We start from the raw sequence: 72,089 nt of genomic DNA, 5'->3' as shown, positions 1-72,089 counted from the left end.
GCTCATCTGTTGGGCTGTTTCTTTAAGCGTGATGATCTATGCTCATCTGTTGGGCCATTTTTCAGGCCTCATGAGCTTTACTCATCAATTGGGTTGATTCTTTGTGCCTCATGAGATGTGCTTATGTGTTGGCCTAGTCTTAGGGCCTTAAAAGTTGTGCTCATCTGTTAGGTCGTTTCTTCAAACCTCATGAGCTTTGCTCATCAGTTGGGCCAGTTCTTCATGCCTCATGAGATGTACTCATCTGTTGGGTCGTTTCTTCAGGTCTAATGAGCGGTGCTCATCTATTAGGCCTTTTCTTCAGGCTTGATGAGTTATGCTCATTTGTTAGGTTATTTCTTCAGGCCTGATGAGTTGTGCTCATCTTTTGGGCCGTTTCTTCAGGATTGATGAGTTGTACTCATTTTTTGGGCTGTTTCTTCAGGCTTGGTGAGCTGTGCTCATCTATTAGGCCGTTTTTTCATACCTAATGAGTTTTGCTCATATGTTAGGTCGTTTCTTTAGGCATCATGAGCTTTGCTCATTAGTAGTTGAGCTGATTCTTCATGTCTCATGAGTTGTGCTCATTTGTTAGGCTCGTTCTTTTTAGGTCAGTTCGGCTCCTTCTTGTGGTCATCACCTTTTCTAAGTTGATGTATTTCTAAGCACACGCCATCAGCTCTCCCATATTAGCTGGGGGTCTTCTTTCCCAGTGAATTCAAGAAATCTCCTAATTGGAGTGTAAAGACCTAAAATAATAATAATAATAATAATAATAATAATAATAATAATAATAATAATAATAATAAAGAAAAAGGGGAAATCAATTTTTACCAGGACCGAACCGTCAATAGTTTGGGGAGTTTAGGAAAATTGTTGACGATTTCGAGTTACCGAGGCTCAGTAATGGTAAAATAGTAAAAATTGATTTGGTTAAAAACCAAACCATTAATGGTTTCAGGAAAATCGTCGGTGGTTTTGGCTGGGACAACAGCCTATAAATAGGATTCTAATTTATTTTTCTTTGAAAAGAAAAATATACTCTCTCTCTCTCTCTCTCTCTCTCTCTCTCTCTCTCTCTCTCTAGGGTTACAGCTCTCCCGGTTTCTCTCTCCTCAATTTCTCACCCAATTTCAGCCCGAATCGACTAATCAACATCATTTTGGGATTCCAACGACGATTCTTAATAGTTTAACCGGAGCCGTTATGATGTTTGGGGATCTTAGGCACCACTCTAGTAAAAAGGTAAAGAGAATAGAATATGTCGAGTATTTTTAAACATTTAACCGATTAAATTGTAATAAGAGATTACAGAACATATATATATATATATATTTCTAGATATTCTGGTATATGGAAATGGGGAATACATTTGGGAAAATGGGTATATTGAGATCACCCAAATTCTGTGGCATGAGTATATACTAATTTTCTAAAATGTTGTAAATATTATGGAATTATGTTATGAGTACAAATGGTTGTGTGCCGATTATGGACGGATGTGTGTCGAGTATAGAAGGTTGTGTGTCAATTACAGATGGTTGTGTGCCGATTACATATGGTTGTGTGCCAAGATATGATATGATATGATTTTACATAGAATAAATTATGAACATGATAGATTTTATACAGTATGATGAAAATGATATTTTGTTACAGTTAAATTATATGAAAGTAGTATAACCCTGATGGACTAGTTCAGATTGAGAGCACGGTGTCGTAGCTATTGTGATAGTCAGTGCAACCACACTACTCAGAAAGGGTGTTGGTAACAGAGGTCGATTTGGCCTACAAAAAGATGTTGACCGCTCCTGGGTTCGAACCAGGCTACGGTAGGAAAATCGTACTACAGACGCGTTGAATTTGATTTACCCTGGTGGTAGGCTAGCCATGGCTAAGTTTTGCCTTTGGGTCGCACAACCTGATTATGTGGGGTTATTATATGATGATATATGATCGTCTATTTAGGAAAATTTCTTATGTATATATGATTGTTTCATTATTGAAAAGAACTATGTATTATGATATAGTATATTTAGAAAAAGGAAATATGTGTTTTCAAATATATACATAAGTGTGAGTACAGATTTACATGTTTTATCAGTTATAGTTAATTATTAAATGAATGTGTTTCTGGAATACTAAAACTCATGTTGCCACACATTAATAATAATCTATTCCGTCTTACGGAGATGTGTCTCACTCCTATAATTTCTAATATTTCGGGAAATCCTAAAAATCAAGCCTAAAGTGCTCCAAGGCTGGGCTGATTAGAGTTTATTTAGGATAAGTTTTTGTGAGACGCAGTTATGTAAATGGGTATACTTAGTGTTTTGAGGGATGTATTTATGGACTTGCGGGGAAATATGTACATATATCGAGTGAAAGTAAAACTTTGGTATTGTATTTGGAGTTTGTACAGTTATGTTCCGCTGTGTTGTATTATATAGGTTATGGATAGGTGTACCTGGTGCCCATATTGGGTACTGAGTTTTTATATTTTGGTATCAGAGCATATTTATGGTAGACTTTCATAAGGCGTCACATTTTGGTATCAGAGCATATTTATGGTAGAATTTCACAGGGCGTCACAATTTGGTATTAAAGCCTAGGTCGCTAGGTTCTGCAGACTTTAACGGATAACAATACCAAAATATAGGAATGGATCTTGATGAGAGTAGGAAATGGGTAGATTAGGAATCTAGTGAGTCATTGTTGGGAGTTCAAGTGGAATCTTGGGTTTTGGTTTCGCAGCTTGGAGGCAGGAATCCATTGACCGTCTTCTGTGGTTTTCCTAGGACGACGATTTCAGGAAAATTATGGCAAACCATTGACAATTTTTACTTCTATATAAAGAGACAGGAATTTGAGGTGTTAGTTGGTTGGATATGTAGTAATTTCTGTGGTGATTTGATCCTTGATCCTTGAGATGGCTAAGTATATATAAAGATTAGTGAAGGATTTCTGAGCCAAACCGTCAACAGTTTTATGTGGCAGGTACAAACCATCGATGGTTTCCTCAAAACAGGCTCTCGGGATCTCAAGTTTTTCATTGACGATTTCAGAGGTATCAAAAAAACCATCGACATTTTTGTGTCTGAGTTGTGTGTTAAGGCTTAAATTGAGAATATGGATATTAAACTGCCTTCTTAGTTAGATAATTGTACCAGTCACGTTAAGATATTGAAACTCTAAGATTATTTTTTGTCCTATTTTCAGGATGGACTCCACGAATAATAACACGAATGCTAGAGGTATTAGCCACGTGAGGCCTTCCAGTATGGGTGGCAGAGATTCAAATCAAGTGTTGCGTAGTGTAGCTCAACAGGTTATGGCAAAAATCGCACAAAATTCCAGGGAATGGGATTGCCTACCAGTTGAGCAAGGTTGCACCATAAAGCAATTCAATTGGATGAATTCCCCATATTTTTCAGGAAGTTCCGACCCAATTATTGCAGAGAATTGGGTACACGAGATTGAGAAGATTCTAGTAGTACTACGCTACACTAATGAGTAAAAAGTTCTCTATGCCACATTCAAGTTGACGGGTGAGGCTGAGCAATGGTGGCTAGCAATGAAACTATTGGAAGAGCTGAGGCCAGTACCCATAGCATTGACTTGGGGTCGTTTTAAGGAGATATTCTATGATCGATACTTCCCCGCCTCCACTAGGGATGCTAAAGCAGAGGAGTTTCTACACTTAACTCAAGGGCACTTGACTGTGCAACAATATGCAACCAAGTTCGTCAAATTGTGTCGTTTTGCCCTATATATGACTCCATACGAGTTCAGAAAGGTGCAGAGGTTCGAAAAGGGCTTGAGATAGGAGATATATGAGCTAGTGGCAATTTTTACAGGTGTGGGATTTCTTAGAGCTAGTGGATAAAGCCACCATGGCAGAGACCAGTCGGCAGAGAGGCATAGGGCTACAAAGCCCGAGAAAAAGGCCTACACCTCCCAATTTTCAGGCAAGTACCAGTTAGAGTCAATGGAGGAGCAACAGTGGGGGCCAGCGACATGGAATGGAAAACCGAGCTAAACAAGGTAATCCATTATGCCCTCCTTGTCCTAAGTGTAATAGGAGACATACGGGGGAATGTCAGGTTAGAGTAATTATTCGCTTCTAGTGTGGTTGGCCCGGCCACATAGCGAGAGAGTGTCGAGCACTGCCAATTAATGCACCCACTCCTAGACAATTTTAGGGAAAAAATCAGGCACCCTGAGGCAACCAGCAAAGGAACACCGCCCTGGCGTGGATTTATGCACTTACACCGGGGGATGTAGAGAATGCAAGTGACATGGTGATAGGTACCATTTTTATATTGCCATATAAAGCTATTGTGTTGTTTGATTTAGGGGCAACTCCTTCATTCATAGCACGGAATTTTGTCAACTTATGTGGAATGGATGCTCAACCACCGGATGCTAATCTATCAATGGCTACACCGATAGGAACCGTGGTGGTGTGTAGGAGAGTACTTAAAGATTGTCTAATCAATATTCAGGGGAGGTTGCTACCTGCTAATTTGGTGGTCCTCGACATGAATGGATTTGAGGTGATTCTAGGGATGGATTGGCTAGCTTCCAGTTATACCAGTATTGACTGCTACAAGAAAGAAGTAGTATTCAAACCCCCAGGGGAGCAGGAGTACAGATTTGTTGGGACGTGCGTGCGCTCCTCACCATAAATATTGTCGGCTATTCAAGTGTGGAGGTTGCTTCTGGAGGGATGTCAAGGGTATCTAGCCTATGTGAAGGAAGCACTAGAAGGGGGAATTAAAGTTGGAAGATATCTCGATAGTGAGGAATTTTTCGAATGTGTTTTTGGAGGATTTGCTGGGGTTGCCTATCGATTGTGAAGTCGAGTTTTCTATCAACCTATCTCTGGGAACAACGCCGATTTCTAAGGCTCCGTACATAATAGCTCCAGCGGAGTTGAAAGAATTAAAAGAACAGTTATAGGAATTACTAGTTAATGGATTTATCAGGCCTTGCGTGTCACCCTAGGGAGCACCAGTGCTTTTGGTGAAAAAGAAAGATAGGTTGATGAGAATGTGTATCAACTACAGAGAAATAAATAAAGTGACAATTAAGAAAAAATACGGGCTACCCTGTATTGATGACCTGTTTGACCAGCTTTAGGGAACACACGTTTTCTCTAAGATTGATCTTCGATCCGGGTACCATCAAGTGAAGGTAAAGGCAAAGGATGTTTCAAAGACTACGTTCTAAACTAAGTATGGCCATTATAAATTTTTTGCTATGTCATTTGGACTGACTAATGCTCCTGCTATATTTATGGACCTGGTGAATGGGGTCTTCCATCAGTATTTGGATCAATTTGTGGTGCTATTTATTGACGTCATTCTAGTATATTTAAAGAGTCCCAAGGAGCACGAGGATCATTTGATGATAGTTCTTTAGGTGTTGAGAGAAAGGAAGTTGTACACCAAATTCAAGAAGTGTGAGTTCTGATTGGAATGAGTCATATTCCTCAGGCACGTGATATCTAAGAGTGGCATTTCTGTGGACCTAAGCAAGATATATTTTATTGGTCAATAGGCCTAGTTTTAATAACATTGATTCGAATTATTATTCTTTATATAGTTTTCAGAATTACTCTACCTAAAATTCATTAAATCTGAACTATCTAACAATTTTTCAATAGTTATTGAAACTGATATACCCCAAAAATATTCTCATTTAAAAGGAGAAACGGTTTCGATTCCTCCATTAAACCACCTTCCATAACCGACGAGAAGATTAAATCACCCACATTGAAGAGAGGGGCGGTTATAAAAGCATATTCTAAAACCCCCCAAATCAATGTCCATAAAGTCTAAGTAACTCCCACAAGTGCAATAATGCGCTCATAAATATTGGATCACTGAAGGGTCAACCTCCACCACTATAAAAGGGGGATGTGGGAAGAGGTAAGGCATCTCATTCATATCCATTCTTTTACCGTTACAATTAGCTTCTCAATAAAGTCTCTTACTTAGGCATCAAAGTGACCCCCGGAAGTACACCTCGGGTCCTCCAAGCCATCCTTACCTTCTCTTTTTAAGGTGGTCGTGATTGAGGAACGTCTCTAAAGAACGTTCAATTTTATTCAGCAATAGTTTGTGCCGTCTATGGGAACTTTTTGAGAGGCTTTCTTTTCCAATCCTTGAATCATAACCACATGAAATAACTCAAAATCAGAGCTTTCCATGGGTGACCAATCACCCTAATCCATACACTCTGCATCAGGTGACAATTCGGTCATGACAAGAGGTGAGTTCCTTATTTTCTAGAAAAGGATCGAGGACATGTTCAGTATGATCCTACAGCAAAAAAAGGATCATAACGAATTTGTTCCTCACCCTAACCAAGTAGATCTTGAGTCATGTGGGAAAGCTGCAATCCCACTGGAGATCAATGATGAGGCTAATCCCGCAAAGAATGTGGAGGGTGTGAATAGTGTGGGAATTAACGAACAACGATCGAATGAACTAGAGGAAAGGTTTAAGAGAATTGACCAGTTGGAGAAAATGATGAAGGAAGCGCGCAACAACCCATCCTTTGGGCAGTCCTTGTTGAAATCTTTAGATTCGCCTTTCACAAGAGAGGTAATGAATGTTCCCATGCCTAGAAAGTTTAAAATGCTGAGTGTGTAAGGGTATAAAGGTTTGTCCGATCCTATCGACTATCTGGACACCTTTAAAGTGTTGATGCAACTGCAAGATGCACTAGATGCAATCATGTGCCGAGCATAGCAACTTTAAAAGGGAAGGCCAGGGCATGGTATCAGACCTTGAAGCCTATCTCTATTGGTTCTTTTTCTAAAATGGAGTAGTAGTTCATTGGGCACTTTATCAGTAGTCGAAGGATAGCAAAAACTTTGGCTCATATGATGAGCCTTATTCAAGTACAATGGGAAACGTTAAAGAAATATGCACTGTTTTGTCAATGTAACCCTGGAGATCCAAAAATTGGATCACAAAGTAGCAGTAGCAGCCCTGACAACGACTCTCCCTGTGACACCCTATGAAATTCTACCATAAATATGTTCTGATACCAAAATGTGACACCCTGTGAAATTCTACCATAAATATGCTCTCATACCAAAATATAACAACTTGGTATCCGATGTGGCCACCAGGTACACTTGTCCATAACCTATATAATACAACATAGCGGAACATAAATGTACAAACTCCAAATACAATACCAGAGTTCTACTGTCACCTGATATACATACATATTTCCCCACAAATCTATAAATACATCCCTCGAAACACTAAGTGTAGCCATTTACATTATTGTGTCTCAAAAAAATGTACCCTAAACAAACTTTAATCAACCCTACCCTGGAGCACTCTAGGCTTGATTTCTGGAATTTCCTAAAATGTTAGAAATTATAAGAGTGGGACACATCTCAGTTAGACGGAATAGATTATCATAAGTGTATGAGAACATGAGTTTTAGGATTCTAGAAACACATCCATTTAATAATTAACTATAACTAATAAAACATGTAAATATGTACTCACACTTATGTATATATCTGAAAACACATATTTCCTTTTTCTAAACATACTATATCATTATACATAGTTCTCTACAATGATGAAATCATCATATATATACATAAGAAATTTTCCTGAATGGACGATCATATATCATCATGTAATAACTCCACATGATCGAGTTGTACGGCCCGAAGGCAAGACTTAGCCATGGCTGGCCTACCATCAGGCTAAGTCAAATTCAACACGTCTATAGTACAATTTGCCTACCGCAGCCTGGTCCGGACCCAAGAGTGGTCAATATCTCTTCACAGGCCAAATCAACTTCCATTACCAACACCCTTTCTAAGTAGTGTGGTTGCACTAACTATGACAATAGCTACGGTACCGTGCTCTTAATATGAACCAGTCCATCAGGGCTCTACTACCATATAATACATTTCATATAATTTAACTATAACATAATCTCATTTAAAATTTGTCATGTTCACAATTTATTCTGTGTAAAATCATATCATATCATATCTTGGCACACAACCATAAATAATCGACACACATCCATCTATAATTGACACACAACCATGTGTAATCGGCACACAGTCATCTGTATTCGACGCACAACCGTCTATAATCGGCACACAACCATCTGTACTCATATCATAATTACATAATATTTACTGCATTTTCTAAAATCAGTATATACCCATGCCACACAATTTGGGTGATCTCATTATACTCGTTTTCCTAAATATTTATATATATAATCATAATTCAAAATCCCCATTTCCATATACCAGAATATCCAGAAAAACATATATATATATATATATATATATATATTTCCTGTAATCTTATATTACAATTTAATCAGTTAAATATTTAAAAATACCTGACATAATCTATTTCCCTTACCTTTTCACTGGAGTGGTGCCTAGGATCCCTAAACAGCAAAACAGCTCCAGTTAAACTGTTAAGAACTGTTGCTAGGATCCCGTAATGATGTTTATCAATCGATTCAGGCTAAAATTGGGTGAGAAATTGAGGAGAGAGTGGGAGAACCGTAGCCCTAGAAAGAGAGAAAGAGAGAGTATAATTTTTTTTTCAAAGAAAAATGAATTAGAATCCTATTTATAGGCTACAGTCCCAGCCAAAACCGTCGACGATTTTCTAGAAACCATTGACGGTTTGGTTTTTAACCAAACCAATTTTTACTATTTTACCATTACTGAGCCTCGGTAACTCGAAACCGTCGACAATTTTCTTGAGCTCCCTAAACCGTTGACGGTTTGGTCCTACACCAAACCGATTTCTCCTTTTTCTTTATTATTATTTTTTTAGGTTTTTACATTCTCCCCTCCTTATAAAAATTCCATCCTCGAAATTTACCATGTAGCACTCATACCAACTTTAGAATTCCAATAGATGGTAACCCCACATTGCAAAGGATCCAGCAGCCATCCACATAGCGGCCCCATCCCAATTTTATCAATTACCCTCACTTATGGTCGAAGAATACCATGGTTACATATATAGGTTTTGGGAGATTACAAATAGTCAATTAAAAGTGCTCCCAAAACTGTTCAAAATTTAAATACCATAAAAAAATATATTTAAACTAAAAAACTTATCCTAAACAAGTCTTAATCAAACAACCAAAATGCTTACTTGCCTCGCGCTGGGCCTAGCTTAATAAGTGTGGGTATCTATGGCTCATTTTATCTTCTAGTTCCCATGAAACTTTCTTAACTGCGTGATTATGTCAGAGTACTTTTACCAAAGGGATCATTTTAGTTCGCAGTTCTTGTTCCTTCCAGTCCAAAATCTGAATTGGCACTTCTTCATATGGTAGGGTATCTTTAAGTTCTAGTGACTCATTACTGATCACGTGTGAAGGATCAGAGACATATTTTTTCAACATAGACACGTGAAACACATCATGGATCCTAAACAGAGTCGGAGGTAATGCTAACCTATAGGCAACTGGACCAATTCTTTCTAGTATCTCAAACAACTCAATATACCTAGGGCTTATCTTACCCTTTTTCACAAATATCATAACACCTTTCATTGGTGCAATGCTCAAGAATACATGATCTCCCACACCAAATTCTAGCTCTCATCGGCGAGTGTCAGCATAACTTTTTTGTCAACTCTGGGCTGTTTTGATCCTTTCTCAGATGAGTTTGATTTTCTCAAAAGTCTGCTGTATAATCTCTGGCCCCAAAATTTGTATTTCACCAACTTCATCCCAATACAAAATAGATCGACACCTTTGACCATATAACACTTCATACGGTGCCATCTCAATACTGACCTGGTAGCTGTTGTTATACGCAAATTCAACTAGTAACAAATATTGGATCCAACTACCTCCAAAGTCTAATACACAGGCCCACAACATATCTTCCAACATCTGTATTGTCCTCTTTGTCTGTTCATTGGTCTGAGGATAAAATGTTGTATTAAATGTCAACTGAGAACCCAAGGCTCCTTGCAAACTCTTTTAGAACTTATATGTGAACCATGGGTCCCAATCTGATACGATGGACACTGGCACGCCATGCAGTCTAACTATCTCTTGTATATATAATTCTGTCAATCTACTCATGGAGTAATTAACTCTGATTGGAAGAAAATGGGCAGTCTTCGCCAATCGGTCAATGACTACCCAAATGGCGTCTTGTCCATGAAGTATTGATGGTAATCCCATAACGAAGTCCATAGAAATATACTCCCACTTTTACTCGAGAATGTGAAATGGTTGCAACGGTCCCGTCGATCTCTGATGCTTAGCTTTCACCTACTGGTATGTCAAGCACTGATCTATGTATCGAGCAATTTCTTTATTTATATTACTCCACTAAAAAAACTCTAGTAGATCCTTATACATCTTAGTGCTTCTTGGATGCACTGTATAAAGGGAACAATGCGCTTCCTCCAAAATAGTTCTTTTAATTTTAGCATCATTAGGTACACATAATTTGGTACAGAACCTCAACACTCCCTCATCTGAGATATTAAAATCTGGCCTCAGTACACTCCACACTTTATCCACAATTTTCACCAATTCCACATCTTTTATCTTAGCAGCCTTAATCCTTTCTTGTAAAGTAGGTTGAATTACTAGATTAGCGATGAGTGCTTGGCGATTTCCCTCTACTAATTCCACACCAAATCTTTCTAAATCCATCATAATCTGATGTTGAGTTACGATTGCTGATACTGATGCACTTCCTGACTTACGACTCGACACATCAGCTACTGCATTAGCTTTCCTCGGGTGATAGCTGATAGTGCAGTTATAGTCCTTAATTAGCTCTAGCCACCTTATTTGCCCCATATTCAACTTCTTTTGTGTGAAGAAGTACTTAAGTCTTTTGTTGTTTGTGAAGATCTCGCACCTACCCCCATAAAAATAGTGTCTCCAAATTTTTAACACATAAACCACTGCTGCTAATTCCAAATCATGTGTTAGATAATTCTTCTCGTACTCCTTAAATTGCCGAGAAGCATAAGCTACAACTTTCCCTTGTTGTATCAGCACACATCTGAGCCCTTTTTGATAGGCATTACCGAAGATTACAAAACACCCCTCTCCCAAAGGGATTGTCAATACTGGCGCAGTAATAAGTCATTGTTTTACCTCCCAAAAGCTATGTTCACATTCATCTGTCCATTCATATCTTACATTCTTCCTGGTCAACTTTGTCAGAGTGCCTGATAACTTAGAAAAATCCTTTACAAATCAGCAGTAATATCTTACCAAACTCAAGAAACTCCTGACCTCATGGACATTTTTTAGTCTTACCCAATCCACTATTGCCTTTAAATCGAGTTACAAGTTCATCAATTTATTCAACTTACCCAAAAATCAAGTTCAACCAATGATGTCATTACAATATTGTTACTTTTTCTATTCATTTAAGTTAATTCTCTATAATAGAAGCGTAAAACAACAATAATGATGAATGCAACCTTGTATGACTAATATTGTAGGAGGAATGATTAAGTTCCTATTATTATTATTTTTTTAAAAATGAGCGACTTATTAAAAAAAAAAAAGTTTCAAACTCTAAAATTAATTATACTTGCAAAAGCTCAACCAAGAGCCCCATATACAATCAAGGATCAAGATATTTGAAATTGCACTTTTGGTGACTTTGTTATATATACATATATATGTTGATAGTCTCTTCTACACGCTTTATTGCATAAATGCTCCCTTTGTCTCACAAATGCACATGTATGTTAACATCAAAATTGTTAAAATATAGTTAATTAGATAGTATGTATTTAATAAACTCTAAAAAGAGTAAATCTTGAAAGATTAATTTCCTCACCACAACACACAATAATAAAAATAAAACACAAATCAACGTCTTTAAAAAAAAAATAGTCCCATCAATTATCAATAGATCGATCAGTTTACAACTCGACCAAACCAACTATTCAAACTAATTAAGTTCCAAATGACATCATCTTGATGTCACATTTTTGTATACAATTTTTATATTGTTATACTATGTGGCTCATATCGAGTGGAACACATGTATAGAGAATGCAGGCTGAAGAAAATAAAGATGCTGGTCTAAAGAAAACTGTCAACAATTTTCTATTGATATATTAACGGTTTCTTCTGTAAGCCAATTAGGAAGAAAACCATTGACGGTTTGACATAGGTACATTGACGGTTTCTTCAACTAAAGAAAAACCATCAATGATTTCATCAAACTATCAACGGTTTTGTTCGGCATCGGTTTTGAAATTAAAACTAGGACAAATAAAAGGTTGGGGGTGTGGGGGCAAATCCTCCATGGAAAGTATATGTGTATTTAAGGAATTTCTCTAATACCTTTGCACGTCTAGGGTTAGTATAAATAAAATGATTGTTGACTTTTTGAGTCTTATCTCATTTTTTATAATGACAAATATAAGGTATTTAATGTTTACCTAATTTGTGTGCAGGATAAATTGGAAATATGATATGTCACACAGTGACTTGAAGAATATAAAGGCCTAGAAGATTCAATTGTTGTATTTTATATTCATTCATTCAGGGTCTGTAATATAACTATCTATCGGTCTGTAATAATCTGCATATCATGCATGATAGGAACTGATAAGCTCAAGACCACTAAAATGATCTTAGGGATCACCCTTCAGTCGACCGACACTAGGTTTTTAGGCGTACTCTCAAAGACCTTAGAATGACTTTAGGTATTTGCATTTACATGTAAAATAGTCTCCAAGATCACATATAATATTAAGGGAATCAATTGAATTAACATAGGACTTAAAAGGCAAAATGAATAGGTTTCGAGCGACCAAACCCCTAGTGTTCAAAACACTTCGGGCAACCGAACCTTTGACCAGCAGAGTGTTGACTTGGTTTCAGGCGACCAAACCAATTTGACCGTAGCATCCTTGGGCAACCGAATCGCTATTCTGACTTTTCCCAACAACTCAGCAGCTCGAACTTAAATGTTCAAAATAGCCTCAAGCACCCAAACACATGAGTTCGGTCTGCCAAACTCAGGACCGGGCAACTGAACCATGGTCTTTTGAAAACGCCTTTGGTTCAGCAAACCAAGCCTATATTTGGGCACCCAAACTTCAAAAAGAAATTTTCTTAGTGTGTCTATTCGGGCGACCGAACCAAGGGTCAGGCACTTGAAACTCTCGGGTTGAAATAATTTTAATTACGATAACACGGGGTTATTTGGGTTAAATTGGTTTAAAACTTTTTTAATTATTCTCATCATATTCCAATGGCCAAAATTTTATGTGAGGCTATATATATAAGCTCATTTGCAAAAATTAAGGTGTGATTAGAGATTTGATTAATATATTTTTCCTCTGAAATTTTAGTGCCTCTCTTTCACATTCAAGCTCAAATACTCCACCTATTTTCATTCTCTTGCAAAATCATATTTGGTGTGAGTACTTTGAGAATTCCTACACTTCCTATACAAGCTTATACTCTCATATTGCTTGTTGATTTTTATTGAGAGTTAAGCCTAAAAGCTTTCCCCCTTAAGTTAATCAATATTCATTTTGTGGGGAAACTTTTTACTAACTTGTGAGTCTTTGCATTTTTCATTGCAAGACTCTTAGGCTTGTCTTGTGTTTTTGTAGAAAACTTTTTGACAAGCTTGCTTTGAAAATATCTCTTGTGCTTAATCTTGTGAAAATTATTTTGAGATATTTCGATTACATTCTTAAAAATCTTTGAAACCCTATTTGTGATTGATATATACTTAAATGTTGTTTCAAAGATAGATTGATAATACACTCTCACTCTTGATTGACTATAGACACTAGATTGAGTGTTATCACACATATTGCATAGAGCTTATAGTTCCTATATTATTGATGTGCATTGATTGATTGATTATATTGTGTGTATTGTAGTACACATTTGCTTTTATAAAAGCATATTTCTATGTACGCAAAGTTTTACAATTTGTTGTCTTCCAAGTGTGGGCTTGAGGAGGGAGACTAGCCCATTTGAATAGTTTCGTATTAGCTTAGACCCAGTTAGGAAAGTTAGGTGCACCATCCTAGTAAGGTGAGGTTATAAGTTGAGGTTAACCCCATGAATTGATCTGATTGTAACCAATGCTGCTCCACCCGTTAAGTGAGCATTAATGGAATCCTTGGGCTTGTGAGCTAGAGGTGAGGATGTAGGCTGTATTAGTCGAATCCCGATAACATATCGTGTGTGTACTTTATATTTTCCGCAGTTTATTTTCCGCACTTTCATTTTCAGCACATGTATGTACTCTGTTTAATTCATTATACGTTGTACATGTGTTAATTAGGTTTATGATTAAATAAAAAGACCCTGAGTTTGTGTAATACTGTTGCTGGTTAAACTGAACCTAGGAGAGATATTTTAAGTACCCAATTCATCCCCCCTCTTGGGAATACACTAAAGCTAACAATAATGTAAACCTATTTGTGATAATAGTGAATTTCAGCTGCTGGTTGCTCCTATAGAGGTAGGCATTCTGCTGAACCATGTTAAATTTGTTTGTGCATTTCTTGCTTTCCTTATCTTTGTGATTGTTTCTATATTATTCATCATAATTGTCGCACGATCATTCCACTTCATCACATCAATTGGTATCAAAGCCATATGTAGGTTACAATGGCTAGGATTTCTTTTGCAAAGTTTGACATGATCAAGTTCAAAAATTTTGAAAATTTTGAATTATGGCAGAGTAGGGTCAAGGATTTGTTAGTGCAATAAGGCATGGTGAAGGCGTTATATGAAAAAGCAACTGGAAGGCATGGACGACATGACTTGGAAGGAACTAGAAGCGAAGGTTGTGACAACTATCAAGCTTTGTCTGGCTAATGACGTGATGTATCATGTCATAGATGAGGAATCACCAGTGTCAGTTTGACTGAAATTGGAAAGTCGGTATCTATCCAAGTCGTTGACGAACAAGCTTTATCTTAAATAGGAATTGTAAGGTCTTAAGATGTCAGAGGGTTCAAATATGAACCAACACATCAACTTGTTCATCTAGATCATTGGTGATTTGAAGCAAATTGATGTGAAGTTCAAAGATGAAGAAAAGACATTGATGTTACTGAATTCCCTACCTGCTTCTTTTATACATGAAAATTTGGTTACAAATCTGATCTAGGGAAAATAAACTCTCGAATTGGAGGAGATCACAAGTGCTCTTTTAGGTTTTCATCAGGGGAAGAAAGCCAGTGGTGAGAATTTACAAGGTGAAAGGCTTATGGTGAGGGGTAACCAGGAACGTGGGAGAAGCAAGTTCCAGAGCGGACGAAGTAATAATAAATTTCGGTCCAATTCTAGGAAGAGGAAGGACTTATAGTGTTTTAAGTATGGGGAAAAATGGGCACACAAAATAGATGATTATGATAAAGTTAATGTTAAAATATTTTTTGAAATGATGAGTAAAAATTAATTAAATAATTAAATTTCATCCTTACATAATCATCGAGAATAGTTAGAGGAGCTTAGCTCCATCCCTATGAAAAGAGCTTAATGGATTCATATGCATCAATTCACATTTTTTGAATATTGAGGCTCTTCATAAAACCCTGAACATCATATCCAGTGCTTAAAGGTCTATGAATAGATATGGATTGTTCTAGGTTATAAGTATTAATTCATTCTTTAATATTACTTCTAAGATGTATCTGTGGCCTACAGGGATGACCATACTAATTATAATATAGTTGATAAATCATCAGTATGGTTGGGTTAAAGGATTTAAAATGAATAGCTTATACTACTAAGCATAATGAAATATTTTTCTATCTAGTATAAGCAGTTTATTGCATCTAAGCTATCATTCAAATCAAAAGAAGGAGCATCTAAATTGAAAAGTTTCTATCTCGTTATGCTCACCAACATATTTAGCTTAGATCTTATCTGAACTTGCTGTGGTGTGTGATAAAATGAATTAATTTTATTGAAAATTTTATGTTGAAAAATGTGTTATTTTACCACAATCACATGCGTTGCCATATGATCTTACATTTTATTGATTAAATTCTTTAGGATCTATATGGTTGTCCTATTCTAGTTATATTATGAAATTGTACTTAAATACTAAAACCAAAATAATGTTGCTTGCTTGAGCTTAAAAATTAAAATTTCTTTTTCAGCAAGCACACCTCCAGTGCCTTTTTGCAAATATCATAAAGGGGATATATATTTACTTATATATTTTTATTTATGGCAAGATCTGATTTCAAAACTAAAACTCTTTACCTCTTACCTTATTCTTATTGTATACTATATGGTTTTAATTTGCATTACTGGTTCGGTAACTTCACATAAAAATGCATGTGAACTAGTTAGATTGTATTTGTGCTCAAACCAACTATTTGCTCTCATGTCGTGTACTTTAAATTCAAATCTTTCACGAGTCTTATGATATATTTCAATTGCAATGGTTTGTGCATATTTATGGTCAAATTTTGTTTTCATGTTATTTAAATCTTTTAATGACCAGTTATAATTATTTGTGTACTTAATTGCTATATTTCATACTATCTTTGTCATTCATTTTGCATTGTATGATTATATTATCTTTTTGAATGCTGACAGTAATGCTTATTGATATACTAGACTGCTTGAGTTGAGTAAATTATTATAAATCATTTGTTAAACTCAATCAAGTCATTTCTATGCAGATTTTTTTTTTTTTTTGGGAAACGGTCTATTTTTAAATGGCATGTTGCCCAAATTTCTAAAGATTTTCCCAAAACCATATTTGTATTTAAATGACAATTATCCTTTGTTTGCCTATATGTTTCAATTGTTATTCTTGTATGGCCTTTTTTACTATTGCCAAAAGGGGGAGAAGAGGCAAAACTTGGTACCTTGGGAAAATGTTTGAACTTTTAAAACCGTTTACATTTCCCTTATGCATACTATCAAGGGAAGCCTTTCTTAGGTGTATCCACTTTTGCATATGGTATTTGTCATCATCAAAAAGGAGATTTTTGATCTTATTGGTCATATCCCATTTTGATTATGACAAATACTTTGGTATTTAATGTTTGCCAAGTTTGTATGCAGGATTAATTGGCAGTATCATATGGTGCACATGAACTTGAAGGGAAGTGAAGACCTAGAAGATTCATTTTATTGTAATTTATATTATATTCAATTCAGGTCTGTAATAGTAAAGTAGAATGGTCTGTAATGATCTACATATCATGCATATAAGAACTATAAAGCTCAAATGACCATAGACAAACTTCGGTCGACCTTCAGTAGACTGACGCCAGGTTTTTAGGCTTAATTGAAAAGCCTAGACCTTAGAGAGACCCTAGGTCCTTGCACTTACACTTAAGATAGTCCCCAATATCACATATATTATCAAGGGAAACAATTGAATTGGAATATGACATGAAGGGCCAAAATTGTGAGGTTTCGGGCGACCGAACCCTTAGTGTTCAAAACACTTCGGGCGACCAAAGCTTTGACTGGTAAGAAGGTTGACTTGGTTTTGGGCTACCGAACCATTTTGACCATAGCGTCCACGGGTGACCGAACCATTACTCTGACTTATCCCACCAACCTGGCAACCCAAACTTATACGTTCAAAAAGGCCTCCGATGATTGAACACATGCGTTTGGCAAATTGAACTCAGGATTGAGCACCCGAACGGCGGTCTTTTGAAATAGCCTTTGGTTCAGCAAACTGAGCCCATATTTGGGCAAAAAGAACTTTTTTGAGTGTGTCTGTTCGGGTGACCGAACTATGGATCGGGTACCCAAAACTCTCAAGTTGGTCCAATTTTTAACCGAGGTAAATAAGGTTAAACATGGTTAATTTTTCTAATCACTTTTAAAATAAATTTAATAATTACCCTTTTGTCCCTAACGGTCATAATTTTCTCCTTTCCTATATATATCTCCTCATTTGTTCAATTAATCAGTGATTAGTAAAAAAGATTAAGCCAAAACTCTCTCAAATTTTCAAATCCTATTTTGTTCATACTACTTCCATACACTCTAAAACTTTGATATTGTGCATCATTCCATATTACTTATAACTCTCATAGTGATTGTTTATTGATTTTGTTATTGAGAGTTAAGCATAAAGTTTGCCGCCAATTTAACTTAATAAATCTAGTGTGTGGAGAACTTTGAGGCTTGTGGGTCTTTGCATTGATATTGCAAGATTCCTTAGCCAATATTTTTGGTGTGCAAAATATTTTAATAAGTTTGCATTCAAACATCTCTTGTGCTAAGTACATAAAGAAAATATTTTTGAGTTTGTTTGAATCATCTTGCTAGCATCTTTGAAATCCTAAATTGATATTAAGATTATTTCATACATTGTTTCAAAGAAAAGGATATTGATACACTTTTGTGCTTGACTGAGTATATTCTTTAGATTTAAGTGTTTAGCACATGTATAGCATAGAGCTTATATTTCCTATCTGCTTGAGGTGCATTGATTATATTGTGCATAGTGGTACATATCTACTTGTGTAAAAAGCATATTTTCGTGTACGTAAAGTTTTTTATCTATTGTATTCTAGGCATGGGCCTGAAGAGGGAGACTAGCCCTGTTGAATAGTCCCGAATTGGCTTAGACCCGGTTAGCTATAAATAGACCCCAGACGCACTATCAACCCACCCACCAGGTATGGTTTTGACAATTTGGTCTCTTATGCACTCATTACTAGTAGTGGAAATCGTACTACTTTTCAAGAGGGGATGCACAACCAAAAGAAGAGTATATGGATGAGTTCTATGGTGGACGAGATGAAGTCTCTATATAAGAATCAGACGTGGGAGTTGGTGGAGCTTCCAGAGGGGAAAAGAACAATAGGATGCAAATGGGTGTACAAGAAGAAAGAAGCAGTATCAGAAAAAAGAAGGAAAAAAATTCAAGGCTCGTTCAGTAGCAAAGGGTTACTCACAGAGGAAAGGGGTTGACTATGATGAGATCTTCTCCCCTATGGTGAGACACACTTCCATTAGGGCAATGTTGAGTTTGGTAGCATATTTTGATATGCATTTGGAGCAGATGGATGAAAGACAAATTTTCTTCATGGTGACTTGGAGGAGCTAATTTACATGGGACAGCTAGAAGGGTTCAATCAACCCAGACTAGAACACTTGGTTTGTAAATTGAGGAAATCACTTTATGGGCTAAAGCAGTGTCTGAGGTAGTGGTATAATGTAACGACCTGCTTATCTTATCATATATTAAAACATACTTGATAATAATGTCAACCCGAACCCGTGGGTAATGGGGACACCTGTCATTCACAGCGAAAACCTAAATAGTAGTAAATATAAATCACATTCTCAAAACCATAGAATATATAATACCAAAGTTAACTATAAACCATCACGTTCTATATTTATATACAATCCCCAGAATATCCAAAAACACCAAAAAGTATTTCCTAGGATCCCACAACAAAAACCGTTGATCCTAGCACAACACTTACCCTCCTAGCAAGGTAACTCAATAAACTCAACGGCGGCCACGCTCCGCCGGTTTTTCTGAATTTCCTGAAAATCATTTAATTTTTGGGAGTAAGAAACTTCTCAGTAAGGGAAAATAAACTAAATACAATTATGTGGCAACATGAATATTTAATGCAATTATACATATACAGCACATTTCATATATCTGTAAACATTCATCATAACATACTGGATCATCATATACTTTCGTATTTTCTAATAAATCATATCGTTCACAAAATGTCTGTTATATCTGATAATACTGAAAACATACACAGGATGAATAGTTAACTGATGTCATGTATTATCTCCTATGACGGGTTGTGCAGCCCGAAAGCAAGACCCGACAATGGCTGGCCGACCACTGTCGAGTCAAAAATGTTTGTAAGTACAATGGGTCCGCCACACCCTGGTCTGGACTACCAAGTGGACGTCTACAACTCTACACTGAAAGCCACATCAACTATCCATCTCCCACCCCCTCGTAGGGTGGTTAGCACCAATTTGAACATAGATATCTTATCTATATAGTTACGGTATCGTACTCCTGAACTGAACTAAACTAACATCCGAGTTCTGATAACATATAGTACATGATATTATAACATTTAACATAAATCGATTGATAGCATTTCTATACTTTCATAAATATGGTCTCGCGCCAAACATTTTGTAAATACGGCCTCACGCCGAACATTTCATAAATACGGTCTCACGCCGAACATTTCATAAATACGGCTTCGCGTCGAACATTTCATAAATACGGTCTTGTGCCAAACATTTTATAAACACGGTCTTGCGCCGAAAGCATATAACATACACGGCCTTGTGCTGAAAATCTCATACATATCATTCTGAGTAAATAAGTCATTTATCATGTACTTCAAAATTATCATATACTGCATTATTTCATAATTTCTGAAAACATGTTTATTCATAAAATTGTCATATCATAAATACTTTTCATGAAAATAATATTCATGCCACACAAAGCTGAGTAAATTCGTACATTTCATTCTAAATTCGCATTTTCTATATAACAGTAATATTTTCTCATAATATACCAATATAATACATGTTTTTCCTGAAAATTAATTTGTTGTTAAATAATAATAAATTGCATGAAAAATAACTACTTTAATTTATTCCCTTACTTGATACTGAGAAAACCCCCTAAAAATGTTCGTCCTGCACCCGCAGGGTTCCCCGTTCAACACCCTAAAAACGATAACTCGCCGAATTAAACTTTGGTATTTTCCGGTGAATAACATTTCCTATAACTACGGAAAACCTAAATTCTGAATAAAATGTCTTACTTCAACTCAGGGATGAATTTCAACTCACTTCCATCAACGATCCGCTCCAGCAGATTTGGACAGAACTTCTCTAGGAGCATCGTGATGGCCTCTGATCGTTAATTCGGCGAATGACAGAGCCGAAATCGAAGAGAGAGGAGAGAGAAATCGTAGGGAGAGAGACAGTGTGTGATTTTCTAATTTTTCTGCGATTAAATCTGAGTTTTACACTATTTATACTAGTGGCTTCGTCGACGAGCCACGTCACCTCGTCGACGAGGTCAATAGTGAATTTGTCGACGAGGTCTTCCCTTCGTCGATGAGATTCAGAGTTGCCCCAAAACCTCTCAGTATTTTCTCGTCGATGAAACATAGCCTCGTCGACAAGACCTTATGCTATCCTCGTCGATGAATCTCCTAAATTCGTCAACGAGTCCTTGATTAAATTTCTCGATTATTACTCCCAAAGGATAATGTCGTCGATGAACGTTTTTGTTTCCAATTTGAGTCATTACATTCTCCCCTCCTTATAAAATTTAGTCCTCGAAATTTACTATTCATACAACTCATCATCCTTTAAAGGAAAAATGGTCTACTTATTTAATTACTTACCCTCATTTATGGCAAAGGAATACCGTGATTACAAACAACTTTTGAAAGATTACATATATCAAAAGAAAATTCCCCCAAAACTAAAATATCACTTACTAACTAAAGTATTACATATACCTGCAAAAGAAATATTACATATTTACTTACATTTCCTAATTACATCTAAACTTCTTGGAACAATTGCAGGTACTTCTGTCTGATTTGTTCCTCGAGCTCCCAAGAAGTCTCTTCTACTGCATGAATCATCCATAGAACATTTACTAAATGAATCTTCTTGTTACGTAACTCCTACACTTTCCTATCCAAAATTTGTACTGGCACTTCCTCATACACTAGTGAATCACTGAACTCTAATTCACCATAACTGATAATATGAGGAGGGTCTGGGATGCATTTTGTCAACATAGATACATTGAATACATCGTGCATCTTGGATAGTGTAGGCGGTAAAGATAACCTGTAGGCAACCGGTCCCACTTTCTCTAAAATTTCAAATGGACTGATAAACCTAGGGTTAAGTTTACCCTTTCTACCAAACCTCATAACCCCTTTCAGTAGAGCAATCTTCAAAAATACATTATCACCCACATCGAACTCCAAATTCCTGCAGCAATTATTAGCATAACTCTTCTGTCGGCTCTAAGCTGCACTGATTTTATCCCCGATGAGCCGAACCTTATCGTACACCTGTTGTACAAGCTCTGGTCTCACAACTCGCTGCTCACCTATCTCGTCCCAATATAACGGAGAATGACATTTTCTATCGTATAGAGCTTCAAATGGTGTCATGTCAATATTGGATTGATAACTGTTATTATACGCAAACTCTACCAGCGGCATAAACTGAGTCAAGCTATCCCCAAAATCTAAAACACATGCTTAAAGCATATCTTCTACTATTTGTATCGCCCTCTCAATCTGCCCATCCGACTGAGGATTGAATGTCGTGCTGAATGATAGCTGAGACCCTAAAGCTTCCTGCAAGCTTCTCCAGAACCGTGACGTGAGACGCGTGTCTCGATCTGACACTATAGATACTAACACCCCATGAGAATGAACTATCTCCTAGATATAAATCTTCGCCAAACAGCTGAGGGAATAATTTTCGTACTATCGGGAATAGCTGATCTTGATAAGGAGAAAATGGGCAGTTTTAGTCAATCGATCTACTATTACCCAAATTGTATTCTGGCCATGCGATGTCAACGGCAGCCTGGAGACAAAATCCATAGATATATGATCTCACTTCCACTCTGAGATAAATAGTGGCTGCAACTGATCCGCCAGCCTCTAGTGCTCAATTTTTACCTATTGGGACGTCAAACACTAGGCTACATACTCGGCAATCTCTCTCTTCATACCACTCCACCAATAGAACTCTCGCAGATCCCTGTACATTTTCGTACTATCGGGATAAACTGTATACAAAGATCTGTGAGCCTCCTCCAAAATAATCTTCCTGATGTCAATATCAACAGGAACACATAATCTAGAACGGAACCATAAAGTTTCGTCATCTGAAATGCAGAATTCCTCACCCTGACCAGTCTGCATTCTATCTATCACCTCTGCTAATTATGGGTCTTCCTCCTGAGCAGCTCTAATTCTTTCCTGCAGAGTAGGCTGTACCACTAGGCTGACAATACATAATGAAGGATCACTCTCTACCAACTCTATGCCAAGTCTCTCCAGATCCATCATGATCGGATACTGGATCTCCATAGCTACTAACATTGGTCTCGTAGATTTTCTGCTCAACGCATCAATTACCACATTTGCATTTCCTAGGTAATAACTGATGGTACAATCGAAATCTTTAATCAACTCTAACCACCTTCTCTGTCTCATATTCAATTTCTTCTAAGTGAAAAAATACTTTAAACTCTTGTGGTCGAAGAAAATCTCACATGCTCGTCGTATAGATAATGCTTTCAAATTTTCAATGCGTGTACCACTGCAACCAACTCAAGATCATGTGTAAGGTAGTTCTTTTCATATTCTTTCAACAGTCTGGATACATACGCCACCACCCTGCCATGCTGCATCAATACACAATCAAGTCCTTTCAAGGACGCATCACTGTAAATAGTATAACCCTCAACCCCTGACGGAATGATCAATATAGGTGTTGTGACTAGCCTCTACTTCAGTTCCTGAAAACTCTGCTCACAGCTGTCGTCCCACTCAAATATGGCATTCTTCCTAGTCAGACGTGTCAGAGGTCCTGATAAAGCTGAAAATCCCTCAACGAAACGACGATAATAACCAGCTAACTCCAAAAAACTCCTGATCTCTTGGATGTTCCTCGATCTAACTCAATTCACTACCGCCTCAATCTTACTAGGATCCACAGAAATTTCATCTCCTGAGATAACATGCCCCAAAAACACAACTTTCTCGAACCAGAAGTCACATTTACTGAACTTGGCATACAGCTTCTTCTCCTTGAGCATCTACAAAACCTGCTTCAAATGTATCACGTGCTCCTCATAACTCCTCAAATAGACCAGTACATCATTAATAAAAACAACAACAAATTGATCTAAATATGGATGAAAAATCTTATTCATCAATAAAACAAAATATATGAAATGTAATTTTAGTAATGATAGTAGGAATATTGGAGACAAAATTAAAATTAATGATGAAAAAATAAATAGCACTTGTAGATTTCGATACCTTGGATCTATTGTGCAAGCTGAAGGAGAAATTGAAGATGATGTAATGCATAGAGTTAAAGCAGATTGGATAAAATGGAGAAGTACTTCAAGTGTGCTATGTGATCGTAGAATACCCTTAAAATTGAAAGAGAAGTTTCATAAGATAGCTATAAGACCAGCTACGTTATATGGATCGGAATGTTGGGCAACAAAGAAACATAATATCCAAAAAGTAAAAGTTGCCAAGATGAAAATACTTAGATAGATGAGTGGTATAACATTGAAAGATAAATTAATGAATGAACATATTCATGGTAAGTTAGGTGTAACTCCTATAAAAGATAAGATAAGGAAGGGACGACTTAGATGGTATGGACACTTGCAACGTAGGCCTTATAGTGCACCTATGAGGAAGAGTGACTTAGTTACTGTGGGGGGCAGTAAAAGGGGTAGGGGTAGACGTAAAATAACTTGAGAGGAGATAGTGAGTAAAAATTTAATATCCTTGAATTTATCAAAAGAAATGGTTCATGATCGCATAAATTAGCAGAAAAAGATTCATATAGCCGACCTCACTTAGTGGGATTAAGGCTTGGTTATGTTGTTGTTGTTGTTGTTGTTGTTGTAGCCATGAATAAAAAGTCTAAGAAGCATTGTGAAATGCCATTAAAATGATATATAAATATTTCAAAATAAATTTTTTGTTTATTTTAAAATCTCTTCTATGCAACTGAAGACCCTAGAGCAAAAAAATACCATGCTACATTGAAAACTCTATTACAATTAAGTAATAATAGTAGGAGATGTGGCTGAATAAATGCCAACTAAAATGATAGATAAACATTTAAAATATTTCAAAATAAAAATTTTGTTCTACTACTCTCTTCTATACAATTGAAAACCCTACAGCAGCAAAATACCTCTACTACATTGCAAAACTCTAGTACAAGAAGTAATAACAGTAGGATATCTGGCTGAAGAATACAACCCTTATACGTGGCAAATTATGGTACAGCATTAATAGATGGTCAGTTTCCTGGTTCTGGGAATGATATGTGCCATTAGGAAAAGCATAGCAGCATCCTAACACCCATGTTGAAGAACTACATGTAGAAGGGAAGGGAACACATTACTTGTACTCCAACCCTATATTCTTTAGCAACAGAAACTCAATGTTCATGAGCAAATGTTAAAATTTTTTAAAATTCTAATTTGGCTAAAGCTGAATCTAAATCTGAGTTCAAAATGTGAATCTTAGTTATGGCTTGGTTAGGATAAATGTTAGCTAAAACACAGAATGTTCTAATTCATCATGGAGCAAGAGCATGATCCTTGTACAGTATACATTATCCGAAGCTGCCATTGTGGGGCTTTGGATCTATGATTTAGGAGGATTTTCTTGTCATTGAATGAGTTGACAAATGAGAGGGGAACATGATCCTTGTACAATATACATTATTCCGGGCTGCCATTGCGGGGCTTTGGATCTATGATTTAGGAGGATTTTCTTATCATTGAAGGAGTTAACGAATGAGAGAGGCCCCCTCCCCTTTTTTTTCCTGTACCTTATAACAATTTTTATTGGAGAAAAAGGCTTAAATCCCGTATTAACTTGATTTTTATGCTACTGAACTTGATTGTGCTATGCTTTACACATGATTAGCACTTTGATTCAATTCACATTAGCTTGTTAAGTTGTTCGTTTTTTTGGAAGTAAACATCTTATTAATAAGCCAATGGGACAATGTACAAATCAATTAGTTGTTTCAATCTTCAGTTAATTACAATAGAAAATTGATTCTCCTAATCCAAAATTGTTTAGATTTCACATCGAAAATGGCATTTCTTCAACTCACTCTCATAACTACTCTTATTAGTTGGACACTCTAATTATTTCTATTTATCAAGGCATTGAACATACCTAAGTTTTGTTTTTCGTTTTGTAATGGTTATAGCTCCTATAGCTCCAAATAAGTGTTGGATGGAGATTACGGATAGGAGAATACTTGAGTAAACAAGCAAATGGTGGTCTAATTGAACATGCATTTGAGCATTCAACAGGAGGAGGCATGATTCAATGTCCTCGTAAAAAATTTAGGAATGTCAATTATAAGAAGGCATTCAAAATTAAAAGTTTGTATCATTTCGTACTTCCACAGGGAAACCTAGGATCAATTGGTTGGAGAAGACAATGGCATCGAAGAAGGTGATAAGCCTCCATATGATAATTTGATTGGGTTGGTTAATGATATATGTCATGTGAGGAAATGGCGAAAAAGGAACCTGATGAAGAAGTTGTCATTTTGTACATTTGTTGCAAGAAGTAAAGAAAAAAATATACAAAGGTTGTGAGCACTCAAATTGGAAATTATTGATAAATTGCTTCACTTGGAAAGCTTTACCATTGGACTAACAAAGCATTTGATGCACTGTTTTCATTGTCGAGATGGCTTATTTCTAATGGGAATCAATTTCTACCAAACTCACACAATAATGCTCGACTTAGGACTTGATTGTATGAAATAAGATGTTTGGATAAACAATTTTACATTATATTGCGGCTTAAATTCTGAGACTACATCTTGTCGAGTCTATGGTTTACCTAGGAAGAAGAATGTTTAAAAAGGCACAAAAATATTACATAAATATGATGTTTGAATAAACAATTTTACATTATATTGCAACTCAAATTCTGAGACTACATCTTCTCGAGTCTAAGGTTTACCTAGGAAGAAGAATGTTTAAAAGGGCACAAAAATATTTTCCATAAGGTGTAACAATATTTTTCTTTAAAACTTCAATTGTGAAGACTTTGCATCCACCAAGATAACCTCAGACGTAAGGTGGCATAAGGAGACGTGTGGATAATAAAAATAATGTGGCATCCAACCAATTTACTTGCATGGAAGTTATTTGATAAGTAACATTTGTCTTTTCTAGGGACTCAAAATGCTAGTCTTGGTCTAACAATTGATGGATTCTAATCTTTTGGAAATCAAAGCTCACAACACAATTTTTGGCCTAGCATCTTTATCCCTTATAACTTACTACTGTGGATGTGTATGAAGCAATTGCATTTGATTATGTACCATGTGAAGACAGTCTAGGAATTGGTATTGACATGTTTTTGCAACCTTTAATTGAAGAATTGAAGGAAGTGTGAGAGGTTGGGCTAGAGATATATGATGCTCATGCCAAAAAAGAAAAAAAAAATAGCATTACATAAGAAAACAAAACAAAAAACTTCATATTACATCCAACTATTTTTATGGACCATTAATGATTTTCCAACATATGTAGATTTATCAAGGTGGTCAACAAAGGACTATAAAAATTGTCCTTATAGTCACAAACATATTAGCTCGAGACATTTACAAGCTTCAAGGAAAATATGTTACATGGCCATCAGAGGTTTTAATCTATCAATCATAAATGGCACAAAAACATCAAGTCATTTGATTGTTTCTTTGGTACCAAAGGAAAAACAAATTGCATTGTTAGGGGTGATGTTTTGATGGAGCTTACTAAATTTCCTCATATGCCATTAAGCATTCTTTGCGTCCTTGAATTGTGTAGAGTGATGGAAAGAGGCAAAGTTAGTGATCTCTCAATAGAGGAGTGGATCCCTCGTCCCAACGCCAAAATCCTAATCCTACTCAACCTCCTAAGTTTCTCACCCAAACCACGCGCAATTCATATTGAAACACAGCTTATTGTTGAACCCTTGCTAAAGAGGACCTTTGCAATGTTTAGTATATAAGATAGAATAGAATTGACCACTCTATTTCTACATAAAATTTTTTATTCCATTTCACTTATCAGCACTACATTACAGCACATCAAATATTGTCTTAACAATGTTTCTGTGGGAAAACCGTGTATAACTAGTTAGCTATTTTAAGATATTCTTTTAATAACAGATTGTATCCTTAGAATGAGGTCTATACAGCTAAGTTTCCTATTCTGTTAGGGTGTCCTATAAATCATGGGATTTGATTTACTAATTTACTTTTTAGGAATGCTAGGATTGTTGTATATATTCACATATAATGTTCAAATCAATACATAACTCTTTTCAATTTTCGACATAGTATCAGAGCCAAATTAGGCTCCTTAGGGTTTCAATTTTTTGTTAGCCTTCATCGCTGATATTTCCAGCCTTCATTGCTGGTTTCTTCCAGTCTTCGCAAACCTCAGTTCTACTCTATTTTTTGAGCTCATGCACCTCTATTTTTGCCAAACAGGGCTTGTTTCGTCAAAGCCTTAAAAACTTTTGTTTGCCTTCATTGCCAATTTTTCTCTTCTTTGAGTTTCACTTTTGCCTAGTCGTCATCATCATTTCTGCTTCCAGCTGACATCATCATTGATTAGCTTATTGTTCAAGCCTTCAAGATGTTAGAAATTGTGGAGACTACTACTACAGCACAATTAGAAGAGCTAATCTAACCCTAACAAGCAGGTGAATTGCAAAATATTCATGCTTCCTACAGATTAGATGGAAAGAACTACCTTAAGTGGTCTCAACTCATTCGCACAGTGTTGAAAGGCAAGGGAAAGATTAGCCATCTCACAGGTACAGGTCCTAAACCAAGGGATCCTAAGTTTGAAGCATGGGATGAAGAAGACTCTTTGATCATGGCGTGGTTGTGGAATTCCATGATTCCAGAAATAAGTGACACATGCATGTTTTTAGCTACTGCACATCTAGGATGTGATTCAGCAAACCTATTCCAAAGCTAATGATGGGGCACAAGTGTACGAGGTCAAGGTAAAAACTATGGCTGCAAAACAAGGGAAACAGTCAATGAATATGCAAATCAACTGAAATCCTTGTGGTAGGAATTGGATCACTACCGGGTGATAAAAACAAAATGCTCCGATGATGCAACGATTCTAAAGGCCTTTATTGAACAAGATAGGGTGTATGATTTTCTAGTTGGACTTAATCCAGAATTTGATCAAGTGAGGATACAGATTCTTAGGAAACCGGAGGTTCCAAGCTTTAACAAAGTAGTGGCTATAATCCGAAGTGAAGAAAGTAGAATAAGGTTTATGCTTGAACCACAAATCATTGATAGTTCGGCTATGGTGGCTAGTGGTAACACTAAATCAGCCACAAACATGGAGAGAGGAGCAACACTTGAAGGAGAAAAAGGTGGACAGCCAAAAACACAAAATTTTGACGGATTATGGTGCACTTACTGCAAGAAGTCTCGTCACACCCGTGAAAAATGCTGGAAACTTCATGGAAAGCCTCCAAGCCGAGAATGGGGCCAAAAAGGAGGACAACCACGGAACAATGGACAAGTCCACATTGCTGCAGGACCACAAGGTGAATGGACATCGCAGGAGCTGAGTAGTGTCAACCAAGTAGAGATTGAGAGTCTGAGATCACTTATCAACAGTCTTGGAAAACCTAAAGGATCTCCAGGTACTTGTTCTTTGGCATATTCAGGTGAGCTTCCATCTTCTATTGGATTAAATGTCTCAGATAAAACCTTTACCAACTCCTAGGTCATGGACTCAAGAGCAACCGATCATATGACTCATTTATACAATATTTTTTCAACCTACACTCCATGCCCAAGTAGTAGGAAAATAGCCACAGTCGATGGATCCTTGACCACTGTAGCTGGTTTTGGGGATGTGAAAATAAGACCATCAGTAACTTTGAAAAATGTCTTTCATATTCCTAAATTGTCCACAAATCTAGTCTCTATACATAAACTCACTCAAGATTTATGTTGTAATGTGATTTTTTTACAGTAATAATTGTATATGTTAGGACAAAGATTCCGGAAGATGATTGAACATGCTAGGGAAACGAATAGCCTCTACTATCTTGAAACACCAAGTCAGTTGCACAAGACCAAGGACAAATTATCTTCTTCCTTTATGTTAGAGTTTGTCTTATCCAATAAAGAAAAAAATTTACTTCATCATTGCCGACTTGGACATCCATCGTTTATGGTTATTAAAGTTATGTTTCCTTCCTTGTTTAAGGATTTAGACGTTGAAAACTTTTAGTGTGAGGTATGCGAACTTGCTAAACACAAGCGTGTACCTTTTCCAATTAGTTACAAAAGAAGCTCAATTCATTTCTATCTTATTCACAGTGATATTTGGGGTCCATCTACTGTTTCTAATGTTTCTGGGTAAGATGGTTTGCTTCTTTCATTGATGATTGCACTCATGTTACTTGGATTTTCCTGCTTAAACATAAGTATGATGTTAGTATTGTGTTCCCAAATTTATATTCCATGATAAAAAACCAATTTGGGGTCAATATCAAAAGGTTTAAGTCAGATAATGCTAGGGATTATTTCAATCAAATTCTTACCCCATATTTTTAGATAGAAGGAATAGCACATGAGTCATCTTGTATCAATACCCCACAGCAAAACAGGGCAGGAGAGAGGAAAAATGGTCATCTCCTTGAAAAAACCAAAGCTTTGTTGTTTCAAAAAAAAATGTGTCTAAGGTTTTTTGGGGGGAAGCAGTTCTGACATCCACTCATATGATAAATCGTTTGCCTTCAAGAGTCTTGGGTTTCAAGAGTCATATGGACATACTTTCCACATTCTACCCAGACCTAACCACTACAAACAACCTTGTTCCTAGGATTTTTGGGTGTGTGTCATTTGTCCATGTTCATAGTCACAACAGGGGGAAACTAGATCTGAGGGCTCTAAAATGTGTCTTTGTGGGCTATTCTTCAACTCAAAAAGGATATAAGCGTTACTACCCTCCATCAAAGAAATTCTATGTCTCGGTGGATGTTACGTTCAATGAACAAGAGTCTTATTTCACTAATCCTTATCTTCAAGGAGAGAATTCAACTAGGGAAGATAAGAAAGATTTTTTGCTTGATTTGCCATCAATTCCTATGTCTAAAACCTCAAACCCTATATCTATACCTCCTTGTTCATCTTGTTACAACCATGTACCTGAGAGTTCTTCTGAACCTATGCCTGAAACACCAAATGAACCCAAAGAAAAGACCGATTATGCTCCTAGAAATACCATATTAGGCAAGGTGTTCACAAGAAGGAAGATGGTTGTTCCTAAACCAATGCATGTCCAAGAGTCCAACTTAGATCGTTTGAATGAGGTAACAATTGTTAACCATCCATTGCAAGATGAAATTGAATCTCATGTTGATAATGACGACGAGGACCTTCCAATTGCCATTAGGAAAGGAACTTGAAAATGCACAAAGCAACCATTGTACCCTCTTGCACAGTTTTTGTTGTTTAAGAATTTTTCACCATCCCATAGAGCCTTTCTTGTAAGCCTAAATACCATCACCATTCCTACCACATTATCTGAGGCTTTGTCCAATGGAAAATGGAGACAAGCTATAAATGTGGAGATGGAGGCATTGGAAAAGAATAAGACTTGGGAGTTGGTGAAGTTACCGACAGGAAAGAAACCGGTGAGCTGTAAGTGGGTATATACAGTGAAGTATAGGGCAGATGGGTCGATTGAGAGATACAAGGCACGGTTGGTAGCCAAGGGGTATACTCAAACCTATGGGATTGATTATTTAGAGACCTTTGCTCCTATTGCAAAGATGAACACAGTTAGAGTATTATTATCACTAGCAGCTAATTATGGTTGGGAGTTGCAACAATTTGATGTCAAGAATGCTTTCTTACATAGGGAACTAGAGGAAGAGATTTATATGCAGGTTCCACGGGGATATGGGAAGAATTTGGCTGCTCACACTATGCGTAAATTGAAAAGGGGATTGTATGGCCTTATGCAATCACCACGAGCATGGTTTGGGAGATTTGCAAGAGTTATGTTGGCTATGGGATACAAACAAAGTCAAGGGCATTGTTCATTAAACACTCTCCTTCAGGAGGGGTTACAGTCCTTCTAGTGTATGTTGATGACATAATAGTGGCAGGAGATGATGCTAAGGAGAAACAGGTCTTGAGTCATTATTTGGCTAAAGGGTTTGAGATTAAAGCATTAGGGAGATTGAAGTATTTTCTCGGGATTGAGGTTGGTCACTCTAGGCAGGGAATTTTTATCTCTCAACAGAAGTATGTCATAGATCTTCTCAAGGAAACTGGCAAGACAACATGCAAACCAGCAAGTACTCCCATGGATTCTAACCTTAAACTTGGAAAAACTGAGGAGGATGTCGTAGTAGACTAAGAAATGTATCAACGCCTAGTAGGAAGACTCATTTATTTGTCTCACACACGACCAGATATGCGGTGAGTGTGATTAGTCAGTTTATGCATAGCCCGAAGGAAGTTCATTTACAAGCAGCCCATAGAGTACTACAGTATCTCAAGGGAACACTAGGGAAAGGTATCATGTTCAGAAGAAATGGAGGATTGGTAGTTTAGGCATACACTGATGCTGATTATGCTAGATCAATTGTTGATAGAAAATCAACCTCGGAATATTGCACCTTTCTTAGTGGGAATCTTGTGACATGGAGAAGTAAAAAACAAAGTGTGGTAACTCAATCGAGTGCAAAGGCTGAATTTCGGGCAATGGCTCAAGGTATGTGTGAACTACTTTGGCTGAAGATCATCCTTGAAGATTTGAAGATTAAGTGGGATGACCCTATGAGACTTTATTGTGACAACAAATTTGCAATCACCATAGCTCATAACCCAGTACAAAATGAGCGAACGAAGCACATTGAAGTTGACAAACACTTTATCAAAGAAAAGTTGGAGAGTGGATTGATTTGTACACCTTAAATGTCTACACATGGTCAACTTGTTGATATCACTACCAAAGGGTTGAGTAGCTCTATTTTCCAAACTATTGTTTCCAACCTAGGAATGGAGAATACCTATTCACCAGCTTGAGGGAGAGTGTGGGAAAACCGTGTATAATTAGTTAGCTATTTTAGGATATTCTTTTAATAATAGATTATATCCTTAAAATTAAGCTTATACAGCTGAGTTTCCTATTCTGTTAGGGTGTCCCATAAATCAAGGGATTTTATTTATTAATTTACTTTTTAGGAATGCTAGGATTGTTGTATATATTCACATGTAATGTTCAAATCAATACATAACTCTTTTCAATTTTCAACAGTTTCCTTTGCTGAAGAGTTTGACACTATTGACATTGAAGAATCATATGAGGAAAAGTAAAACAGAAACAAATTAAAGAGCCATGGAACACTCTTATCCGTAAGTTGTTGGGTAAGTTTGACATCTAGTTTCTTTCGCTCACATCTAAACTAAAACAAAACATTTGGGAAACAAAACAAGATTACTCTTTAGTGAAGTTTAAGAACATGAATGAACTCTAGCATTTTCATACGAGGACGATGAATTATTGCAAGTCACTTCCTAGTCAAACAAAAAAGGGCACCAAATGTTAGAGATGCTTATGATGAAATCGCCATTGTTGATTCAATCAAATTACTTGGGATGCTCATGAAGTTAAAAGTTCAAAAAAAAAAAAAAATTCTGGAAGTCCACATAATAGTAATTGTTGTGTTTGTTTTCAATATTAAATAATGCATAATTGTGTGAATTCATTTATCTTATTAGAGAACTTGTTTAAAACTTGTATATCTACTTGTTTTGATAAAAACAACAAAATCTTAAGCACCAATAGGTGGAGTCGACTACATAAATTTTCTTTTGCCATTTTTCCCAATTTAGCAACATCCTTTGAAAGTTGGAGTGTTGTTAAATCCTTACTATCATTATCTAGTTTATTACAGGTCTAACTCTCCACCTCTAATGATCACTAGCATTATCTATCTTAGTCGTCCTCAATGGTGCTTTATCTAACATAAATACATCTATCCCTCCAACTCTTTCTACCATTAACATAGCTTACTCTTCACTTGTGCTTTATCTAACCTGGATGCCCAAGCTATCCTAACCACCCTTTCTTATATTGAGTGCTAAACCTAACTTGCCATAAATATCTTAACTCCTTAATTTCTCTTTCAAAATTATACCACTCATTCATCTTCGAATTCTTATTTCAACAACATATGCTTATTGGATATATTGCTTCTTAGTTTCCTAAATGGACAAAACATGATTGATCGATTGTCAATCATATAAAACTTTTTTTAATTTTAACAAGATTCCACCATCACAAAACGCAACTTTGAAACACTTCGCATTTTACATAACCTGCTTTTGAGAGACCTTTTGAAGAAGTAGAAGTACTTCAAGCTATTAAAAATTGCAATGGAGATAAAGCACCCGAGCCATATGGTTTCTCCTTGCCTTTCTTTTAGGCTAACTGGAGCCATCACAAACAAGACTTTTCAAACATGTTCGAGGAGTTCCATAGATTATGAAAATTCATCAACTGCATAAATACCACCTTTGTAACTCTTGTTCCAAAGAAAGTTGGGGTTGCTAGCATAAAAGTTTTTTGATCCATTAACTTGGTGGGAAGCATTATAAAATCATTTCCAAAATACTTGTTAAAACGTTCAAAAAAGCAATACCGGAAGTCATTGGTCAATTTCAACATGCTTTTGTGGTTGGAATACAGATTATGGATGCCGCCCTTGTTGCTAAAGAAGTGGTGGATGTCTATCTAAAGGAAGGAAAAAGGGAATAGAAATGCCTTCCTTTTCACCTTAGGAAAATGAGCTTTGGTATAGTTGGATTGCTCAATGCATCAAAACCCCAAGCTTCTTAGTGCTCATTAATGGCTGCCCTTTTAATTTCTTTCGCTCCTCAAAAGGCCCGAGACAAGGAGATCCCTTGTCCCATTTTTTGTTTAATTTGGTCATAGAGGTGCTTAGCCTTATGACAATGATCCCCTCCATATCCTCAACCTCCGATCCATTTTGTTAGGGTCTAAGGTAGTCTCTGGCCTAAAAGTGAACCTTGACAAAAGTGAGCTTATTTCTACAAGGAAGAACACAAAAGGAAACTTTCTTTGTTGGTCTTTTCGATTGCAAGATGGGAATCTTTGCATTAATTACCTCAGTCTCCCACTTGGAGCCAAAATGAAAGTTAAGGAATCTAGGGCCCAATATTTTGAAAAGTTTGAAAGGAGATTGGCAGGTTGGAAAAGAAATTTCTTATGAAAAGGAGGCAAACTCACTCTTATCAAGATCACTTTGACAAATCTTCCAATTTACTTCATGTCTCTCCTTCCCTTATTAGCCTCAGATGCTAGGAGATTGGAAGGAATTTAGAGAAATTTTCTTTGGAGATGCTTAGGGGAGGAATTTAAATACCACCTTATTAGATGGGGAGTGATCAAACAACCCATTTGTTCAAGAGGTATGGGGTTGAAATCCCTTCTCACTTTCAATAAGGCCTTCCTCAAGAAGTGGTTATGGAGGTTCATGGTGGAACATTATTGTTTCTAAATATGAGCTAGAGCACAATGATTGGAAAATACAAAATAGAAGAGGCCCCTATGAAGTGGGTATATAAAAATTCATCAGGAAAAGATGGGATGATTTTTTTTCCAATTTGTGACATTTTAAGCGAGGAATGGGGCCAATGTTTACTTCTGGCATAATGTGTGGCGTAAGAACCATATTACCATAATCTTAAAGCTACATTTCCTTCCATATACAACTTGGCTTATGATAGAAATGCCCTTATCAATCATCACCTCCAAATCACTGGTCGAAGAATTTTATGGAGATTCCTTTCACAAGGAACATGGCAAATTGGGAACTTCACATTATGAATTCTACATATTTCTATACAATTTTCGTCACAAAAAGATCCCATTGAGCCAAAATTGGCTTTGGACAAAAATGGCATTTTCTCTATTAAATCTTTTTATAAGAACCTCTCACCATTGGGAACAAATTGTAATACCTCTCCTTGGATTCGCATTTAGAGGATAGCGGTCCCTTCAAAGCTTGGCTTTTTTGCCCAAGATTTTGAACATAGAAATATTTTAACCCTAAACAATTTGTAGAAAAGAGGGCTTACAATCACGAATTGGTGTTTTCTCTAAATGGCTGACGCAGAATTAGCAAACTACATTCTTCGCCACTATCCCTGGACAAGGAAAATGTGAAATTTGGCTTTCCTTGATTGGGCAGCAATGGGTTACGGCGAATTCAATTGGGGGGGAGATTTGGGCTTGGAAAGACATTAGAGCCACAAAGGAGAAGCGAAAGGCTTTGAACCTCATCCTTCGCACCATCTTTTGGTGGGCTTGGAAGCAAAGAAACAAGAGAGACTTCAAAGATTAATCTACTTTGCTTCAAACATGCAAAGCCCACCAATGGATTACCACTATCTCAAGCTGGCTTAGTAGGAAATTTGTTAATGATTATTCTATAATCCTTGATGATAGCGACACTATGGTTGATGTTTTGTACCACGGATTGGCATCCCCTTTATGCCTTGATAATATACTTTTCTTTTTCTATTTTTTTTTTTTTTTTAAAAACCATTACCTGCCTTAACTCTATGTATTATAACTTCTGTAGTTTCTCTTTAAAATTGCATAAAAGATCTGAAATCTATTAGTGTGAAGACTTTCTTGACCATCAAGTTTCATATTTTCTCAACATTAATCCTAAATGAGTAAAATTCCAAATATATATTCCATTCTACTTCTAGTTTCATCAATCAAAACAATCACACTCGCAAACTACACAAGGGAACTTATGTTGAATATTACCAATAACTTCATCTATCACCCAAAAGATAAAAAAGATAAAGGGTTCAAAGCAATCCCTTATGCCCTGTTTGAAATTTGAGAAAAACTTTAAAGAAATAAAAATATAAAGAAATCTACTTTCATGTTTTGTTATTAAGGAAGGTTAACAAGAAAATGTGTATGTGCCAAATCTTTCATGTTTTGTTATTAAGAAAGGTAAACAAGAAAATATGTTTGTGCCAAATCAATAAACATAATTTTAATTTTACACATCACTGTGACTTTATTTTTTTAAATTTTAAATCATATTTGAACAAACTTTTATTTTTAGATTATTTTAAATAAATAGAAAGTATAATGAAAAATGAGCTCCTTATTCTCCTTTCTTTTTCTTTTTCTTTTTCTTTTTCTTTTTCTTTTTCTTTTTCAATCAAAATCCTGTATCTAAAACAAACCTTTAGGAGCAATAGGTGGAAAGCGAGATACATGGCAATGACGGTAATGGCCACCCTGCCCTAGATTCACCTTTTTACATCCCTGCATAAAAATTTCAGACAAAAAAATATCGTCTCTCAAGGCAGAGACCCAAATCTGAATGACCAAAAGAGGAGCCACTTGGAAACAAACCTTTGTATAGCCCTTGGATGTTATTATACAAAAGCAAACACAGAATACAAAACCAGCTGACTAGACAACATGCTAGTGCTATACTCGGGCCTAGCACTTTGCCTGTTGGAATGAAAACACAATGCTTCAAAGCGCGCCATACTAAAAACAAAATGACTATCACCCCAAAAAATAAAAAGCAAAGTTATCCCAAAACCCTAAATCATAAAATTCAGCTCAAGCCAAAATAGCTTCCACCGATATTTCCAAGTGCCCGACTAGCTTACTAGTATGTAGTCGAATTTGGAAATAATGGTTACCCTTGTACAAGGTTTCCTCCATGAAAGTAGTGCTTACCTGCAGAGGTTACCATTCACTTAGTGCTCAGGCACTTGGTGCTCAGGTTGAGCACCCACTTCAGTGTTTCATATCACTAGCACAGATTTAACTTTGGAAACAATGGTTGCCCTTGCACAAGTTTTCCTCCATGAAATTAGTGTTGTGGGAAGAAGAGAGAGGCGCTGGGCATGGAGCTTTCCTATGCTTCATTCGCTATTTTATCAACCATATGTGGCTCTGCCATGTTGGTCTTGGTTGAAACAATAGTTAAGGAACCCCAAGCAGATGAAGTGCTCAATAAAATTGCTTTAACATTGTTGAGAAAGTTGATGCACTGGGTATCTTTGGTGCTATATGGCTCCTTTGGAGATTTGAAGTTCATTCTTGTAGTAGAGATCACCTTCAAATCTCATTAAACAGTGAATGCGTTGTGAAACACAGCAAATTGGGACTGGATATTTTCAACTCTAGTCGCTAGTTAACTCTAAAAAAGAGACTAGTATCTAGGAGCTTTCAAGATATTCCTAAAGCAAATTGTCTCCCCAGTTTAATTTTTTAAGATAAGAGATTTTATGAAGAGAGTGAAAGGACCTACTCGAGGATAAGATATCTTTTCTAAAGAAAAAAGAACCAAAATCTAAGAATGCAATCTGGGAAATCCCTTCGATGGGTGATGATCATAATTTATCAAACTCTTCAAATTATTAATGTAATTCCCACAACCAAATCTTCTGAGAATGAGCTTTTGCCACATTACCAAGACAAAATGGCCATGTCAACAAACTCTAAACCCATCTAGTCAAAATGGGGCCAAGCATGTTCATCATCTACTAAGCTCCCCCAAAGTGTATCTATTCATCAACAATACTAGACTTAGCCTCCACAAATAAGTTGTCACCTTCTTGCTCATCCTCCTTTCCCCGCACCATAGTATTGCCTTGAATATCTTGACTAAAGATCCCCAACATGCTAACCTTTCATGGTTGAGTTAAGAAGAAACTGGGAGGGATCCAAGATACAGTTCAAATGAGGTTGCCTCCCTGGAAAATCCATCAGGTTTCTCTTACTAGAATGACTATTCTTGTGTAAGCATCCTTCTTTTCAACCCCCCTTTACTCCATGCAAACCTCCTTTATTCTGAAAAGCATTTGCATTGATTGCTTGAGCCAAAATTTCCTCTAGGGCCTCTACTAGCTAATTAGAATTGTGTTTATTCTCTGAAGAGAAGAAGCATGAGGGGTTAGTCTCCAAAAAACTAAAAGAGAAAATTATCTATCCTCCAAAACTCTAGTGCAAGTTCACTGATCCTAATCATCTTCAGCTCAAGTTTAATCAAAGAAAAATCAATTTTCCTTCCTTGCGAGTTGGCTATTTTGATGGTTCACACACTTAAGAGTGTACTAAGTGTACAGAAATCAAAGCTAGGGCCATCAAAAGGGTAGGTAATAGCAAGAGCACCCTGTTTTGGGAGGGCAACTAGTTCAAGCATAGCCCCCTAAACCCTACCCAATCTGGATCCCTCCTAGGAGAATTTGGAAGCAGAGATTCCTATGCATTATGCACTCTAATTTCATCTATATCTTGGATTTTGTTGCTCAAATCTAGGTAGATGTAATTTAGATTTGTCACTCATTCAAGGCCCCATCAGCTGCTTCGGGTCAAGCATTATGCCACCTAGTGACAATGGTACTGGGAAACTATTGGTTCTCTGATTCTTTAATCTCCATCTCTCTTATCACTGGATATACTCTGAACTCATGTTCTAATTTAGTGTTTATTAAGAAATGCCCATATAGCCTGCACAAGGATTTGCGAATGCTCTCTAATGCATGTTTACTTAGAAAGGCTAATGCCAGTGCAAATTGCCTAGCCAATGCTAGTCATGTTGTTTCAATTTAAAGCTCAGCCTTCTCACCCTCAAGCACCCTCCCTCAGCTAAACTCTTTTCGTATCCTTTTATGTAACTAGAGGATATTCCTCCAACTGGAAACCTGTTTTCTTCTATTGTTTCTTGGAGTTCCACTTTCACCCCTTATTAACCAAAAAAATAAACTACAACAACAAAATCAACAAGCATTAAGTCCCCACTATGTGATGTTAGCTACATGAATCCTTTTTTGCCAATCCACTTGATCGAAGGCATTTCCTTCCACTAGCTTAAGAGCTTTAAGGTCCCTCCTCACTATCTCATTCTATGTTATTTTAAGTCCACCCCTGACCATTTTTGTATAAAAAACAATCACTCACTCCTCATAGATGTGTTGCTTAGTCTATACATTTCAAATGCCCAAACCATCTAAGTCACTCCTCTCTTATCTTGTCTTTGATAGTTCTATGCCTAGTTTATTGCAAATATATTATTTCCTTAATTTATCTTTTGATGTTATACCACTCATCCATCTTAATTCCATCTTAACATTTGCCTTTCAACAACTTTTACATGTTGTTTCTTAATTGCCCAACACTTTTATTCATAAAGCAAGGCTGACCTTATAACCGTCCTATAAAACTTTTGTTTTAATTTTAAAGGTATTCTACAATCACACAACACACTTAACGCGCTCCTCCAATTTACCCATCCTGCTTTAATTCTATGTATTACATACTCTTCAATTTTCTCCTTCCACTTACATAATAGATCAAAGATATTAAAATCAACCAATGTTATTAATTTCTTAATTATCAAGTTTATATTATCTCTAATACTCCTTATGGTATCAAGATTACATTTCATATATTCTGTCTTATTTCAAACTACCCTAAAACCTTTAGACTCTAAAGCAATTCTCCATGGTTCTAACTTAGATTCCACTCCACTAAATCAAGTTACTATCATCTGCAAACAACATACACATACACCAAGAAATCTCATTATGGATATTCCTAGTGAATTCATCAATCACTAAAGAAAAACAATAAAGGTTCAAAATAAAACCTTTATGTGCACCTACTGTGATTGAAAACTCTCTAAACTCTCCTCCTACAATCCTAACACTAGTCATTAGACTCATTACTCTATCATGCATATCCTTCATGACGTTAGTATATCTATAGCATACTCCCTTCTTTTCTAAACCCCACCAAAAATAAAGAATAAAAATGAAAAAATAAAACTCTATATACTCTATCATAATCTTTCTCTAGGTCAATAAAAACTATATACAAGTCTAAAACCAAACAAATTCTCCGAAACCCTCATTTCTATTTAATTCTTTGCTCAATTATCCTTTTCCCACAATATCATCATATGACTCACAATCTTAATTCCATTATAGTTATTTACAATTATGAATGTTGTCTTTGTTTTTATATAAAGGTATTAACGAACTTTTCCTCCATTCCTTCAACATTTTCTTGGTTTTAATAATAGTGCTAAATAAATTAGTTAACCATATAATTCGTTTACCTCTTAAACATCTCCAAACATCAATTGGTACTTTATTCGGTCCTATAAATTTTCCACTTTTCATCTTTTTTTAAGTCATCTTAACTTCAATAACTTTATTTTTGCAAATAAATCTCCTACTTTTAGTCTTTTCCGCACTAGTCACTTCTAAGTTCATGCTTTCAGTTTAGTTTTCATTAAACAGCTTATTAAAATATCTCTATCGCCTCTCTTTTATGTCTTGTTCTTTAGTTAAGACATTATCATTCTCGCCTTTATACACATTATATTACTAAATTTTTGCATTTTCTTTATCTTGCTCTAGCAAGTTTATATATGTCACTTTCTCCTTTTGTATCTAGCCTAATATATAAAGTCTCATAAGCTTTATATTTAGCATTATTAATGGCATTTTTTTTCTCATTTTTTCTTTATACTTTTCAAGGTTATATCAGTTTCTTTTTGCTTTTACAACTTTTTGGACATCTTGACCCCCCCCCCCCCCCCAAAAAAAACCAACTTTCTTTACTGTCCAAGTAAATCTTCATCTAGATGCACTTGAAATCTCTTTTGTTATATTTTTATAAAGTTTGCCATCCTATTCCACAATCTTTGCATCCACCTTATCCCCTCTTATCCAATCACTCTCTTTGATCATTTTATCTTTGAATTTTACTATATTTTCTCCCTTAACCTCCACCACCTAGTTCTTTTGCACTAATTTTTATGTTACTCTTTCTTTTCCATATTTTAGTATACATATCTAATACTATGACTCTATGTTGTGTAGTCAAACTTCCACCTAAGGTAACTTTACAATCCTTACATGATAGACAAACCCCCTTCCTAGTTATGAAGAAATCTATTTGGCTTTTATTTTGCTCACACTTGAAAATCATTAAGTATTCTTCTATTTTCATAAAACATGTATTCGATCATAGGACATAGCAAAATCTAAAATTCATATAATTGACTTCATTTTTATCTCCTTATCGATGACCACCATCTTCCAATGTGTCTATTCAGATCAGCTCTTATGAATATTTTTTTAGACCCTAGTATCCCTTGTATAATACTTTTCATATCTTTCCAAAATTGTTTTCTAAAGTTAATGTGAAGCCAAGTTGGGAAGCATACACACTAATGACATTTACCATCTTTAGGCCTAGAGTTATCTTGGTTTTTATGATCCTATCCCCTATTCTTCTAATATCTACAAAATTATATTCTAGGTTTTTGTCTACAATGATTCCTATCCCATTTTTATGTTTCTCTTTTCCAGTGTACCAAAGTTTAAAACTTAATTTTTTTTAATTTCTCTTTTACCCATTTAGTCTTTTGAAAGAAAATTAAGTTAATTTTCCTTTTGATCATTGTATCCACTATCTCTATGCTTTTGTGAGTACACGTCCCTAATTCCCTCTTTTTCAAGTTATTAATCTAATCTTAATTTCCTAAGCTAACTCCTTATACCTTTCCTATCTAGATTGACCTAGTATATAGTTCACCCTTGTCCATTTTTTGCTGCACCAGGGTGGTATAAGTGCAACACATCGCTTGTAGGGGATGCCCTAGTAAATATTTGGTAAGGATTCATGTTACACAAAGATCTAACAAGTTTTATGATAAAGGTCAACTACCAACGACAACCCTACTCTTTTATCTAGGCTTGGGACTGGTTGTGTGTAAAACGGTTTAGGGCAATCAATGTTGCATAGGCAAAGTGCAAATATCTACCAATTCTTTATTGAAAAAAGAAAAAAATTAATTGAAAGATACAAAGCATTCTCAGTTTAATATAATCAAAACTATAAGACCCACATATCCCACTCTAAGATATTGGTTTGGCAAGGTGAGAATTTTCTATAGGTGCTACATTATATTCATGGCTATGGTTTTTAGACTTTCAAGTTTCATGGTGAATTCTTATGATTTATAGTTTAATTTATTTACTAACATTACATGTTTTGTTGCTATAATAGTATAATGTGTGTTGATCATGATATTCGCTCAACTTACATTTGCCATTACCATAATTTTTTTCTACTTTATTTGCTAATTTGAATAATATCTTCATACCTATTTTTCTTTCTTCTTTTTTTAATATTTCATAAATATATTTTTTCTAGTGTGAACATGTCACATAATGCTTTCAAAATCAAAATTGGGGCTAAACAGGCTTATTTGACCGGTTGATTTGGGAAGTGGGAACTTTAGTCCAGTTTCAACCAAGATATCAATCATTATCCAACCGGATCAACTAGCCAAAACCAGAAAACCAAATGACCCAAACAAACCATCTTGAGTTGGGTTCAACGTGATTTTTCTTCAAAACTTCAAATCTCCTTAGATCTTCTCCTTGTTTGATGGGTGACTACAAGTGGCCTAGAGGCAACGATGATCACCATATGTTGACATGATTCTTGGCCACCAATAGATTAGATTGTGGGAAAAATGGGTGTGTGTGTGTGTGTGTGTGTGTGTGTAAAGATCTCATCTCAAGAAATTCATAAAAAGGAGACTTGCAACACCCAACCTTGTTCTTGTTTGCAACTACCATAAGAGATAAAAAGGAGAATAACAATGAACAACTTATCTTATTTTTTAGATTTTAGACTTATTACAGTCTAAAGACGTGTAAGATGAAAGGTAAACCTAGCAAAGCAAATGAGTCAGATAATCTATGGCAAATTAGGCTAATTATTGGATAAGGAAATTGCAATTCATATTCAACTCAATTAAGTGATGAATTTATGACTATTCGAATCAGATAATCCGTGATGGATTACGGATAATCTACCATTCCTATCCCAAAAAAAATTAATTTTACCATCCAAAGAACAATTTATTTTACAACATAATAACTGAAATTATTTTAAAAATTATAATTTGATAAATTATTAAATATTTAATAATCAATAATTAAATTATATAAATTTTTATTTTTAGAAATTATGAATTTAGGACTTTTATTTTAATCACAAGAATTCGGTATTTCTACTTAAATTTGAGTGGGATGTGGGGCAAACCAACGCGCGCTTACAATTGTCAATAATGCGAGAGTTGGGATTATGGGGTTAGGTCTTGACTAATTAAGCTTATACTAATTGGGTCGATGCCTAACAAACACAGGTATATTAAATTATCTATAGATTTGAGCATTGGTTATTAACGAATTGGCGGATATCCATTAGATAAAACTTAAAATCTACCAATCAACTTGTTTAGGGGCAGATAAAATGTTTTTAAACTATATTTAACTCATTTAATGTGCAAATTGGTTATGAGTCGATTTAATAGGGTCAGATGCAATTCAAATAAACAAATTTGTATCTATCTTGTCAAGTCCAATGAAAAATAAAAAAATAAAAAGTAAATTACAAAATTGCCAAATTTTTTAGAAAAGGATATGGTGGGGCACAGCAGGGAGTATTAAACCATAGACCTGGTTCATAAAAGTGAGGTGCCAAAGCTGCTGATGTACGATATTAGATATTAGTAGCGATACTATATAATAATAAAAACTATAATCGATCTGATCAGCAGTCCAGGTGGTTCGACCAGGAAAACTAAAAATCGGAAAAAGCCTCACGGCTCGTCATTTGGTCTAATTCTAAGAACATTGTCACATGAAAAACATTATATATCACATTATTCATGGATCTATCAACCACCAATTGTCAATGATGAGTCACCAAGGAAGTGTTTTCTGTATTTATTTTTCTTAAAATAAATAAATAATAATAATTATAATTATAATTATAATTATTATTATTATTATAGATACTAGTAATAGCAAAGCAACAAACAATCAGCCAAAAAACATTTTCTTTGATACACGTGGCAGGCGGTAGTTGACACACCCACAACCAATTACCAATGTCAAATCAGGTCATTCACGACCTGTTACTACGGGAGAACTTATGCCTATAAAGCAAGAAAAATATAAATTATGAAATTATAGTCGCACGTAGTCAACCTCTTAAGGAAACCTTACCAACAATTCTAACCCCAGATTTTACTGCGGCCGTCTTCAAATGCTAGTGTCAAGACTAATGTCGACACTTCACAGAAACAAAACAAGCTAGAAACTTTCATTTACTTAAAAACTGATTCATGCCCCTTGATGCTTAAATAAGTAAAGCTTACTGTAATCAATGACTTGGGGACTGAACTGAAATGCTCAATCTCATTAATGACTTAGTTTGGAAGAAGACCAAAGGACTGAACTACATATTCAAAACATTCACAATTTAAACATGGCAACATCATACATTTGCTGAACAACACACCTGAATCAAAAACTAAGGATAACAAGAACAACAACCTCAACAGCAACATTGAATGGTTAGGCCTCCCAGGACACCATGAATGGTAACAAAGCCCAAAATAATAAATTAAGCTGATGAATCCTTGTCCTCATCTCAAACAATGCCCAAGATTTAATGGAGTACCATAAATCTTTTTCTTCGCAAACAACAGTCGATGGCATTACACTTTCAAGTCAACAACAATTCTAGGTCCACTGGTTTTTATTAACAGTCGATCCTTACCTCGACGAAGATTAAGATCCATCAATTCTGAAATTGTTTTTAGATGATTTCTGGAAGGTGTGTTGTGCTACACAAATTTTACTTCTGTTTTGCCTTCTTTAATGCAATTTTTTTATCATTTAAAAAAATTATTTCAGCATGCCATCAGAGCAACCTAAGCCCTACAAAGCTGTCAATGGCACCACCACCACCACCTCCGCCTCTGCCACCGCCACCCCTGGCTAGTATTGCTAGTTCTCACCCCTATGCCCCTCTTTGGTCCCCATGAGCCCAAAACACAGTTAGCTGTTCCAGTAGTCAACCTTGCCAGACAGCCAAGAACACAACAACTTTGTCAGACATCACCACCAGTTCATATGACCGCCTCCTATGCCAATTCCGCAAACCAACACCATAATTCACAATCATCCACAGACATTGCCCCTCTGCCTACCTTGAATGAAACCTCATCACTATCGATCCAGTCATGCAATGTTCAAAACTACTAGCTCCAACACCACGCACCAGCACATGGGCATTCATTTCATTTTTGCTTCAAATTCACTTCATAATGCTTCAATTCTCTTCATAAGCTATTCCAACACAGTGTTTTGCAAGTTTTTGTTCCAAATTTGTAATGTTCCAATTCAACCCTTTGCATTCACCCCTAATAGCTTGCTCTTGATGTTTTGCCAAGTCTAGAACTTGTGGATTTAGTACATGCACAAGCAATAAGGCTCTACCGTACAACTGTTCTTGGCCCAGTGTGGATTGTTGTCTATTGATGTGTGTAGTTGGTTCCTTGTTCATGATGAAGTTTGAGTGTTAGTTCTTCCATTACTATTTGGTGGGTGTTTGTCCTTGGAACAAAGTCAATGAATCCTAAGAGTCTTGCTCCCATGTCAATGCCACAAATCACCACAAAGAAATTGAATGGAAATAATTACTTATTGTGGTCCAAAGATGTCAAAATTTATTTGACACAGGCAAATCTGAACATCTCTTCCAGTTTAGACCAGCAATGACAAACAGGAGGAGGCATGGGGTTTAGGAAGATGCATGCATTGCCTCCTCGTTATAGAATTTGATGGAATTTCACATTGCTCAAATGTGTATGATGGTGCAACCTATCATAGTCGATGTTTGTGAAATCACTAAAATGCAAAAACCGAGGGAATTAATGACAGTTCGTCCATCTTAATGGGTTTGAAACTCAAGTTTGAGTCATCTTGGTCTCAAGCGTAGTGGTCAGAGGTGCAAGGCCCACTAAGGAGCGAAGGGTAACATGGAGCCCAAACATGAGGTGCAACACAAAGGCACACACATTTAGTGAAATTTTGTAAAATGCCCTTGGTTCACAACACAATGTTCGTACTAGAGATGGCAAGAAAAAAATCAGCAAAAATTACAAGGAAAATAAAAATTAAAAAAACAAAACAAAACAAAACAAAACAAAAAACACAGCTTCTAAAAAAGAACAAAAAAGGAAAGATAAAAAAAGGGAGTTTGAGTAGCTTTGAACGAAATCGACAATATAAGCCAGAAAAAGAAGAACAAGAAGAGCAGAAAGAGAAGAAAAACAAGGGGAGAAGGAAATTAGGGTCCTGCTAGTCAATCAGGAAGAAAAAATGCAATAGAAATTCAAAGGAAAAAGTTGTAGAAGTTCCCAACAAAGAAAGAAGAAGGGATTAAAAAAAAAAAAAAGCAAAGCATTCACACTAAAAGCAATTGAGCAGAAGAAAAAGAAAAAGAAGAGGAGAAGATGAGAGCTAACCTGATTTTTCATTTTTTCTTTTTTTTTGGGGTTATCATAGCTCAATATACTTATGTAGACAATCAGCCTTGTCAAGTTGATCACTTTTGAGAAGCTAGGGTTAGCCTTAATTAGTTAAGACTCTTGAGAGTCCTGAGAGTTGAGAGATTACAATTACAAGATAATAATAAATATATATGTGATCCAATGCTTCTCACTTTTTCCATAGTCAAACACCAATCAAACAAATTGGGAAGCTTAGATTGGGGGTAGGGGAATCAAGCATAAGTGAAAAATAAGGGAGGGGAGCTATGTTGACCATAATGCATGTTGCTACCTAGATCTATATGAGGTGCAAAAGCCATCACCTTGCCATGCCTCGCGCTTGAGGCACACCTTTGACTACCATAGACCCAAATTCTTAGCAATGCAAAGTTACCATCCTTTGTGGATGTCTATTCTCATGTGTTTTGTGCCTCCTCTCACACTAATCCCTCAACAACTCCCAATTTAGGGACACTCCATATTCTAGTACTACAATATTTGTCTTCATCATTCAAGGTGTTCCCACTGGTCAACTTGGCAATAATAGGGGCTTCCGGAGTACCATTTAGGAAATCATGTTGGCAGAGATGGCCATGGAAGATGTACACCACGCAAGTGTACTCACAATTGTCCAACGATGAGATATACATGGCAAGCCCTCCTTGTGTTGCTAACAAGCAACTACATATTATGTACCTATGGGTTTAGTTGTTGGATAGCAGTGCCACATCAAAGGAAGAGTATTCAAAGTTCCTTCAATATCAGACATCTTTCCACTCGCATCTCATGCCAATAAAGGGAAACTGATTGCATGTTTGTCCTGTAGTGCTTCTTCTTCTAGACTTTGGATCATAGTTTTCACGGTCGATGATCATATGACAGGTATATCAAGTCTATTCTCCAAAGTCTAAACTGTAGTATTCTTAACACCTTACCCCATGTCACCCTTACAAATAGATCTATTACCAACAGTTAATAGGATAGGGACCATGAATCCTGCTAATTTTGTCATTCTATATATTCTTGAATTTCCCCTTAAGTTTATGCCTATTAGTAAAAAAAAAAAAAAGCACTGACAAAAGCATTAAACTACTCAATTACCCATTGCCCTTTATTTTGTTATCTCTTTGAGATTTGAAGATAAGGAGAGCAATTGGCAAAGGACATGAAGCAAGGATTTCACTACTTTGATTCACTATCCCCATCTATTTCCTTTACTATTGCAGTCACACCTCCTTCATACTCATTGTTGCCTTAGCCATCCCTCGTTAGACAAGTTAGAGAAGTTGATTCCCACTCTCTATCCTCTTTTAGAATGTGAGGGCAGTTTGGAAAGCATCATTGTGTGAGTTTTGTTTCCAGATCAAGAAATGGACCAATTAGTCCTTTAAAGTTAGTTCTTTAGATTTATGGAGTCTTACGTAATGGTAAAGTTGTCGCCGTGTGAACTAGAGGTCACAGGTTCGAGGCGTGGAAACAGTCTCTTGCAAAAATGCAAGGTAAGGTTGTGTACTATAGACCCATTGTGGTTCGTCCTTTCCCCGGACCCCACATACGCGGGAGCTTTGTGCACCGGACTACCCTTTTTTTTTCTTCTTTTTTTAGTCGTGTCCTTCAAAAATTGGCTTTTCAATATTTTGTTACTTTTGTTGATGACCATTGAACGATGACTTGATTTTTATTTTATGAAAAGGTCATTTGGAACTATTTCCTATCTAATATGCCTTTTGCTATGAAGTTAAATCACAATTTATTGTGTCTATTCAAATTCTTCTTAGTGGCAATGCTAAAGAGTGCTTCATTGCCCCTTTTACGACGTATATGACTGCCTCAAGAATGGTTCACAAATACTCTTTTGCAGTTGTGCTCACACCCTATACTAAATTGGGGTCGCTAAACAAGAAATAGACATTCTATAAGTCATTATCCCTAGCCATTCCATTTCAATTTGCCCAAAATGCTCTAAAATGATACACTAGTTACTGCATGTTCTCTTACTATATCGATGCTATCATCTATCCTTGAAGGCAAAATATCACACTCCATCCTATTTCCCAAAAACCCATTTGTTCTCAGCCTTCCATACATTCGGTTGTCTATCTTTGGATCATTTGTCGTTTTCTGGGGTAGCTAGTTTGGATCATTGTGCTCTTAAAGAAATGTGTTTTCCTAGGGTACCGTTATTTGCATAAATGATATCGCTCTTAGGGCTCGTTTGGAACCACTTATGTAGAAGTGTTTTTCAGAAAAAAAGTGTTGAATTTAATAAGTGTTGAACCGAAAAAGTGCTGAAAGTTATAAGTGGTGTTTGATTTAAGTGGTATTTGGATATTTAATTTTATTATAGGGTTGTATATGATTATTTGTAAACATAATTAGATTAAAAATATTAATATTTTTAAATTAAAAATTATAATAATTATTATTTTTATTATTTATGATTAAAATGTAACTATTTACTATTAAAAATAATATAAGATTATTATTTTTAATTATTAATGTTTATTTATAACATATTACTATCATACTAAATTATGACAAAAATAATATTATTAATTAAATTCAAAATTTTAATTTATTCAATGTTAATTTAAATTAAGAAATAGTTCGTGTTCAATCCAAAATTGAATTATAATAATTAATATACCATAATAAATGGTAAAATAATATATAGTTATTTTTAAATATATTTTAAATAAAAGTAGTAATATTTTTATAAATAAATTTAAATGATAATAATATTAATTTACTATTTAAAATTTGAATATTTTCTACTAATTAATATAATATAATATTACTATTTATTAATTAACAATAATCTTATTATTAATGTACATTTATAACATATGATTATCACATTAATTTATGCTAAAAATAGTTTAAATTACTAAATTAAATTTTTTTAATTTATTTAATTGTAATTTAAGTTTCTAGAGGGTTCTTTTTATTCATTCCAAAATTTAATTGTATTCAATTAATAACTAATAGGATATAATGCATAGTAAAATAATATATGGTTAATTTTTAATTAACAATTTAATTAATAATTATGCTAATTGTTATTTTTAATTAATATTTAAATATTTTTATTAAGTAAAAATAATATAATATTATTAACAATAATCTTGTTCTTAATTTATATTTATAACATATGATTATCATATTAATTTAAATTAAAATAATATTATTAATTTAAATTAGTATTTTTAATTTTTAATATTATTTCAAATTAATGGATGATTTTTATTCTTCATTCCATAATTGAATTATGTTTCATTAATAATTAATATATTATAATAGACAATAAAATATTATATGGTTTTCTAATGTATTTTTAAAATTATAAAATCACAACTAAATTTTCCATATTTACAAAATTGACTCCGCCTACGAAAAGTGTCACTTATAACTTATAAGTGACAAAAAAACTATCTTAGATTATTTCTCAAAATTCACTTAAAAAGTTCTCAAAAAAGTGATATTGGAAAAGCACTTGTTGTAATAAATGTTTGTTGTAGTACAAGTCAAATGTCCCATTTTTATTAAAGTGCTTATTTTAAGTGATAAATGTTATAACTTATAAGCACTTTTTTAAGTGCTCCCAAACGGGGGCTTTGTCCTACCACAAAACATTTCTCGTCTTAATCGACATTACCTTCTTTGAGTCAACTCCCTACTACTAAAGAGTCTTATAGCCCTTAGAGATCTTGTTGATTCCATTCCACCACCTAATGTTCCTTATCCTCCAAACATACGTCTTTCACCGCTACCATTTTCTTGTTCTCATGCACCTTCACGTCTAGTCCTCGTCAACTCAATCATCCTACAGGATAGCCCCATAGCACACACGTGAGGCCCCTTGAGATTCTGGTGCTCCACCTTCATCTCTTTGTCAAAAAATCTTGTGTCTCACGACATTAATCTTCACATTGCAATTTGGAAAGGTAAAATGCACATGTATCCAACATCCTACCTCTAATTGTGTCTCTTGATTCTTTGTCACCCTCATCTTAACTTATTGGCACCTTTTTGTCATCCATCTATATTTTCAAGTCTTTGTTTGATGTTTTGCTTGAACTTGTAAGAAGTGCAACAAGGGATGAAGAGATGCACGCCATAAGGGTCAATCATACTTAAGAACTTATGTGACTTTCACAAGTCTACAGTTCATTGTTGTTGGGTGCTTAATGTGAAAGTCAATACCAATAGGTTAGTTGCCTATTTGAAGGCTAGACGGGTGGTTGAAGGCTACACACACAATTATACCATTTGGATTACTCAAACATGTTCTAACCCATGGCCAAACTCACATTTTTCGTCTATTTATCTCTTTAGCCACTACATTTCACAAGTTGGACATCAAGAGTGGCTTTCTCCATGGTGCTTTTTAGGAAGATTACAGGAGCAACCTCTTGAAAGTCAAGGCAGATTTTTCAACTAAGTTTGTGTCACCTAAAGTAGTCTTCTAAAGTGTGCTTCAGCCATTTCAGCGTCCTAGTGCTTGATTTTGGCCTTTCAACATGCGTTGCAGATCATTCTATAATCTATATTATATCTTGAGAGTGTTTATTTGGACAACATTATCATCATAGGGGATGATAATTAGGGAATACAACTTTTCAAACAATTTAATAGACCAAATTCCAAGAGGATAAGGGATCATTGAAGTACTTCTAGGGAAAAGGTGTATAGATCTCTCATGAGTATTGTCCTCATAGAACTATGTGCTTGATAATTAGATGACATTGGCCAATTCACATGACTTGCTTGACAAACGTCAGCAACAAAGGCATTATAAACGGGTCTGCGAGCATCGTGGTAAGTCTTTTGTCCTACTAAGTGCCACAACAACCTCTACCAAGCCCAAATGATTGTGGCCACCGAGTTCTATTGGTATGCAATATTCACCCCAGCACACAAGCACAAATACTCGGTGGGGAATCTAATCACAAAGTACTCTAAAGACTCAACTGCAGTTAATCAAGAAGGTAGTATGATACAAGCCTGTCGTTACACCCATGGACCCTAATAGTAACTTAATGCCAAATCTAGGACAATACGGGTGACTTTTTGGAACTTTCAATTACTTAACTGGGTATCTCCTTTGCAACAAGTGCTGTAAGTCAATCCTTTGATGCTCTTCACACTATTCATTGGAATGTTGTTATTCATAGCCTAAGATATCTCAAGGTCACACCCATAAAAAGTCTCTTTTATCAAGATCATGATTATACACATGTTCAAGGATGCACACGCATATTAAGCTTACCCTTTGACAAAGGGTCCACTACTAGATAGCATATTTGTCAGTGACCACTAAATGTCTTGGAAAAGTATGAAGCAAACAGGTAAACTACCCTTGAGTTGAACTGGCTCAAAAATATGTTGGAAGAGCTTGGATTCCAGCATTCATTGCTTGCAATTGAATGTCATTTGTTCAAGAAAAACTAGTACAAAAGCTCTTTACAACCACTCATGCAAAGTATGAATATCAATTGGCTAATTTATTTACCAAGTCTTGGGGCATACAATACACATGCTCCTGGTTGAGGAGTGCTACATCTTAGCATGGTAGTAGGAGCATAAATATAATTTACTGTAAATAGCATTTATTATAAATAGAATAGAAGATCAACACATTGCAATATTGCAACTGTAATAAAACACTTTGTTGCCAAATCTTTGACAACATGCAATGATATATTGTTTTTTATCAACAAACAGATTTTCACAAAAAATTAGCAAAGGATAAAAGGAAGCAAGTTCAATTCACAGAAAACCTATATAAACACCAAACAAGAACTAAGAATATAAAAAACACAACCCAACATTCCATAACTGCATCCACAAGCCTTATTATTTTGCAGTTTGTTTGCAAACTTAAACAACCACCACAATATTAATCCCTGTATTACTCCGTGCCAAATTCATCAGTAACAAGCCCGGGGCATATGATATATATATATATATATATATATGCCCCAGCCTGAGGGGGAGGGTTACGTGTTAGCATGTTAATTAGGGAATAAACATCATGTATCATACATAGCATTTATTGTGAATAGAAAAGGAAACCTACCTATTCAGCAGGTTCTCCATTTATTGCAATATCTCATTAAAAATAATTATTTTTGTCGCAAAACCTTTAAGAACATGCAATATGATACCTGCAAAAAAAAAATAAAGAAATAATAAAGTGCCTTCTATTATTTTTTATCAGCAAAAATATTGCATGCAAAGGAAAAAAAATAGGACCAAGTTTGACAAAAACTACGCAAACACCAAACAAGACTTAAGACTACAAAAACAGGCAACCGAACAACCCATAAGGGCCATAACTACAATCCATAAGCCCTTCATTTGTTGCCCTTTGGCTCCAATATTAAATCACCACCACAGTATTAATCCTCGAATTACTCTGTGCCAAAGTTCCAATTGTTTAGACAAGGGGTGTTAACTTTTTTTATAATAAAAAAAAAATTCATTAATAGAATAAGAACATACATCAAAGAGAATAAGACATCTCCTAACAAAGTCTGGGAAATCCAAATAAAAAACAAAAAGGAACAACCTACAGACTAAAGGAAAAAAAAAATCACGAACTAACACTCCAACACATAACGCCAACCGTGTTGAATATCAGAAAATCTCACACCCCCCCCTCCTTAAAATTCCCTTGTCCCACACACCAAAGAGAAGCCAAATAACCAGCAACTAAGCCAACTTCTTCCCTAGAAAAATGTGCACATTACGTTCCATCCACAACCTCTAAAAAACTAAGAGAGAAGCACATTTCCAAGCGCTGCCCTTTCCTTTTTCCTTGCCAAATCCAGCAGAAGTCACTTCCAAAAAAATCCTTCACAAAGGGTGTCAATTTTAATCACAAAAAACATTTATCTTTAAATCCAGGATTCATTTCTTCAACTAGCCCTTCAAGTAAAATATAAGTACAAAAAGGGTGCACAAAGAAAGGATAAACATAAAAAAGTTCTAATCAAGTATTGAAATAAGATAATAACTTGAAGAACTGGTGAGGGTCTTCCCTTGGCTTTGATTGCAATTTTTATACATGAACTAATTCCTCAAAATTATGTTGGTCATGCGCGAGCAAAGTCACATGCCCATCATGTGCACAAACAGTGTTAATTACAACGCTAAGTTACTAACGGAAATGGACCAAACTAAGGGGAGGAATTTAATAGTTGAGGGAGAAAATTGGTTAAAAAACTAGTGGGACCATCATTGCCAAATATTCATAGTTGGGATGGGTTTTAGTGCATTTTAGCCATATTATATTACTGCATTTTTTCTGTAGTTTCATCACAAGGTTCACAACATTAACCAGTGTCTTAAAGAAATCCCCAATAACTCAAGTCTAACCATAAATCGCACATTTTTTCTTTGTAAGAAAAAATTCTTGAATGAGTTTTAGCTTTTTTCAGCCCTCCGTTAACCACATTTGCTTGCTTTGGAAGCTAAAATACTACCAAAATTCTTCAACAATTAGCACAAAACTGTTTCAGGGAACAAAGAGCAAAACTGTCCTCAGCCCACAAATTGATGAAGACGAATTCCTATTAGTTAACAAGATGAAGACTTAGATATTTGACGATTAGTAATCAGCCTAGCATCCAACAGAATTTCATCATTTTACAAATTTCCACACAAAAAAGAGAAACACTTAATGGAAAATGGGTGATGACAATTTCAAATAAGACAACACGTCTACTCATATTCCTAACAACCTGCCTGATGATGAAACTCATACAATAGCTATGCAACAGGTTATGCACAAAGACACATTTGTGCATCTATACTATTTAACAAAGGAAAGTCACCTTATCGTTGTATGTTCAAGTGAATTACAAAAAGTTCCTCCATTTTGGACATGTGATTAACTTAATTTATTCACGAATAACTTCTCATAACCACTCACCCAACTTCCCTAACGACCAATTGCCATGTCTCCTCTCAATAAGCACAAATTAAAATAACTTACGACTCCTTTATTGAAAGGAGATTTATGTCAAATTTTAAGTTCACCGACTATAAGTTTTATGAAAAATATACTCATGCAAAGATTGCACAAGGAGTAGCTCAAAAATACGGAAATATGCCACAGAATCTTGCGAGGGTAAACATTAGGGAGTTCTTGCACGGACTTGATATACAAGAGTAAACACCAACTTAATCCAAAATCATAAGTTAAGTCTCCATTGCACCATATGTATAATCTATTCATCCTCTATTCAATTTTCTTTCACAAGTAAAACTCTCAAATATTTCCAATAATCTCCCCCCCTCCCACCCACCCATTTGACACCCCCTTGAGTGGAACCATCTTTCACAAGTAAAACTCAAACATTTCCAATAATCTCCCCACTCCCACCCACCCATTTGACACCCCCTTGAGTGGAAATCATCTTCCCCTTGCTAACAAATCCAATTCTCCAAAAGTTACTCTAGTGAGCCTTAGCACCGCACCTTAATTGTCTCAAATTGCATACCAATTGCCTGTCAAGTGTCAAATCATTCTTACCTGTCAGCTATTTACCCTACTGAAAACCATTTACCTAGCCTAGGTGATCCTTTTGGTCTCCATCACACATTTGACCTTCCAAATGTTAGCACATTAGGAGGATTTGCTCTTACACCTTAGCACCAAAGAAGTCCTTGCAAGGGTTTGATTTGATATACATGGGAAAACACCAACTTGACCTAAAAGATTAAGTTATTAAGTCTTGTCTCATCCACGTATATAAACTACTCATCTTCCACTTAGTTCTCCAATGTGAGAACTCTCACAAACTGATATTTCAAACAAAAGGTAGGAGTTCACTCGAACAAACTGGGGATAACTCTCTTAAACTTGAAAACAGGACATATTGGCACATTGAAATGTGGAATTTCACTAAACTATGATGATGAAGGTAAGGACAAATTCCAACACACTGGGCAGTAACTATCTTGAACTTGGAAAAAAAAGCACCCCAACAGCTTGAAACCAACATAATTACAAACAGAACAAAAAATGAAATGGTAATCAATTTAGACGCAGCTAATAATTTTTGAAACCAAAACCAGCCATCCTGAACTTTCTCAGATAAGATTTTCTGCATATGCATGTTACCATTAAGTATCGCAACTAAAGTAACTTAAGACTAACACAACTTGAAAGCTGTGCTGGACTGTCACTCCATATCCAACCATTGTAAAATGCAGATATCTAAAAGCTCCCTGGTTTATAAACAGGACAGATGCGTTCCGCAAAGAAAATTAGGAGGGAAAAGCAATAGATAGAAAATGAAACCCCAAGAACTGAAGCAAAAATCATATATTCATATAGTAAAAATGATTATAAAGCGCGTTAGAATTAAATATTTAAAAAACAAAACAAATAGAAAAAGTCCAAACAGCTCTGGAGATGAAGACAAACCCTAACATATGAGAAAGAAGCTAAATGTCGGGAAGATCAAGACTCGGATTCGACTGATGAGATTTCCTCCCTCGCGGCAGGGGCAGCCACGGGAGGAGCATGTGATGATGCATCGTGATCTGAAGTAGAGCCGGAAGAAGCGGCAGATCGCGCTTTGATGGCGTCGAGCATGAGCTTGCTGATCTCCTTGGAATAAACCTGGAGGATCTCGATGCCGTCATCTCCGGCGGTAGACGTGGCGGCGTCGGACGCGGCAGAGAAGGAGTCCTGCTCGATGACGCGGGCGACGGAGGCGGCCTCGTCCTGGGGCACGGAGCCGTAGCGCTTGGAAAGAACGGAGGGGGTGGAGAGGGTCTCGACGAGGCGGTTGATCACGGCGTCTCGAGTGCGCTGGCTGGGAGGCCAAATGTTGAATGAGATGTTGCTGGCCGTCTTCTCTGGTTTCTTGATCTCTTCTGGAGGAGGTGGCTGCGCCTGATCTTCTTGATGATGATGCGGTTGCTCTGGTTGATTTTGATCGGATTCTGGCATTGGGGTTTCTTCTGCAGGTACGTGATCGCCTTCCTTGTCGGCCATGGCGAAGATGCAAGAACGACGGATAATTCTTCTACTCAGTTGCAGAAGCGTTGGCTTGCTGTCAAATTTATCCTGGCCGTGGAACGGACCGTGATCCGCGTCCCTCTCTCCTGGTGCCTGGTGGGATAAAATGACAGTTTACCTAGCAAGTAATGTTTGTGATTCAATTTCTGAAGTTTTAAATTTTAATTATAATAATTTAATGCTTAAATTTTAATGTTCATTTTAATCTCTAATCAAGAATTTAAACTAACGTAAATGATTAAATATGAAACTTTTAAACTTTAATAGTAATGATTTAAATTCTAGGGAATGAAGTGAAATGAAATTTTAAGAATTTATGGTATAATAGTTCATGAAGAATAGTTAAGTGCATGTATTTTAAGTTTGCACCTAATTTTTTAAAATTGACTTCAATATCTCATTCATAATAATATATCATATTTAAATAATTCAATCTAAGTTAGAATTGTGCGAGAAATTTTGTTTGCTCTCAATTTAGGATAAATGCTTCTAATAAACTTGTGTTGTTCAATCCTGACTACAAAATTTTGATTAATTCTTGCCTAATTTTTGGTTGTTTGGTGATTCTTGGTTGAAGAAATGAATTGTATAGTTCATAATTCTTATAGAGATCTAGAAAAAATTGATTCATGGAAAATGACAAAGAAAAGTAGAAAGGGAAAAAATATAAAAGGGAAACAATTGGCTTCGTCGATGAAAGCCAACGAATCCCTCGTTTTCGTCGACAAAGGTTCTTCAGTAGTTCGTCGATGAAGTTCGGGCATCGTCGACGAAGAGATCTCGAACAACAAGAATTTCAGAATTTGGGTTTGTCGACGAAGTTCTTCTTTTGTCAACCAATATTCTTCAGTAGTTCATCGACGAAAACGTCATTTCGTCGACGAAGGTGGCTAAGTATAAATTGAATTTTTCATTCCTTATTCATTAAGCAACCTCAAATTCTCTGTTTATCTCTCTAAAAATGACACTTCTTACCTTCTCTCTTTGATTTCTCGCCGTTTGTCACCTGATTCAACGATTGAAAGCTGCTACAAGAGGATTTAGGAGAAATTCTCTGCAAGTCTAGCGGAGTGGATTTTCAAACGATGTCTTTTCAAACTTTACCCCAAAGTTGAGGTAATGGTAGAAATGAGTTGTTTGTTTATTATATGACTATTTGAAAGGGGTGTAAGGGCTTGGGAAGATTTAATAGTTGTTGATGTGGGGTTTGAGTTAATAAGCTAGGGTTTTGAATTAGGGTTCGGGTGAGTGCTGCAAGCATCGTCTTGGGGTCCCTACTGGCGTAATTTTTGGAAATTAGGTAAGGGGAATAGATTAAATCAGTAGTTTTTATGAATTTACAGATTTAAATGGAAAATATATGTGTTTATAAATGTATATGATTATCAGGTGAGTTTTAAAAGAAAAGCCAGCCGTTTGAATTATGATTTTGAGCTTAGGTGTAATGACCCGAAGAATAATGGTATTTAGATAATAAAGAGAGAGGAAAATGGAAATTGTAAAAGGGGGTAACAGTAAACCGAGAGGCATTTTGGGTGGCATTTAAGTAATAAAGAATAATGACCCATGTGGCATTTTGGGCTCGTTGACGAGAATATACTGAGAGGCTTTTTTGTCAGCTCTAAATTTCGTCGACGAGGAATAGCATTCATCGACAAATTTCCTTCTTGACCTCATCGACGAAGTGACGTGGCTCGTCGATAAAGGTCAGTGTATACATAGCCCTAAACTCGATTTTCTCTCAAAAATTTCACGCAGAACACTCACTCTCTCTCTCTCTCTCCTCTTCGGTTTCTTCCCCTTCTCTCTAAGATTTTGGGCTGAATTCTTACTAGTTCGACGATCCAAGACCACCACAACACTCTTGGAAAAGTTCTCTTCAAATTTGCTGGAGTGGATCACTGGTGGGGTCAACTTGGATTTCATCCCAAACTCAGGGTAAGGTTTTTTATTTACTTTTTGCCTTCCTTGAAGTTGTAGAAAATGTAGTAGTCGAAGAAATACTGAAATTTTGTTCAGGGAAATATTTTTTTCAGGAAGTTGAACGGGGAACCCTGTGGGTGTCGGCCTTGTCATACTAGAGGCCTTTTAGTAGTCAGGTAAGAAAGTAAACTAAAGCAGTAATTTTTTCATGAAAATTATTATTATTTATTACTAGATTTATGTTTAGAATGCATGTATTATATATGTGGTATTATTGAAAAAATATATATTTGGGAAAATACTACTGTAATACAGAAATGTATATTTTTAATATGAAATGTCAGGAGATATGATTTCAGAACAGAATTTATGATTTTACTCAGTAATGTGTGGCATGAATATTATTTTACGCAGATTGTATTATGTTAAGTTAAATTTTACCAAATAAGCATATTTTAGTGATTTTCAGAAATAGCAGGATAATGCAGTACATTATGATTTTAGAATACATGATAAATAATACATTTACTTAGATCAATATGTATGATATAATCGGCACAAGGTCGTGATTGATAGCTGGCATAAGGCCATGGACTATGTATGTATTCGGCGTAAGGTCCACAGTTTATGAATGTAATCGGCGCAAGGCCGTATTTATTTATGTTATTACAGAAATCAGAAAACACTATCAATCTATTTATGTGCAAACAGTATATTATCATATATTGTATGTTATCAGAACCCGGGTGGTAGTTCAGTTCAGTTTCAGGAGCATGGTACCGTAGCTAAACAAATCAGTTCAAACTTGTGCTAACCGCCCCTGCTAGTAGAGGGAGTGGGAGATGGATAGTCGATGTGGCTTTCAGTGTAGAGTTGTAGACGTCCACCTGACTGTCCGAACTAGGGTGTGGCGGGCCCTTCGTTCTTACAGACATTTTTGACTCAGCAATGGTCGGCCAGCCATTGTCGGGTCTTACCTTCAGGCTGCATAACCCATCATGGGAGGTAATACATGACATCAGCTAGCTATTCATCTTGGGTAAATTTCAAAATTACTAGTTATATCAGATGATTTTATAAACAGTGATATGTAGTATGAATTAGTATATTTATGAAATGACACGTTTAATCAGTTATGATATTTTTTAGTTTCCAAATATATGAAATATACTATATGCTTATAATAGCACCTAAATATATTCATGTTGTCACATAACTATATTTAGTTTATTTTCCTTACTAAGAAGTGTCTCGCCCCAACTTAAAAAATTTCAAGGAACTTGGAAAGACCGGCGGATCGAAGCCACCGTTGAGGCACTGTTTACCACATCGCTAGGAGGGTGAGTCTTTTGAACTAGGGTCTGTAGGTTTCTGGATGTAAGATCTTACTTTTATCTTTTGTGATGTTGAGGATTGTATATATATATATGTAAGATCTTAGTTTTATCTTTTGTGATGTTGAGGGTTGTATATATATAGTGTATGGTGGAATGTAGAAACTCTGGTATATTGTATTATATGGTTGATTGGTTGAAATTTATGTTTACCGTTGCTTAGGTTTCCGCTGTGTATGATAGGTGTGTCCTCGTTATCCATAGGTTCGGGTTGACTTTATTATGTTTTAAGTTATTGATAATTAATATGGTTGATTAAGTAGTAAATGAAGCAGGTCGTTACACTAGGGCTGTGTAGATATTATTTTTGAAAATGAAATATGGACAGTAATGTATTTTCTAGATGTTTGAGAAGGATATTTAATGTGAATTTTCAGTAAACTGACGATGAACATGGGTTGGTTTTTGTTATTTAAAATGATATGATTATGCTTATTATTTGAATGATGTGGCATGAGTAAAATGAAAATACTGTGGTGAATTATGATACATTTATGAGATGTTGGGAATACTGAAATGTGATAAGAATATGTACTGCATGTGTATTGTTTAATCAGAGCAGAATACGAGAGTTAAATTGTAATGTATGATTTGAGAACTCCGATGGACCATGGTAAGGCACAGTACTATTGCTTATGTTTTTGGAAGAGATTGTGCACCCACACATCTTAAAGAGACTGTGAGTACGGGGTAGTCGATTGTGCTTTGTAGGGTAGAGATTCCCCTTAGAGTCTAGACCAGTGTGGGAAAGCCAATTAGACTTATAGACTAAAGAGGTTATTTTTTTATTTAACTCTGGTGGGCCAACTAGGGTTAAATCCAGCCTTTGGGCCACACAACCCGTCATAGGGGGAAGCATGACAGTGATTATTCATTTGATAGTAAGTTATAAATGCATAATTGTTTAATTTAACCTGTGAATTATATGAGAACAGAACATGTGAATGCAGATGTGAATACAGAGTAGCATGAAACCAAAGTAGTGTGAAATGTGGAAGAAATGAATTATATGACATGAGATTCATGTGATGTGAACTATAAAACAAAATTATATGACATGAAATTCACGTGATGTGAACTATGAAAATGAATAATAAGATATGAAATACTGAGAACATGAAAAGATAAGTATAACAGATATAACAGATGCACAGTAAGTAGAAATGTATTATATATTGTAGTATCATATTTAATTGGGGCGAAGTATACACTCCGCTCAAGGGCTTGCTGAGAAAGGCGAGTGCCTTGATAAGTATCAATGTAGCCATACCGGGCAACATAACATATTAGGGTAGAGGGAAGCTACTTGTATTGGCGGGTACTCTTCCCTATTCTCGGAAACTTCTATTAGTAAACTTTTGTTTGAATATATGTGTGAGTATGAGATAAACTAACCACCTAAGAACTTACTGAGTAAGGTAAGTGCCTGATATGTTCAGTTGTAACCATGGGTTGCATAAGGTATTAGAGCAAAGGGGTCCTACTTGTATGGGTAGGTAATCACCCCAATCATTGGGAACTCTCATTATATTAAAATACATTGCATGTACGTGAGTAAGGATAGAGAATGTTTTCATAACTGTGATACTTTCATGAATGATGATGATGATATATATATATATATATATATATATATATATATATATTTGTACACAAACCTTATAATAGCCACACACTGGTGCTATTCTATTCTGACTTACTGAGATGTGTCTCACCCGATATGAAATTTTATCTTTTTGAGGACCTTCGCGTGATCGAGTTCAGTGACTTGGGGTTGGTGTAGCATTTTTTAAAAAGAGCAAAGGTATAAACTTTTATTATAATTTTTGGGGTTGTAATATATTTATGTTTTCAAAGTAGTAAATATTTGTGAATACTGGTTGTTTGGAAAATACCTTTTGAGATTATAGATATGTAAAAACTCTGGTATATTATTGAAGAGATGTTATTATATCTACTGCGTAATTGAGATTATGATATCAGACACAAATGAAATGAACATGTGGCACCCGGGGCCCACTTGGCGGGTTCGGGGTGTCACAAGGTGGTATCAGAGATATATTTCAAATAACACTCCAGACCCTAGTTTCGGGTTCGAGGCATTACAATTCTTTAGGAAGGTTGAAAAATTAATTTGATTGACAATTGAAGAGATTTTTTTGTGAAGAAAGAAAAACTAATTAAGGTTAGTTTGATAAATTTGAAAGAATAGTGAAGAAATCTATTCAAATCGAAAGAGATAGACCTTGAGTTGAGCTCTTTGAAATGACTCGGGTTGATGATAGAGTTTTAATCAATCTACCTTAAAATTGGTTTCTACTGGGAGAGGAAAAATGGAAAGAAGCTTTGATTGGTGTATTCTTGGAAGGCTCTCCAGTTATCCTATATAAAAGTGAATATTGATAAAATTTGGAAAAGATTAGGTTCCATTGAGAATTCTACACTTTCTAATGGTTCTTTCATATTTCAATTGGCTAAGGATTAGGATAAAGCATGGATTTTTGGAAAGGGCCCATGATTTTATTGGTAATGTCCTCTTTTCTTTTTTTTTTTACTTTTTTAGTCTTTTTATGTTGATAAGCACTAGAGTTTTCAGATTGACATATGATGTAATTGGTGTAATCCTAAGAGTGGGGGTGAATTGGATATTTAAAATTTTAGGTCAAGTCTATTCTATTTCTATCCACAACCAGTATAACTCAACCTAGGGTCTTCTCTAACCAATTCCAATTCAACATATACAAAGGCGTTCAAAATAAGCTAGACAGATAAAAGAGTTCTAGTATTTCTCAAGCAATCACAAATATGTATCTAAATACAAGTGCAATGAATCCACCAGATAAAAATAAGCAAGCAAGCACAAGAATGTAAAGAAAATAAAGGAATAGTGACACACGATATGTTATCAAGGTTTGACAATTGTGCCTATGTCCCCGCATCTAACTAACCAGCCTGAGGATTCCACTAATGCTCACTTAGCGGGTGGAGCAACACCAATTACACCCTTTCTTTATGGGGCAAGGAATACCCCGACTCAAATTACAGGGCTAAGCCCAACCAATACAACTAATCCTTACAGGCTATATCAACACCTCCTCAAGCTATGCTTGGAATACAACAGTAAATAGAATGTGTGTACAATAGATATGCTTCTTATACAAGCAAATATGTACAACAATTCAACCAATGCACTCTAGTATGATGGGAGTTTAAGCTCAATAAAGTATTAGAATTTTATCTCTCAAAAAATTATGTAACAATGTGAGAGATGCTAATGAGTATGATCCTTGATTCAAAAATGTAATGCACTCTAAGTCAATATCAAGGATTTCAAAGCACACAATATAATATCTCCAACAGATATTTTCAAACAATGAAGTATAAGAGACAATGAAAATAATCTTCAAAGATATTTTCCAATGAACACAAAGCTAGCCTTTGAGTCTTGCAATGAATATGCAAAGACTCACAAGCTATGGAAATTTTTTTCCAAAAGAAAATATTTCAATCAAATGATATGGGAAATGCTCCAAAGTTTACTCTCAAAAAGATATTTAAAAGATAAATGAATATGTGAGAGTAAGGACTTTTGAGTAAAAGATATGAAACCAAAAAAAAAAAAATATTCAATCAAGCCTCCAAGTGTAATAACTTGAAATGGAATGTGAGAATCAAAACTCTCTTTCTAAAATGTTCTCACAAGAGAATGGGAAAGAGAGTAGTATATGCTTGCAAGTATGAGTGTGGGAAAAAAATAGCTTAAGAATTTTTCATAGAATTTTTGCTAATCCAGAAGTTACTAATTATGTTTAGAGATGGAGTATATATAGACTTTTCCAAAAAAAAAAAAAATCGTTTGGGACATATTGAGAATTTCTTAATTTGTTAAGTTAAAAAATAACCGCATTTTAGCGCTAGAATTTTAACAGTCCCAAGAGGTTCAGTTGATTGAGAACATTGTTGGTTAGTTGAGCGAAGGCGATTTACAATCGTTCGATACTTAGTTGACTATCATTCTTGGACAACCGGATGAGCACCAACGATGGGTCGGCTGAGCCATTTTGCTCTTCATTTTTCATTCAATTGAGCTTTAATAAAAGGTCAAATAATGACTTGCTCGATCAACTGGCCAAAAAGTATATTCTAAATTTCAAGGTGGTCAGTCCGTTGAGGAATGTTAAGTTGAAAAAAGGCAGGTCAACTAAGCTAAAAAAAATTATTTTCTAGTCAAAAGGTCTGATCGGTCAACTGAGCTGAATATGAACTTGAAATGTTCGGTCGACTGAGCTAAGTGAAAACCTAAGATAAGTCCTTAAAAAAATTATCCCTAAATGTATGAGTATTTTATTTTAGTTGAGAAATTTTTCATGAAAGATTTTGGGACCTAAGGTCAGTCTATGGTCTTTCTTTGAGCTATCAATCCCATCATGCATGAATGCATTTTTTTAGATCATATAATTATTACAGACCAAACAAGAATGCAATAAAGAATAAAAATGTCTTCACTCCTTGCTTCTTCATATAGCCATTGAAAGGTGTGAACTTTGAGTTTCTTATGGCTTCCATCATACCCCAACTTTTCGTGCCACCTTAAGAATATATCTATACAAGAACTAGGTGCACAAGAGAGATACTTTAGATTTGTCATAATCAAAATGGGATAGCTTTTGCAAAGTCAACATTCTCCTCTTTTTTGATGATAAAAAATACAATAAGCAAAAGCGGGTAAGCGTAAAGAGGCTCCCCCTAAGAATATGCGTTAATTTAAAAACTAGAACAGTCTAGGAATATCCATGACAAAAGATGAAAAGTAATGTGTAGTCCCAAGAGGGGGGGTGAATTGGACTTAAAAAATTTCTTTTAATTTCTTTGAAGACTTCTATTTAATTCTTTTAACCAATTCTTGACTTGTTTGTTTAATTTACTAATCACACAAGAACTTAGTTCTTTTAATCCACAATATTATTACTCAACCAAACAAGTAATCAACTAATCAATTAAACCATCCAATCAACCACAATGCTCAAACTAAACAACCAATTGATTTGCCAAGTATAAGCAATCTACAGCATTATTAGATTGATGAAAACTCTGCAAGATTTAGCATTCTTTGAAATATAAACACATTCCAATCAATATCAAACTTTAAGCCATTCAATCACAATATAGCTTTTGTTGTAAGCCCTGGGTATATAAATTTGAATCAAGCCCTGTATATATGAAATGGTTTCTTCAATGCAACCTAAAACTCAAATCCCAAACAATTCAGAATTTAAATAACCTCTTAGTTAATTTTCTTTGGGTGTTTAACCAAGTAACATACTCCCGTATGGTTTTTGCAAAGAATGGTTTAACTAACGTACTCCCTTTCGGTTTCCACAATCCTAAATCAAAAATTAAACCTTAAGTTTATTTAACTTCCAAATTACGTAGTTTGTATGATTACCAATTAAACCATCCACACAATTTTAAATATGTACTGAAAATAAAGAGTAAGGAAAAGAAAGAGTGAGACGGAGATTTTTACGAGGTTCAGCTTATACTCAGCCTACGTCCTGGCCTTTGGTAAACCAACAAAGGATTCACTAAACCTGTTCCTTTAACGAGCAGAAAAAACCTTTACAACACTCCTTGGTTAAGGTTAGAGCTCGCCTTCTCCAAACGATGTCCCCTTGTCCTGTCACTCCTTTAGGCTAGAACCTGCCTCTCTAAGCAATATCCCTTTGCTTAGCCAACGATCCAAACAATTCTTGAAATTGTCAATTTACAAGAAATAAATCAAATAGATGCGTACAAATAATGCTCACACAAAAAGCTGATTAGTATACTTTAGAAACTAATATACTTCAAATTCAAAATATTAAAAGAATGAAGAAAGAAACTCAATGTAAATATCATCGGTTTACTTCTCTTTGATTAGGATCAAGAACTTGAATCAGATACTTTAGAGAAGATGTAAAAGTTCAGAGATTTCTCAAAAATTTCGCAGCAATTTAGAGCTTTAAAACAAATAGCAAGAAGCTTTGAGCGAAAGATATCTTGAAAGAATATTCAATGCTTGGTGTGTATGTGAAGATCATAAAACATGTATTTATAGACTTGGAAAACATTCACTTTCGTGCTGCCTAAGTTTACTTGGAGTGCCCTCCAAGTTTCTAAAAAGATTGGGGCGCAAGTAAATTAGATTTGAAAATTAGAAGTTTAAAAAATATGCCCGTTGCCGTACTTCAGTTGCCTGAAGTGCAACCTCGGTCGCCTGAAGTGAGTTTAGGAGCCTGAAGTTACAGGGTCAAGTGCTTGAAGATACACTGCCTATTTTAATTTTATTCAGCGAAAATCCTCGGTTGCCTGGACAGTAAAAATTCAGCTTCCTTCTTTCTTTTTCAAAGATATTTGGTTTCCTTGCTTTCTTACTTTTGAAAGATATTTTTCGGGGTTTTAAAATAAAGTCTCTAAGTCCATTTATGTCCCTAATGAGCTTTATCTCATTCATAATGATAATTTTACCTTTGAAGTACTTACATGAAGATTTCCTAACAAATTAAACACTTCTTGTTCTTTGAAAACTTCATGGTCATTTTGAAGTTTTAAGTTCATTCCATTTTCAGATGTCTTTGAGCTTCCCTTTTTTATCACTTCATGACACATCACATACTTTTAAGCTTGTTGGTGATCTTTTGAAGCTTTGTTGATTTTGGCTTTCTAAGTTACCTAAAAACATCATTACTTGAACACATAATGTCATCAAACCTTTCCTTCATTTGTTACCATCAAACAAGAGGTGAAAGCCTTATTAGGCTAACAATCTCTCCCTTTTTGATGATAACAAATAAGCAGAAAAAATTTAGAAACACTTGTAGAACGCTTCCCCTTACAATAAGCATAGATTCAAGTAATGTTTAAAGTAAGCCAAAGTAATCCAAACCTCCACCATGTTTTTGCAAAGCTTATATATATATACAGACAACATTTATATTGCTGCTTTTCATATAGTATTTGCACATAACATTTCCATCAATCAGCTCAACATTTCAACATTTAGCTGTATTTGTATCATTAGCTACAATTGACAATTTGGCTCAAATATTCATATTGCAGTTTCCACATTTAGTTACATGCATATTTAACATTCAGCTACTCACATATTTTTGCTCTCTAAATCATCTCTCCCCCTTTGACATCATGCAAAAAGGGATACAAAGTTTAGTACAAAGAGCAAAGTATCATAAAAAAGTTATAAGTAATACAAACCAAAACACATCACTAAGATGTGACATATAATCATACAATGCAGCACAATGAGAAACTATTTTTAGGTTTACATTTTAGAGCTAAGAACATTTAATCATTATTTCCTTCAGCACCATCAGAAGCTTCATCATCTTCTTCCTCTTCTTCTTCATCTTCATTCTCATGATCACCATCATCTTCTTCCTCTTCATTACTAGCTTCCTCTTCTTTTTCTTCTTCATCATCTCTTTCTTTCTTTTCTTCAAATGTTTCAGCTGATGAATCATCGCTATGGGGTATAGAGCTAGTGTCCATAGGATCACTGGGGGAGGAACTACCCCGAATCTGTTCAATACGCTTAAGACGCTGATCTAATGAAGCGTAGTTATCTTTTAGGGATTTAAGACCATCACGCATATCTCGACTGAAGGAGGTGAATTCATTATAGAACTGTATGAACCACGAGGGAGCTTCAGATGTTGAACCTTCTGATTGATCCTCAGGTGGAGGAGGAGGTGCAGTAGCTGCCCTCCGTTGTCTACCTCCTTTTAAGAGCCACTCCTGATTTCGTTTTTCATATCCCATATGTTTGAGAGTGGTTGAAGTAAAGAGGTCATATCTAGTTCTCTTGATGAATAGGTCCGTCAGTGAGGCAATACTTAATTTTGAAAGAATAAGGTTGAGAGTTCCACCATAAGGAAGAGTTATTTGAGATGTATCAAGCTTAGCCCACATCCATTTATGATAAGGCTGGCTAAGTCAAGTTTCTTTTCTTTTAACAAACACTACATAACAAAACAATCAGCATATGAAAGATGATCGTAGGATCTAGCTTGCAGTAAAATGTTATTGGTGATAATTTTTTAGAGGATTTGAGCTTTCAGGTTTAGTTGCTTATACAATGGTTGGGTGCCCAAAGTAAGTTGGTTGATTCTCCATGACTAATGGAAAAAATTCCTCAGGTGTAAAGTCTTGTTGGAGTATTCATAATTGTCCTAATGTTGGACATTCAAAATTTCCAGGAGCGACATTCAGAAGGATGTTAAGGATTGAGGAGAAAGCACTATTTTCTTACCCTTCACATTGGTTGTTAAGGAATTTTCCCCAGGGATCATATTTGCATAGAAAATTTTTATCAAGTTAGGAAAGATTACTTTGGTTTGATACTTAACAAAATTTTTCCATCCAATGTTTTTGAACAAAGGTAAAATCTTAGGGAATTCGGTATTGATGAACTGGAGATCAAGTACCTTACCAAATATTGGTTCAACTATAAGGAGTCGGGTCCTATAAAGATGTTTAGCTTGAGAGGATACCAACCATCGTTCGATATTCGGATCATCTCTACGAGAGGATGAGCCACGATTTGCTGTTTGCTTTGTTCGAGGCACATAAAGGTTTCTTGGAGCAACAGATGGCTTCTATCAAACCCTAGAATAGGTGTGATCGAGCTGAGGAGCTTGGATTCGAAGGTTTTAGCACAAGAGATTGAAGGAAGTTTGGTGTTTGGAACTTCGGGTAGGTGATAGAACTTGGTTAAGAAGCCTAGAGTTTAGAAAAAGTAGGGTTTCGCTTGTTTAAACTATAAAGGCTCCGCAACGTCAAGCGCTTGAAGAATTTTCTAGGATAAAATTTAATAGGTAGTAGCTGTTCGGTCGCCTGAGGTCTAGAGCTCAGGCGCCTGAAGTACATGTAGGAGCCTGAAGTTATTAGCTCAGTCAACCGAAGTTTTTCAACTTCTGAAATTTCCTTATTTCCTTATTTTGAACCTTTCTAACTTATTTCCCTTATTGTATAATGGTTTAAGTTTCTCTTTTTATTGAAGTATACCTATCTTTTAACAACACTTATGTTATCAGCTTTTAGATTTTCTTTTTGTTTCATTTGGACATCCAACCTTTATGTATCCTTCTACTCTCTATTTTATTTTTGTATGAAGTTATTATTTCATTTTTGGTACCCATATCTTCTTGGTTCTTGTTGATTTGTCAAGAGATGTTTCTTTTATTTTCCACACATGTTTAATCTTCACACCCTTTCTCTTAAATGGACATTCAAACTTGATATTCCCATTTTTCTTACATTGATAGCATATTTTATTAGTGTAGGCATTACTAGATGTGGTAGCATAGTCTTTGGATTTTTTTGAAAAATAACCCATATAAAGTTTCTTTTTCCTTAAATTTTCAATTCCATTGAAACCAATGCCTTCTTTATTTAGAGTCATCATTTGTTAGTCTATCATCTTGTCAAAGTTTATTTTTCCTTTTGTAAAGTTATAGATGATCTTTTCTTTATCTTCAATTTTACTTTTGAGATCATTTATCTCTATTTCTTTCTTGCCATCAACTTTCTTTAGTGATTTCTCTAATTCTAGAGATAATTTTCTTACTTTATCCTCTAACTCAGAAATATATATCTTTCTTATATTCTCTAGAGGTTAGAGATCGCAGGTCTTCTATCATTTTTTCAATCTTGCTTTCTAATTCTTTAATTTTTAAATCTTTTTCTTTTTCAGTAAGATTTTTGGATTCTAACTCCTTTGTCATAACTTCATTCTTACTTTCCATTTTCTTGATTCTTGAATCCTTTTCTCTTTCAGCAGTTCTAAGAGATTCTAATTCTTTCATTATACCCTCATTCTTATTTTTTAATGAAGTATTTTGTTTAGTTACTTTAATTAACATCTTATGCACCTTGAATAAGTCATTTTGAAGTTCTTCATAAGATGGTATGCTTTCATCATTAGATTAATCACTATAAGAATTATTTGAAGATTTAGATGAGGAGCTTTCCTCATTGTCCCAAGCCATAACGCACGTATAAGCAACCTTTTGGTCACTTGATTCATTTTCTGAACTACTTGTACTCATCATGTCCCAAGTAGTAGCTTTCATGGCCTTTTTCTTTTTCTTCTTAGACTCTTTATTTAGTAATAGTGGACATTCTAGTTTTATATGTCCAACTTTGTTGCAATTGTAACACATAGGTGTTTTATTCTTTGATTTCTTGGTACTAATATCTTCTTCTTCTTATTCGGAGTTTTGATTTCTTCTCTTGAATTTGTTTCTCCTTCTTAGTATCCTTGCTAGCTTTTTAGATATGAAAGCTACTTCATCTTTATCAATTTCTTCTTCACTACTTGAGTTGTCTTTTAAGGCTTTGAAGGCTATTGAATCTTGGGTTTTGGCTTTTGCATTCTTTTCATTCATAGCCATTTCATATGTAAGTAAAGAACCTATACGCTCATCTAAGGAAGTGGTTTTCAGATTTCTTCCTTCAGTTATGGCAGTGGCTTTTGGTTCCCATTTCGGTGGCAGCCCTCTAAGAATTTTCCTAATCATCTCATAAGTAGTATAGGTTTTTCCTAGAGCATTTAGGGAATTGATTATGTGAGTGAACCTAGTAAACATATTAGTTATGGATTCATTCGAGTTCTTCTTAAAAACTTCATATTCACTTGTAAGCATATCGATCCTATTATCCTTAACATCTACAGTTCCTTCATATGTTACTTCTAATTTGTCTCATATTTCCTTAACAGATTTGCAAGCCATTACTCTATTAAATTCATTGGCATCTAAAACATAATATAGAGCATTCATTACACTAGAATTTACTTGCAGCATCTTATAGTCTAAGTCTTTCATATCAATTTTCTCCTTAGGGACTTGTTTTCCATCAACTATCTTAGTGGGAATTTGGTCACCTTCCATGACAACCTCCCAAACTTTCCAATCCATGGTTTGAAGGCATATTTGCATTCTCTTTTTCCAAAATGTATAGTTGTGTCTACAAAAAATTGGTGGCCTAGTTGAAGATTGTCCCTCTCCAAATGGAGCTACGCCTAAGTTAGCTATTAAGATATTTTTATAGCTACTAATTAAGATTTGCTATAACCTCGCTTAGATACCAATTGAAAAGCAAGGTATAGTCCCAAGGGGTGGGGGTAAATTGGACTTTAAAATTTTCTTTTAATTTCTTTGAAGACTTCTATTTAATTCTTTTAACCAATTCTTGACTTGTTTGTTTAATTTACCAATCACACAAGAGCTTAGTTCTTTTAATCCACAATACTATTACTCAACCAAACAAGTAATCAACTAATCAATTAAACCATCCCATTAACCACAATGTTCAAACTAAACAACCAATTGATTTGCCAAGTATAAGTAATTTGCAGCACTATTAGATTGATGAATACTCTGC

General features: G+C 35.4%; 1 protein-coding gene across 2 annotated transcripts; it reads right to left on the bottom strand.

Moving 5' to 3' along the window:
- Nucleotides 1-19,287: 19,287 nt before the first annotated feature.
- Nucleotides 19,288-57,528, bottom strand: LOC131161646 (MFP1 attachment factor 1-like). 2 transcript variants are annotated; one of them, XR_009138588.1, is made up of 3 exons: nt 56,734-57,528; nt 53,377-53,464; nt 19,288-19,521 (listed from the first exon to the last, which is right to left on the bottom strand). XR_009138588.1 is itself a non-coding variant. In XM_058117562.1 (2 exons), the coding sequence occupies exon 1, from the start codon at nt 57,307-57,309 to the stop codon at nt 56,770-56,772; it is 540 nt and encodes a 179-aa protein (XP_057973545.1). In that variant the 5' UTR covers nt 57,310-57,528; the 3' UTR covers nt 53,128-53,464; nt 56,734-56,769. The 2 variants fall into 2 exon arrangements, 1 of the variants encoding a protein (XP_057973545.1); XM_058117562.1 differs by lacking the exon at nt 19,288-19,521 and having other exon boundaries at nt 53,128-53,464.
- Between the last annotated feature and the right edge of the window lie 14,561 nt (nt 57,529-72,089).

This window comes from Malania oleifera, chromosome 8 (assembly GCF_029873635.1).
Source record: "Malania oleifera isolate guangnan ecotype guangnan chromosome 8, ASM2987363v1, whole genome shotgun sequence".
Lineage (NCBI taxonomy): Eukaryota > Viridiplantae > Streptophyta > Magnoliopsida > Santalales > Ximeniaceae > Malania > Malania oleifera.
This window is presented reverse-complemented; position numbering and strand designations above follow the sequence as displayed.

Excerpts from the sequence above, each read along its gene's own strand:
- LOC131161646 (XM_058117562.1), bottom strand. The coding sequence starts at position 57,309 with ATGGCCGACAAGGAAGGCGATCACGTACCTGCAGAAGAAACCCCAATG.